Here is a 72,089-nt window from a genome sequence, read left to right on the forward strand (position 1 = left end):
GTGATTGGGTGGCAGCCAGATTTGCAAGGATGTGCAAGCTGAGGATAAAAAGCCGTTTCTTCAACTATAGCATCATCAACGTGCACTGCCCACACGAGACCCGACGACGAGAAAGAAGCGTTCTACGCACAGCTGGAGCAGACATACGAAGGATGCCCACTGCGGGACGTCAAAATCGTCATCGGCGACATGAACGCACAGGTAGGAAGGGAGAAAATGTATAGACCGGTCATCGGACCGGATAGTCTGCATGCCGTAACGAACGACAACGGCCAACGATGCATAAACTTTACAACCTCCCGCGGAATGGTAGTCCGAAGCACCTTCTTCCCCCGCAAAAATATCGACAAGGCCACATGGAGATCATCTAACCAAGAAACGGTAAACCAAATCGACCACTTTCTAATCGACGGCAAATTCTTCTCCGACATCACGAACGTACGTACCTACCGCAGTGCAAATATTGAATCCGACCACTACCTTGTTGTAGTATGTCTGCGCTGAAAACTCTGAACGGTGTACAACACGCGTCGGAGTCATCCACCGCGGCTAAACATTGTGCGGCTACAAGACAGTAGACTAGCTCAAGGATACGCGCAGCAGCTGGAAGTGGCACTCCCAACAGAAGAGCAGCTAGGCGCAGCGTCTCTTGAAGATGGCTGGAGAGATATTCGATCCACCATTGGAAGCACCGCTTGTTTTACCTTTGAATTCCCTCTTGAAATATCCTCTGAGTAAATATTAACACTCCAATCTGTCATCTACATGCTATTTCAGCTGGGACCATCCGCAACCAAGCAAATGTAAACGAAAAACTCTACTGTGTTTGATGAACGGATTCACAATTTTCTTCTGAATTTCATTATAATCATCCACCAATAAAATATGTTTCCCCATCAGATCCCCTTCAGTATATGTAAAGGCTATACGTTTGTTCCAAAAACGAACTGGTATAGGATGCCCGGAGCCCCATAGTATTAGATACCAGATGATATATGTCTGTGCGTGTGTATGTGTGTGTATGTATGTGCGCAAAAAAAAACTCGGACGTGAAAGCCAATATTTATTCCTTCTGATTCTTCGTCTACATATTTAGCTATATATGTGGACAAAGAATCAGAAGGAATAAATTTTGGCTGTTACGCCCTTTTCAAATGTTGATCTAGACTTAACCGATTTGTTCGGAACAAGTTGCATTCGACGTGGAATCATATCCTTTTGTTTTCTAATAAAAATTGGCCAGGTCGCCCAATGAGTCCAAAAGTTATGGCAAAAATACTATTTTTTCATATGCACTAGGAAGGCATTAATCAGGTTTATTTTCGTTATTGTTAAAGATAACAAGCATCTTCCCACCCACGCATCTTCCTCAGGAATGTAAATTTAACGTTGTTTGTTGGATTTTTGCATATAATACTGATATCGGCTCCGTAAAGTATGATAATGACTGAGCCTATCAAATAATTAAATAATAGGCTGTTTAACCCGAAAAATACGAAACGACTGGTATGACGGCGAATGTGAGCAGTTAGTGGAAGAGAAGAATGCAGCATAGGCGAAATTGCTGCAACACCGCACGAAGGCGAACGAGACACGATATAAACGGGCGCGCAACAGACAAAACTCGATTTTCCGGAGAAAAAGGTGCCAGCAGGAAGATCGAGACCGTGAAGAGACCGAGTAACTGTACCGCGCTAATAACACACGAAAGCTCTATGAGAAGTTGAACCGTTCACGTAAGGGCCATGTGCCACAGCCTGATATGTGTAAGGACATAAACGGGAACCTTCTTACAAACGAGCGTGAGGTGATCCAAAAATGGCGGCAGCACTACGAAGAACACCTGAATGTCGATGTGGCAGACGAAGATGGCGGTATGGTGTAGACCTGGGAGAACGCGCGCAGGTTATAATTTTACCGGCTCCGGATCTCCAAGAAGAGATTGATCGGCTGAAAAACAACAAAGTTCCTGGAGTTGACCATCTACCAGGGGAGCTATTTAAACAAGATGGTGAGGCACTGGCTAGAGCGCTGCACTGGGTCATTACCAATATTTGGGAGGAGGAGGTTTTACCGCAGGAGTAGATAGAAGATTCCGTGTGTTCCATCTACAAAAAGGGCAGAAAGCTGGATTGTAGCAACTACGGCGCAATCAAATTGCTGAACGCCGCCGTACTTTCACAAAATACGTGACGCTGAAGGGGAGGGAGGGGGTCAAGACGAGCGTGACGATTCATACAAAAAAATTAAACCTTCCATACAAAAAGTGTTACGAGGGGGAGGGTGGGGGTCCAAAATCACCAAATTTAGCGTTACATAATTTTAGAAAGAACCCCTACAAGATACTCTCTCAAATTTTATGCCGTCGACTAGCACCAATTGCAAGAGAGTTCCTTGGGCAGTACCAAGTGGGTTTTATGGGTGAACGCTCCACCACGGTCCACGTGTTCGCCATTCGCAAAGTACTGCAGAAATGCCACAAATACAACATGCCCACACATCATCTATTTATCGTCTTCAAAGCCGCATATGATACAATCGATCGGGACCAGCTATGGCAGCTAATGCATGAAAACGGGTTTCCGGATAAACTGACACGGTTGATCAAGGCGACGATGGATCGGGTGATATGCGTAATTCGAGTTTCAGGGGCATTCTCGAGTCCCTTCTAAATGCGCTGAGGGTTACGGCAAGGTGATGGTCATTCGTGTCTGTTATTCAACATCGCTGTGGAAGGGGTAATATGAAGTGCAGGGATTAACACGAGTGGTACAATTTACAATAAGTCCGTCTAGCTTTTTGGTTTCGCCGACGACATAGATATTATGGCACGTAACTTTGAGAAGATGGAGGAAGCCTACATCAGACTGAAGAGGGAAGCTAAGCGGATCGGACACGTTGAAGACGAAGTACATGATAGAAAGAGGTTCAAGAGAAGACAATGTTAGCCACCCACAGCGAGTTTGCATCGGTGGTGACGACATGGAGGTGGTCGAGGGCTCACTGGTGACTGCCGAAAATGATACCAGCAGAGAAATTCGGATACGCATAGCATAGAGGCTAGAAATCGTACGTACTAGTGGCTAGAAAGCAAGACGCTCGAATAGAGTTCGCCGCCGTACCAAACTGACAATTTACAAAACGCTCATTAGATCGGTAGTCCTCTACGGACACGAGACCTGGACGATGCTCGTGGAGGACCAACGCACACTGAGAGTCTTCGGAAGGAAAGTGCTGCGTACCATCTATGGTGGGGTGCAGATGGCGGACGGTACGTGGAGGAGGCGAATGAATCACGAGTTGCATCAGCTGCTGGGAGAACCATCCATCGTTCTCACCACGAAAATCGGACGACTGCGGTGGGCCAAGTACGTAGCCAAAATATCGGACAGTTACCCGGTTAAAATGGTTCTCGACAACGATCCGACGGGAACAAGAAGGCGTAGTGCGCAGCGGACAAGGTGGATCGATCAGGTGGAAGATGACTTGCGGACCCTCCGTAGACTGAGACCGTAGCCTCTTATATACCGCACATGCCATTTTGGTTTTAGTCTGAATAAATAAATAATGAAATGTAATTCAAACCTGCTTAAATGGACTTATGTTGGTTTTTTAATGTCAAGCACATAAGGATTTGTAACTTTTTATTATGGGATTGATAAAATACCAATGAAGGGCTATGAAGCGTCTTTGGTTAAGGTGGGGCGTATTGCCCAGGCACTTTGTGAAATCTATTTTTTCACGACTATTCAAACAAGCATTATTACGTGTTATCTGTAATATTTTTATATGACTACTCACGGGCAATGCATTTGCGACTTGGACTGCCAAATAACACAAAGTTTGCATAAATTGCGTTGAAAAGTAAAAAGTTATGAAGAAGTTGCCTTAGGGGGGGCATATTATACCGACTTACCCTAAGGGGAAATTCACTACAAATATCATAATAAGATCCAGGGCAAGCAGTTTAAAAAATAGTTAGGTACCGTAATCCGGGGTAACATTGATCAGTTTCACCATTTTTAAGAAATGAATAAAATATTATTTCCTGTTATCACAATTACTTATTGTGAGTTAGGTATCTTAATCTTGACTAAATTTGCTGTTGCATTATGAATTTGCATTTATTTTTTGCGAAAATTTTAACAATGAATTCAAATTCAATAGTGATCAACAAGGCTTTGTCCCCTGTCGAATGCAACTTGTTGCGAGAAGATCGGTTAAGAATTACTATATGGAAAAGTGGCTAATGTTTTACGGTGTTCACATACACACGGACAGACAGACATTTGTTCAGCTCGACGAGCTGAGTTGATTGGTACATCATGAGTCTCCGAGATTTCCATAAAAAGTTCGATTTTGGAGTGAAATGAAAGCCTTTCGGTATAACTTTGTTGTACGAGAAAGGCTAAAATTAAGCTCGTACCTATAGTTATGTGGTTAATCCATAGTTTTGTTTCGAAATTTTGATAGGGGAACTGGGGGTAGGACGCCCACGTTAAGGAAAATGCCATTTTTATCAATGAAAACCACCATTTCAGCCAGTTTTCATCAGCGCATACTAAAGAACAGCATATCTGCGGCTGACTACCGATGACAGATATCTAATTGTACATTTTATTGCACAGAAATTTGATTTTTAAAAAGCACCCGAAAAATATTGATTTTGAAACCATGCGGGGTGAGATGCGCCAGTGGATGGGTTAAAACGCGCATGTGTTTATCGTACTGATTTTCATTTTAATTGCCTACATTAAGGCAATTAACCGAATGTTTCAGCTGTTTCGGTCATACGAAATGAGCATGGGCGTACTGCCCCACACCGACCTCAGAAGTTTGAAGGCCCATCAAATCGTTTTAAGACCAATTTTGACGACGATTTCATGTGGAACATAAAAAACACGAGTAAGCAGCATGGCTCATGGCTCAATTTTCAATTTACCAATGAATAACAGCGATAGAAAGACTAAATTTCACCGAGCTAGAATTGCATCAAAACACGCAAAAATCATTTTTTCGAGTTTTTCATGTGTAACTAGAGAAAAATCATGAAATATATGTATCCAATGGCAATATTTTTCTTTGATTCATCGTATAGACTATTTAAAATAATCACAATGGGGATATTTAACCTTATTCAGGGGTGGCGCGTTTTAACCCCTATGGGCGTGTTACCCCCACTTCCCCTACATATTGTTGAAAAACCAGATAATTCCACTAGCGGTGATGATGCCTTTCTCGAAACAATCGATGCACATCGCTTCAGCGTAAGAGATTTCAACTAAAATTGCCTACCTTAAGGCGTTTGCATACACTTTCTTTATAGAAAAATAATTGATCAAAGTTACCCCAAATCGAAAAATCAAAAAACTACACGTAAAAAAAATAATCTTATATGTTATGGCAAAAAACCATTCGAAAATACTTACACTCTTCAATATGCCACCTAATGAATGGTCCCATATCAAAAAGCTAATAACATTCATAAGTTAATGAAAAGTATAAGTTCCGGAATGTATGTGACTAATGCGATGTATAAGTTTTTTCTTATACATGTCATTAAGCGCCTGCTTTGGCAACAAAGTATCAGAAATCTTAATGATATATAACATTTTTTTTACGTGTAGACAAAAGAACATTTTTAAAACAAGTTTTTAAATTATTAAATAATTAAGAACAACAGCCTTATACTTTCTACATGGTGCAGTACTCATTTTAAAAATATGAAAAAGCTATTATATCACTTACGGGGGAAATATTTACAAAACATTAAAAAACGATTACGTATTACGGTACCTGTATTTCAAACATATCAAATGGGTCACAGTCACTCCCTGATGTTGTCCGATGTGGTACGGGATTCCTCTCTGAAAACCTGAGTACTTCCCGGTGCTGCATCATGCATGCGGTTATTTCATTCCTGAACATGACAGCACGCCAGCAACCATAGAACTGCTGGTAGTATTTCTACAAGGTTCTCTTCTGTTTAGGATTCGCTGGCATGTTTCGCTGCTTCCGTCTCACGAAGAAGCTCAAAAGTTCCTTCGTCGTTGATTTGAGATTCCCAAATCATCTGACATATTTCGTCAATCGTTAATTCCACACCGATTGCATCTTATTATATGGCCGTCAATATCCGGTACATGTGCTGCTTCATTCTGAGCAACACGATTCAGATGTTTGGCCATCATCGATTTCCCAGAAGTAACAAATCCTCTTGTTCTTTGGATTTTTAATAAGTATCTACTTGTCGATCCATTCCTTGAAGATCGCTCGAGACCTCCAGGCCTTTGAGTTAACCTTAAAATGAATTGTAAGTAGGGAGACGTTCAGATGTTTCATACATTTGGGATTTCCGATGCGTTTATCAGCAATGGTTTCAACAGCTTTTCTCTTGAAACGTTAGAGCATGGTACTCACTGTTTTGCCATCATAGGTACAAGTGGGTATTTTACCTCAGAATGGACCAGTTCCATCCGCATTGAAAACATGATCGACTGTGTAACCATCATCTTAAAAATCTATTTTAGTTCCACCGAAAGTTTAGCGGCAGCTTTACTGTCCGCCGATACGCTTTATCCTGAAACTTTATTATTGCGTAATGAATATCGCTTCAAGAGCTTGGCAATCTAACCATTGCTAGCTTTGAATTCGGTTTGCTTTCTCGGCGTCGTTGGAAATTTATTCTGTATTAAGGTTAACAAACATGCGCAAAGCCATTGCTTTGATTGTTTCACCGGTCAGTGGAATAGGGAAACGGGATGTAATGTTAGCCTAGGATGTATACGTTGGCTTATCACGCAAATTACTCCGTAGTTCAGCGATTATACATCGTTTCTTAGAGATATTTTTCACTGATTCTCTAAAAAAGTGTTTCCTTTTTTAGCATATTAGATGAACGGAAAACAGTAACAGTATTTTAACATTTATATTTAATTCACAATTTTCATTAGTATAATGACATAAGGGGGGGGGGGCAATGTTAGAAGCAATCGTTTGTCGGATGACAACTTACGGCTTACATATGAAACAGCATATTACAATTGCCTACCTAATGGCTTTTACAAACGATTTATACAATACAAATCCCATTCGATTTTGGCAACACGTTCGGTACATGTTGCCCATATCGAATGTTTTTTGTTTGTTCACGATACTTCACATTTCTCCACTTAGCGTGACACTGGACACACTATTATGACGCACTGACACTGTTTTGACGTAGAATAGGTTCTTCGGGAAAACATAGGGTGGGTCATTCTGCAGAATCAAATTTGACACCGAAACGAAAATTGGTCAGGAAGTATGGGCCAATAACTCAACCATCTTCCAACCGATTTTGATGATTTTTGTACCAATCGATCGACAAACTCATTAAGATTTTGCACAACTATTAAAAACAATTGAATATAGGTTTATAAGAAAAAATCTTTTCTGACGGTATTAGTCAAAGTATTTCTTCTATAGTTACATAAATAGAAAAAGATTCATCTGGTCGTCCAAGTCTTAATCTTAAGTGTCAGGTTCCGACATGAATCTCTTTAAAACCTCTTTCACCGGTCTTACTAGTCTCTCGGCCTGACCGTTACTTCCCGGATTATAAGGTGAACTTTTCATCACCTTAATACCCTGTTTTTCTAGAAAAATAATAAACTTATAAGAATTGGTAGGTTTACCATTGTCAGAAACTAAAACGTCAGGCAGACCGAATCCAGTGAAAAATTGCACTTTTTTTTAATACTTTGTTGCAGTTCGTTCCTTGTCTCATATTTTTAACTTCGATCCATTTGGAGAAACTATCGACAATTAGCAGATACGTGCGATGATCGAAAAAGAAAAAATCAATATGTATCCTACTAAATGGTCTAGTAGTGGGTGTCCAATTAGACGTCTCCTTCGGTGTATGCGCCAAATTCATGCTATTACAAGAATTACAAACTGCGACATGCTGTTCAATATCCCTATTGATGCCAAACCAGTAAACCATGCATCTTGCTAACTGTTTCATTTTTACTAGGGTGGGTGTACCAATTGTCGCCATACATAAGAACAATTATTTTTAAAAAAATAAGTAAAAGGCATGTGGGTGAACTTTATATATCAAGGGAAAGGTTTTACTTCCTGCTCCTTAGAGCAGCTGTGAAAACCACAATAAAATTTGTTATTATCCTCATAATTAATTAATCCATAATAGGAACGCATGCACCAGTTGTGGCACTATTCTTAATTTTGGTTCCTTATTTGGCAAATCCCATTGTTTTCTTATGGGACTGGCCAAATAGGGACCACTAGTGCGATAACTGGTGCAAAGGACGTCAAAAATTAAGGAAAATCAATTTTTACAATTATGTTTTGCTTGTTTTGGAGGAGATCAAAGGTGTTATCGTATCATATGAATATGCTTTATTTATATGAACTTAGTTTGCGATGATTTGATTGGCCATTTGGCATATAAAGCACTAGTGCGACAACTGGTGCTATAGCCACAACTGGTACATCTAGCCTACTCCTAAAAGATTGTTGTGCAATAAATCAAAATACAACACACAATCGTCTAACAACTCTAAATCATGTTGATTAGCAAAAACATCAGCGAATCGCTAGTCCACTCTTTCTAGGCAGTCATTTTTCATAAACCCTTTAATTCTCTGCAGGTAATCATCGTCCTTAGTACCATCGGCTATCATCTCGAATCAATACGCAGATTTTTCCCAAAATTTATGCTCTTAATTAATCAGTATCCAAATCTTCAGGAACTCCCTGCTGTAGAGGAAACCTGGAGCAAAAATCTGCATTCCCCATTTTATGAGAAGGTCTATAAATTATAGCATAATCAAAAATAGATAGTTCTAAAATAAAACAATGTAGCCATTGTAGAGTTTTTACCCGCCTTGTCGAAAATGCCTACCAAGGACTTGTGATCTGTGTAACCAGTGAATTTTTGTCCATATAGGTACTTGTGAAATCTTTTTATAGTGCAAACAAGTAACGCCTCCAAATGCAGTTCTCTGAAAAACAAGCGAGTTTCTTGTTGCTTCTTCTTAGGGACGTGTATTGAAGTATTTTATTAGGGACGCGTATTGAAGCGTTTTATCACAATTATTGAGCGATAACAATATTTCCGCATTGCCAAGAAGAATTTGTTTGCTCTGCTTGATACACACTTAATCACGGCTTTCCTGTTCGGTAATTTTTTTTACGGTCTTCGAACCGTAAAACGTAAAAAATACCGAAAACTCAGTAATTTGACAAAATATTACCGATGGTCATAGATATATGTTTCATGAATTACTGAATTCAGTAATGATTAATACCGACTTTACTTTAATACATGATTGTTTACTAGTGTTTACTGAATAGATTGAAAAGTCAGTAAATACGAATACCAAAATTCAGGTAGTTTTTCATTTCTACCGACTAGCCCTTCAAAACTAAACGTCAACTGAGCTCGTTGTTTAAAAAGTCAAGAAAATTCAATTGCCCGCATTTTTCATTTCAATGTTCAAGCAAACACTGCAGGTGGTGTTTTTTTCGCAAAGGATTCTGGAAAAACAATTTGTGAATCTCGGACTCGGAACAATTATTTAGCATCGTCAAAATTACGGGTGCACTGGTGAATATCTCAAAGAACAAAATAGAAACGATTAAGTTCTCTCACATACCGGCTGCTGCTGTTTTCATTCGCCATAATTATATTTTGGAAATAAACTGGCTCCAGCGGCAATCCATGCCCAAGCAGTAATAGGGATGGAAGCTGTTCGTACTTGCCGGTTTAATCATTGTCGAGTATAAGTATTTCACCCAAGTACAAATAGGTATTGAGATAATTTCCCAATTATTGCCGGTTGCAAATCTTTAGTCACGGTATTTGGACATATCAGAGGGCATCTAATTATATCCAGTAGGAAGAATCCATTTTTATTGCATGAACTTATTATATAACTATTGTAGAAGTTGGGCAGCAATAAATATTTCCCCCCATTTTTTCTTTATTTCCACCTCTGATTGTTAATTAAATGATTTGTTTATTTAAAACAAAAAAAAATAGCTGAAAAATTCGCTAAACCACAGTAAACAAAAAAATTACCGAGAAACTCAGCAAAAAAAATGCTGACTTTACCAGTATTTTTTTGACATTTCATGAGCTCGAATATTTACCGAATTTTCGGTATCACTTAAAATTACCGAGTTAAGTCCGCTGTTCAAAAACCCAGTAAATTTTTACCGACTTCGGTAATCGAATCTAACTGTGTAGGTAGACGATTTGACAGTTCAATAGTTAGATTCGGATTTACTCTTTGCGCAACTCTATATATAATAGACCCTGTTTCAATTCACTTGCCCTGTCTAAACGATGCATTACATCTTCCATGTAGCGTCAATGTAAATTCGGATGGGAAACATTCTCGATTCCCTGGGCATAGTATCCGTATCCATTGTACTCGCCACAATGGCGGGCATAAAAAAACTTTTAATTAATAAAAGTAGTATTTAGTAAGTAATATAGGGTAGTTTTGTAAAACAGCTTTCTGCAAAATAATATCGTGAATGTGTTAAACGAATCCCTCTGTTAACCTTTTGTCTGTGCTCTGGGGTCAATATGACCCCAGGCCACTTTGAGTGGCTGCCATTTTTTTAATTTTCAACCGATTCTCTTAATTTTTGGTAGTTTGGTAAAACTCACCGAGACCTGTCTCTGCAAATTCACTTCAAAAATCTTGAAAATATGCGCTACAGTGTACTTTTTTCAAAAAACTTACGTTGTCTGTGCTCTGGGGTCAAATTGACCTTAAATTGAAATTGCTATAACCTTTTTAATACTTGGCCAATTTTGGATTTTTGGGGCTGTTTCGAAAGATAATTTAATCATCTTTCAGGTCGTTACCAAAGATTGACTATAGGTGGGTGGGTACATCGCGGGGAGGGGTTTTCGTAAAAAGGATACAAAAACAGTGATTTTTCATGCTTATTTTACTTATAGCTGAAAATCCTACCCATTTTGAACTGCACCTTTTCAAAAAGGTTATGCAGGAAGGCTTGTGCTTTGATATGAGACATTGATTAGTTTAAAGCTTGTTCGCTAGGTGGCGGTATATTTGAATTCATTAATTTATACTACTCAAGTAATTCTGATATATGGAATTTTCCTCATTGTAAATATTCTTATCGCACAAATTTGCAATTTGTAACGATGACGTCTTTAATAAAGTTCGTCTGGTGGGAATGGACTGTCATGTGACGGAAGAAATAATTAGGAAATTTACAATTAGGCGGCGCTAGCTTACTTGCAATATTCTTGCATATATGAAATTTTGCTTTAGCTTGAGATCCCTCGTACCTACACTCAAGTTGTATTCGGCAACATTGTTCAGGATGTCTAGCACTACAAAGCTCAATATAATGAGTACGTCTTCCAGTTTTTGAATTTGTGCTATAAGAATATTTACACTGAGGAGAATTCTATATATCGGAATATCTTAAGTAGTCCAAAATAATGAATTCAAATATACCACCACCTGGCGGCCGAGTTCTAAACTTATCAACGCCTCATGCCAGAGCACATGCCTTCCTGCATAACCTTTTTAAAAAAGGTGCAGTTCAAAATGGAAAGGATTTTCGGATATAAGTAAAATAATCATGAACAATCACTGGTTTTATATCCTTGTTCACTAAAACCCCTCCCCGCGATGTACCCGCCCACCAATAGTCAATCTTTGGTAAGGACCTGAAAGATGATTGAATTATCTTTCGAAACAGCCCCATAAATCAAAAATTGGCCAAACATTAAAAAAGTTATAGCAATTTCAATTTGGGGCCAATTTGACCCCAGAGCACAGACAACGTAAGTTTTTTTGAGCACAGACAAAAGGTTAAACGGATGAGAATTTTCAAATATTGCTCCCATGATTTTATTACCTGTATTTCATTCCGCTAATGCAGCCATATGTGATTCCGAAATAATCTACTACTCTTATTCAATCTCAAAATGAGGTTAATAAGGTATGTTTTGACGTAGAACGACGTCTGTCTTTTCTATATTGGGGTACACTTTACGCTTGCGACGCTTGAAATTCGTCACGAAAATATGGTAGACTTCGATCATTAATATCTCAGCCGTTTCTCGATGGATTTTCCATTTTCTTGGACCATTCGATCAAGGAAGAGTCAACGCTTCATACCTGATGTACACTGAAATCGTTTGTTACGTGATTATTTTTACAGGAATCGTTTTTTATGCGATTTTTTTTCACGCGAGTTTCTGGATTTCCGCGGTTCCTTCAGACAGACTTCGGGATTTACGCGGTTTTTACGTTGTTTTAATTTACGCGGCCCATATCTTCCGCGTAAAAAACCGACTCTAGTGTGTTACAAGATCTATGTATGATAATATTTACTATTAAAAACTTGATAACAGTTCGTTAGCTGAAATATCGGATGAATAGACGGCTCCTGTGAGTGCCACAGTAAACAAACAGCTTTTTCAGCTGAGATATCAGCAGAAAGTTATGAACCGAGCGCTCGGCTGTGCGGATCTCGGCAAAAGAATCAAAAAATGCCGAGCTGAACTAAGTGTGTATGTTGTTGAGAATAAATTTACGTTTCAAATTTATTAACATTATTTTTCACTTGTCATAAGACGAGTTAATACAATCCCATTGACTTCCACCACTTAATTGTATCTTGACAGATACGTATTTCGACCTCAACAGTAAGGCCGTCTTTAGTGTCTCGTACTTGACTCGACTTGAAGAAGACGGCCTTACTGTTGAGTTTGAAATACGTATCTATCAAGATACAATTAAGTGGTGGAATTCAATGGGATTGTATTAACTCGTCTTATGACAAGTGAAGACATTCCACTAAAAGCTCAAAATAATTTTCTTATCATTATTTTTCAGATATGTCCAAGTCCTTATTAAATGGCATGCATTACACACTTAAGCATTATTTAAACAAATGTTATGAGGAGAGATACGCCACTTGTTGTCATTTTTAATCCATTGTAAAACACGACGCACACAAACCATGTCTATTAAAGGACTTGAACACCCATTTCGATCGGTCATATAGTCGATCAAAAATTATTTTGAAAGATGATTCTAAAAAAATATTTCTGGCGGGTTTTTTATGACATTTCGGTTAACTCCGATTTTACAGGATTACCAACAGAAAACGAAGAAACTTCCTAAAGAAGTTTCCAGAAGGAACTTTGATGCTCCTTGTATTAATGCAAATAAATTTCCACATTTTCCAAAGAATAGGAATAGGAATTCCCACAGATGTTCTCGGAAGATTTTCCACAGATAATTTGGAGACTTCTGCACTTCAGCAGATTCAAGGGCAGTTGGATTTTTGCAAACATTTCCATGAAAATTTCCGGGAGAATTTCCAGAGGATGACCCGTAGAAATTTCTGGGATGAATCTGCGCACGAAAGATGAATTTCTACGGGAGTTCTAGGAGTTTTTAAATGAAATTCCAGTAAGAATGGTCTTTTAGAAAAGCTTGTTTCAAGAATTGAAGAAGAAATAACAGACTTATTTCTGTTGGAGTTTACGCAAATTATTCTGCCAAAAAGTTTCTGCGTAAAAGTTCCTTCTGAAATTTATAAAAATATTTCTCTGGAATTTTTGAAGGAATTTACGCTTGATTCTGACTTAAAAATCAACGGAGTTTAAGCTTGATATGAATTCAAATATTTGCTTTACAAACGTTTTATTAAAAAACGGAGCTTCATTTCTAATTCCTTAATATCTACGCAAGTTTGTCTTGTGATCAATAACTACAACAAAGCTGCATAATTAATTACTTCAAAAGAAATTGCGGTTTTGGCAGATTTTTCAATATTTGCCACGTTAATCTTTAATCAATTATTATCAAATCTGGCCTCAACATTCATTTGTATATCAACGTACCTTGTACCGAATTTTATAAAGTTCTATCAACAAAAAAAAGCCCTGACAATAACGGAACAAAACATGCCAAAGCCATCATCTAATCCAAAAAGCAAAGCTTATGCAAATAGTTTTGACTGTTTAGTTCTTGTTCCCTTAGATTCAGTACTTCTAGTGGTAAATAAGGCCATTAAGAAGGGTTGTAATACTTTCTGTGGTTTTATTAGTCCTATTAGCATTTTGATAGAAACATATGTTGCAGTTTAAAATCATATTTGAAATCAGTTATATTGCAAAAAAAAAAACTTGAAGAGAAGACGTTCAATAAATTGTTATACAAAAATTGACATATAACGTGTATTTGTTTAGAATTTAGATCTGGATCGCGCGGATTTGGCGCTGAATGGATTTCAAGTCGCGCGGAAATGGCGCGGATTTGATTTTAGTCGGTGCGGATTTGGCGCGGAAAATATTTACAACCCTGATAACGCCGTTGACAGCCCAGCTTTCGCAATGGGTTTTTCTGTAATGAGCCACCAGGGGCTTAGACTGACTTAGCGACGAGTGGTAAGTTTCTGTAGCAGTTTGCGTCGGTGATGGTTGCAGCTGCCAGGATTGTGCTTTTCAAATTGTGTAATCGATTATCATTTAAAATAATGTAAACCTAATTAATACCAATTTAATGTCAACAATGAAATTCAATCGGATGTTTGGCATTGTTACCAATGCTTCGAATCGAGATACAATTATCGAATGATTCTTACTCTCTAGCGAGTTTTTATCAGTTGGTAATTTGGACATGTGAACGTTTGAGAGTGTTGTTCATCCTCGATTATTTGAAAATTTTATTTTTATCCTCATTTTCAAATGTTGGTCCAAAAATTATATACATCACCAGTTATGCTCACTCAATCTCGGGAGCATAGGATAAACTTCGAAAGTAGATTCAGGCTGGGCTTGAAAAACGCTTGCTTTGGTCTCATCGCACAGAATAGTCGAAAACCTGTACATTACATACAGCTACGTAGTTCAACGTCACCTTTGCGTACAACCCGATTGGGTTGAACCTTTGAGTTTTTATTTAATTTTCCAACAAATTGTTACCTATATGGATTCGCTTTATGCGTTAAACACATTGTACTCTGTAGGTTGTCTTTGACGTTCTTGATAATATACCAATTTGATTTCATCGTTGCTGTTCATATTAATGCTAAAGTTGTGGAGTGTCTTATCTTAATTCGCAGGGCTTCAATTAAGATAGCTCAAATTAATCTGCACCATTAAAGAACAGCAATGATTAATTTCTGTAAACTTATGCAAATTGGCAAATCTCAAGTGGCTTTGATACAGAAACCCTATTTCCTCAAGGGTAGCTTCTACCTATGTATCCTTCGGCCAATGTCCTATTTGGCCAAATGACCCTTTCGGCCGAACGACCCTTTCGGCCAAATGACCCTTTCGTCCAAATGACCCTTTCGGCCTAATGACCCTTTCGGACAAATTATCCTTTCGGCCAAACTACCCTTTCGGCCAAACGACTTTTTCGACCAAATGACCCTTTTGGCCGAACGTCTCTTTCGGCCAAATGACCATTTTGGTCAAATGACCCTTTCGGCCAAATAACCATTTTGGCCAAATGACCCTTTCAGACAAACGACCTTTTCGGCCAAATTACCCTTTCGGCCAAACTACCCTTTCGGCCAAATTACCCTTTCGGCCAAATGACCCTTTCGGCCGAACAACCCTTTCGGCCAAATGAAACTGTCGACCAAATGACCATTTTAGCCAAATGACCCTTTCGGCAAAATGACCCTTTCGGCCAAACGACCCTTCCAGCCAAACGACCCTTTCGGCCAAACTAAACATTCGACCAAACTACCCTTTCGACCAAATGACCCTTTCGGTCTAATGACCCTTTCAGCCGAACGATCCTTTCGACCAAATGACCATTTCGTCCAAATGACCCTTTCGGCCAAATGATCCTTTCGGCCAAATGTCTTTCGGCCAGATGGGTTTCGGCCGAAATGTTTGTTCGGCCTAGTGGCATTTGGCCAAATGGCTTTCGGCGAAATGACCCTTCCCCTACTTCAGAGAGGTTTTTAGTATATCAAACATGTTTTGAAAAAGATTTTAGTATGAAGTTTTGCTACTGGATATATTCCCATATCCTGACGGGATGTCACTGTAAAGTTTAAGTAGCAAAGAGTTTTAGACCCACACACTTAGTTCAGCTCGGCATATTTTGATTCTTTTGTCGAGATCCGCACAGCCGTGCGCTCGGTTTGTGACTTTCTGCTGATATCTCAGCTGAAAAATTAGTTTGTTTACTGCGGCACTCAAAGGAGCCACTGTAAATATATGTTCATTCAGCCGATATTCCAGCAAACGAACTTAAACCGAGATTTGCACAGCCGAGATCGGTGGAAAAATTTAAGTGTGCAGTCTGACCTCATTTCTTGTGAACTGCTTAGAACGTGTTATCTGTGAAAACCCAAATACCAGTGGAAAGGAATCACTCCGGGCAAACACTATTGATGCGCGTCCTGTTTACTTGACGTTTGGGAAACTGAATGAGGCAAGGTATAACCACAGACAAACAGACATAACACTCGTCAAATTTCCATCGTTCACTGATTTACTGGTCAATTCAAATAATCATTAGTTGGCCAATCGGACACTAGTGGCGCTCGCATCGGATTTGCTCGAGTTTGACATTTGCTCACTACCGCCATCTGGTTCGTGATTTGCCCAACTAACTGAAATCAACAGATGTCGTTAGTGTTTAAACGACGATGAATTTGATGAGTTATTGTTCAATGTGTTATGTCTGTTTGTCTGTGGTATAACATCGACTACTTGGATACTTATTTGGTCTCACGATGAATGTACATAGTCAAGTTATTCAGTCCACATGTTCAGTTAACATCATAATGTTTGCTAGTATATAAGCTAGTTCTACACATTATCGATCATCACATTCGTGATGACTGTTTGGCAAACATGCCTCTTCATGTTAATCAACATGCTACACAAGGTTGTCTACGATATCGAGAAAGCATACTCAATAATGGCGGTTTTTCTACCTATGGATTTTCCGACGGCTATCTGACATTGATAGAGGTTTGTACATTACTACCTTATTCGACCTGATGCAAAACGCTCTTCAGGTAGTTGGAAATTTGTGTCGCCAATATGGCCTTTCAGTTAATGCGAATAAAACATCTATTGATCCGTCTAAGACGAATTAAGTACTGTCCATTTAATTCCACCAGTTAATTGCAATTGATCTTTTCACGGTAAAACGTAACCGTAATGGTATTCGTTCATTACATCTTTTTGGTTCTACAATCACTGATGAGGTAATGTATGTTGGTCTAATTTTGGATTCAAAACTTTCCTGGACTCCCAACATTGAGTTTAGAATCAAAAAGGCGTATATGGCTTTCGGCCAATGCCGACGAACCTTTGGTAAAACTTTGGGTCTTGAACCCAAATATATCAAATGGATTTACATAACAGTTGTACGACCAATTTTGGCTTATGTATGTCTTGTGTGGTGGCAAAAGAGGGGAAGTGAGGACAATTTAGTCTAAATTAGGCCATCTTCAAAGGATGTGCCTAATGGCAATGACTGGTGCGTTCTCTTCCACTTTCACGGCTGCTCTCGAAGTTCTCTTGGACGTGGCCCCACTACACATACATTCCAAACAAGAAGCTTTTTCTTGTACTTACCAACTATGGGTACTCGGTTTTATGGAAGAGAATCCTGTAAACCGCAGTTCTACACACACTTCGTTGTTACCGCTTATGGTTAATTGGGACAAAATTTTCCTTGCTTCAAGTGATCTCACGCACGTTGGTAGTTTCCCTTTAGGATATTTACAACACAATTCCCCTCGCGGGATGAGTAAACATCTGGCTAGTTGGAGAGAAGTATGTCGGACAGCATTGTTTGTTACACTGACGACTCCCTCCTCGAAGGTAGAGCAGGTGCAGGGGTCTATTCGCGTGAGCTGGGATTGGAACAGACACATTCACTGGGTAAACACTTCACTGTATTTCAAGCGGAAATATTTTCCATCAGGTGTGGAGTGCAATTTGCACTGCAGCAACGCATTATGGGCAAAGTAATATTCTTCTGTTCAGATAGCCAAGCATCTATTAAAGCTCTCGCTTCGGCCAACTCAAGGTCGAAGTTAGTAATCGCATGTCGAACTCAAATTGAGGAACTGAATTCAGTTAACACTTTACACCTTTTATAGGTACCTGGTCATTCTTCCATAGCTGGAAACGAATTGGCTGATGAGTTGGTCCTGAACCAGCTATTCCAATATCCAAGTGTTGAGTCAAGCTTTTGATCAACTCTTGGACTGTCACTCAACACAATTGGCGTTGGAGTAGTCTGGATTCATGTCATCAAACAAAATTGTACATCCGGGAGCCATCTTTGATAGTAGCAAGCTATTTATCTAATCTGTCTAAACAGAATTGCAGTGTCTTAGTCAACGCCTTGACAGGTCACTGCCGACTGAACTATCATCTGGCAAATACTCAACACGTTGAATCATCTGTTTGTGGTAGCTGTGAATCCGATTATGGAGTTCCAGTTCTTATCATCTGCTATGTAACTGCTCAGTATATGCGCAATTGCGTTTCCGAAAATTTGGTAAACACTTACTTAGGGAAATTGACTTCAGAAACCTGAACCTTCAGAGTATTTTGTGGTTCATAACCCGTTGTGGTAAGGAGCTATAAGCTCTTGTACGCTTATGCGTTGTATGCCCTCTTCAAGGGCCCTTTTCCAAACATTCCCTTTGTTCTGCCATCCACATTCCTTTTAGTTTTGTTCACTTCCTTTTCCATCTGTGAAGGCGAAGGCATAAATCTCCCAAATTCAGGTGAACGTGCACCTGGAGCCGACGTTCTGATACCTGATATGAAACAACCGGTGACACGGCGTTGCTCAACTTCTTCGAAAGAGTTGCTGAGGAGACTGCTTCTGGTAGATTCGCCGGTATTTAGAAGTCCGAAAAAGCATGTGTAGTGTGTCTTGAATGCAAAAGACACATTTTGGTGCTATCTTGCAGGCGTCATCCAGATGCTGTTCTACACACAGTGTTTTATTGCAACAATACTGAGAGGTGCGACCCTGCTGCTCGCAATAAACATAGTTCTCATCTCCAGTACGCACAGCCGAACGGTACATGAGGTTTCACTTTCCATAAGACGAGTTAAACCAGTTTCATTTAATACCACCACTATTTACATATACATATTGACATGTAGTCATGTGTTTTGGCCCCATGTATCACATTATATGAACGTCTCATTTTGCGGTCATTTTGTTTTTTATGACACTGTCCATTAATCAAGAACTGTAGTGCAGCCATTATCATACGAATTGCAAAAATATTTGTATCGACCTTTATTTTCAACCTAACAAGGGTATTAATGTTGGTCAATAATTGTTTACTTAACAACCAAAAAAGAACAATAACAAGCAACGAAAACTTACCTAATTTGTTTTCACAGCTAGCAAAACAATCCTTCTCGGTAACGATCCGCTGATTATTTCCTACATGGAACAAAACCAACTCTTCTCTTCCAATCACTGTTTCCGTTTCTTCACTTGGTCGCCGAGAACAACTTTTCGTTCTTCCAATTTTCTCTAATTGTTATTTCACCATTGAGATTGGCAAGGTTAATGGCAATCGCCTCGCTGTTGGCTGGCTGCTTCTCCGAAGTCGGGGCCAAAATGGACAAAACTCGGCGTGGCAACCCACTGGCCCCACTGGCAATAAATATCAATTTACACTTGTTTTCCGCCCCACACCACCCGGAACGCACTCGATTGGATCGCGCCGAACTTCAGTTTCCAATAGTCGAACCCGACCCGCCCGACCGACACCTTCTCGCCGGAACTAACCTACACGGTTCGGGCTTCGGTAGCCAATAAAAACGAAAGCGCACTTTTCTTCGCGGGGATTTTGCGAAGAATTTGACCGGCACCCCGGAGGAGGGCAAGTGATGGGAAACTTCTGGGAAATGCTTGTCTCGAGTTTCGAATTTATTGAGAGTTGTTTGTCTACCCAGAAGCTTCGCTAGATTCGGCTGATGGATGGGCGAAGAAAGCGGCGAGGACTGTTAAATAGACTTATTCATATTTTTTTAAGTTTATTTTTACTGAACTTTTTTTTCATAATGGGAACCCTAAGTTAAGATTCTGATGCCAGATAGGCCTATTGGAAAATATACGAATGATGTCCATGCTATGTTTGAAGCAACATATCTATCTTATTCAGAAAGATTACTGCTTCTACTTATGCATTCGTAACCGTATGAACAAGTCTGACGTTGTAGTACTTGCCGAGATAAAAGGTCAGCCTCACAAGCGGTGGTGACGGGGAATGTTGAAAAACTTGAAACATTTGTTCACACCTTTTCACTTTCGATTTGCGACTAAATGGCGTTGCTGTTATTTGATTCTAAAATATCGACAATTTCGGGCAATACTATGCTCAACTGATTGTATTTGAAATATCTATATTAGTATATTATAATACTATATTTATATTTTTAATAATAATACTATATATACATTTTCAAATGTATCGTCGAAGTATTTCGTCAAAGGTGACATTCATTGTAGGTACAGTAGATGTTCGATATCTGTAAGTCATTTAACTGCAATGCTTTTTAATTGCAGTTCGAAAGTTGCAACAGTTTTGCAGTTATCGGACCAAGGACATATGGCTTTACGGTTTTACGCTAGATATATGCGAGGTAAAGCGTATTTTTTGTCAATTGTGCCGATTGAATATTAGCTCGAATTAAAAGCTAAATCCTTCAAATTTCCGAAGAAAAGTCTTTTGAATTTCTACATTTTTTTCTCTGTAATTGAAAATCTCTATATATTTAGTCATCAGTATCGTCAAAACAGAAATTTTCTACTTGTGCCAGTATTACATAAAACTATCTAATGACACTTGAAACGATTCAGCAACGATTGTTTTCCTCTTGTTTTGCCCATCAATTTGGAACATTCTGTACTTGTAGCCAAATGGGAACCCGTAGAGAAAAACGGCCTTTGCTGTCGGTAGTTGATAGTCCTTCGCTGGGGTGAAGATGGATGTCCTCAGAAAACAAACTGTCTTCGCTTGGTAATGCTGTGGGGGGAGAAAATAGATGAAATTTTCGCTTCAGAATTGAGAAATCGCAGTTCAAATTGATTTAGGTGCTGATGTATATTGATATGATGTTGGTGTGATGTTTTGTAGAGTCAAATTAATTACCCAATAAGGTAGGATTTGCCGATAATGGCTTTGGATATTGACATTGACAAATATTTGTCGATTATTGCTGGCGAATGAATATAAAGTCTGTGAATTGAATGAATATAAAGTTGGAGTACGCAATGATTAATTGAAAGTCGATAGGCAAACGAATGTATTGTTCAAATATTGGTAGGAAATTGGCAATAGGCACCAGTGTTGTGCTGAATCATTATCAGACGATAATTATTTCAAATTTTCAAGTGGAAACTTTTCACGTTAAAACAGTAAGCGAGTTGTCGCCGGCGACAACTTCTCAAATCTTTGTACTCAAACGATAATAAACACAGCATTTTCGTTAAAACATTAATAATTAATAATATCAGCTAATTGTTAACAGTCCCGTTATATCTTCTATATGGCGTTATGAACTTATGGTAGTGAGGAAAAGAGTTCAAAATGTAACAGTAAATGCTACAAATCAAGATACGATTTTCAAACGATTCTTAATCGCTGGCGAGTTTTTATCACTCGATAGTTTAAAAGTAAGATCGCGGGTAACTTTGATCATCCTCGATTTTTTGAAAATTTGATTTTTCCTATCCCTTATTAAAGATTACAAATTCAATACCAATAAAACCATAATTATTAAGCACAAAACAAATTCAAAACCAATATTAATTAGTTTCATTCACAGGAAATATCAATGAGTTTTACCCAGCTAAGTGAAGAGAGACTTTGCTTGCTACACGAATTTTGGATTCCGATTGAACGGTAGATCCTTGTAGGGGAAGCAATCGCGTTGATACTGATGTTTATCAATGTAGTGCAAGCAAACAAGCGTGGTGTTGTCTTTTATATTAGTCCCGGATCAGAACTTAACACATTTCACGGCCACAACATAATAATCAATCACCTTAATCAATGCTCTTATTCCAAGAAGATATCGACAAGACAAGTAGACAAGTAGCTCTTCATGAAGCTTCACATATCCGAAGTATAGCTGTTAAGAATTGAATTAGCCCAGAATAGAATTGGACCATCCTAATGTGGAACTTGATTAGGAAAGATAGTTCTCTCACTCCATCATAACAAATAACTTTTATAATCATCGTATAGAATGATCGCACCAACGATCGTAGCAGCGTAGGTAGAATCCAACCCAATATCGTGAGACCGTGTGCTTCTCATATATCAAGTAGATAAGAGCCAGATCGAGTCAGTCGCAAATAAATATCTAAATCGAACGCATCTACCCCTGTATCGTACTCTATACAAAAAAGAGCAAATAAATCGCGTAGTTTTCTTACACCAAGACCGGACCAAATTAGTTTAATTTCGCTACATAAAAGTTGGTCCTTCGAACCGGATAGTTTGGTGTCGGTCGAAGTGTCGTTAGTCGGTTCGCGGTTGAGTGGAATTACTCTCCGTAGTGTAGTGATAGTGTCGGACTTTGCGACTATCAAATCATAATTAAAGTGGTCACCGTGATCAAGTGACTGATAGCCCGTACGAGAATTGGCTTAGGCCATGTGGCAGCAAAGTGCTAGTGTTTTAACTAGAACGTGGATGAAGTGACCGCTAATCTTTAACGAAGTGCTCGTACACCCTGGCGAGAATCTGGTCTGTTCGCTCGGTTGACAGATAAAGTGGACAATTTTCACTTGGAAAGTGCAAAGGCCAATTAATTTGCTTCCTGTCCGGGTGATCGAAAACGGACTGAAAGAACGATTGTGTTATTAACTGCTAAGTGACTGCATACCCTGAAGTGGAAAGGGAAAGAAAAGTGATAAATCCGCATAGGTCGGCAAAAGGAAAAGGTGAACGTATCCTGAAAGTGTCCTGAAACTCGCGCCAAGTTGGAGTGTGGTTATCGTGGCTTGGGTATTCCGAACGCGTGGAGTTGGCTTGGCTTGGGTTCATCCATTCAAAGTGGGACAGACTCGCTGACAAAGAGGTTTACGCAGGGGTCACTGCCATTTGCCCTGTTGAAGCTGATGCCTACTGTAAGTAGAGTGCATGTATGTACTAACCCTTTCATCGGATGAACTTTTGGCGTTCTGTTTGTTCGTTGACAAAAGAGCTTTGGTTTGCGGATTTGCGAAATAATAACATTAGGTGGTGGTTACGCTTTGCAAGTTTGTAGTTGGATTTGAGCGTCGATCGCTTTACAGCTTGATCGTTCTGAGATCGCATTGAGAAACTGTAATCACACGATATGGCTCCTTCTTCGAAATCGCTTCGCAAACAAGAGCGTTTTTGCTTAAACACAATGCAGAATTTGTTGCTATTTGTGGATTCCTACCAAGAAGATAGGGATAAGTTTTTGGTCGAGGGCTGGAAGAATAGATTGCAAGAAACATCCGAGCAATTCCAGTCTGTTCGCCTGAAGTTGGAGTTAATTGACGAGGATGAAGATGATGAGGAACGTGAAGCAGCGAATCGTAAGATCCGCGATAATTTCGAGAAAGGTTACGTGAAGGTTCTTGGCTTTCTGGCAGCTGCTGAGCGAAGGGCAAATCCGCCATTCCATTCGGTCGTTCAAGCTGTGGCTTCTGGTTCCGGAAACCCAAACTCTGTCCAATCCAGAATCAAGTTACCTGAGGTCAAACTTCCTTCGTTTGATGGTACTATAACTGATTGGCTACCGTTCAGAGACTTATTCAAAAGTCTTATAGATTCCAACCCGAATTTGTCCGACGTTGACAAAATGTCCTACCTGGTAGGCTCGTTAACAAAGGAAGCCAAACGTATTGTGGAGGCAATCGAAATAACTGCTGCAAATTACTCGGTTGCCTGGGACCTAATCCAAAAACGATTTGACAATAAGAAGCTCGTAGTCAAAACGTATTTGGATGCGCTGTTTTCCATCGATCCAGTCAAACGAGAATGCTACGATTCTCTCGTGCGACTAATAGACGATTTTGAACGGAATCTCAAAATGGTACACAAAATGGGAATTGACACTGATAGTTGGGGTGTAATATTGGCTTACATGGTTTACACTCGCTTGGATTCTGCCACACTCAAACAATGGGAGAACCACCATAAGTCAACTGATGTTCCAGAATACAAAGACCTACTCCAGTTCCTGAGGAGCCATGCTACGGTACTCCAGTCTATCGCACCGTTGAAGTCTCGATCTTGCGATCCCCCTCCAACAGCTCGCTTACAGAAACCAAAGTTTAGCAACATCCATTCCGTCGTAAATGCTCCATCGAAGCCATGTCCGTTCTGCAAGCAAGTATCGCACTCCGTCTTCAAATGTGACGTGTTCCGCAACGCGTCCGTAGCAGAAAGGTATGAGCTAGTGAAGAAGAAAGGACTTTGCCTCAACTGTCTCTCGCCTGATCACCAGATAAAAAACTGTTCTTCCACTGCATGTCGTGTTTGTGGGCAAAGGCACCACACAATGCTACACCAGCAAGCAAACAATCGCTATCCCAACCAATCGCAAGCTCCGAAACAAATCACAGTCCACCCAATTCCGAACAAACTCAGAACACGGAACGCTAGAAGCCTTCAAAACACTTCATACCTGCCTCCAGTGCCAGCCACTCCAGTAGTCTCACTTTCTGCCGCTACCCCATCGCTCAGCCACTGTTTCACCTCCTTGGTCGCCGACATTCGGTCAACGGTGCTACTGCAAACAGCTCTAGTCAAGGTCGTTGATTCTAGCGGTAACGTACTGTGGGCCAGAGCTCTTCTAGACCCAGCCTCACAGCTGAATGTTATCTTCGAACGGTTGGTTCAGCGATTACATACACGGAAGACCAAGGACCACCATAGTATCGGGGGCATAGGAGGTTTCATAACAACAGCAAACCATTCCGTCTTCCTCAGAATTCACTCCCACTGCACTGATTTCAGTGCAGATTTGAAGTTTTTCGTCCTGGGTGAAATAACTCGTGATCTGCCTTCTAACAACGTCGATCTTTCCACATGGCAATGGCCATCCGATTTAGAACTCGCCGATCCTAAATTCCACGAGCCAGCCTCCGTAGATATGATCATCGGAATGGAAATGTACTACGATCTACTTCTGGATGGTTTCGTTAAGCTGATTCAAGGCCTGTGCTCCAGAATGCCACTCTGGGTTGGGTTGTTTCCGGTAGAGTTGGTCTACGCCAACCTCCAAATCTAATCATTACCGGCCATGTCTGTAGTACGCTTTCATTAGAGGATTCCATTTCAAGATTTTGGGAGATAGAGTCGTGTCAATCTTCAAGTACGATGTCCATCGAGGAGACAGCTTGCGAAGAACATTTTGCTGCAACCACCACCAGAGACAAAACTGGTCGTTTCGTAGTAGCGTTGCCGAAGAAGCCAGAAGTTTTGAGTCAGCTTGGAAGGTCCTACGAGGTAGCCAAGCGTCGTCTGCTATCGCTGAGTCGCCGTCTCGAAGCGAACCCGGCTCTTAAGTCAGCCTACTCGAAATTCATCAAGGAGTATTTGGATCTAGGCCACATGGAGGAAGTTCCTTTTGATATGTCGAGGTCATCAGCAGCCTACTTCCTTCCGCATCATTGCGTAGTCCGTCCGGATAGCATTACGACCAAACTCCGGGTCGTTTTTGATGCGTCTTGCGTCACAGATACCGGGGTATCCCTAAATGACGCCTTGATGGTGGGGCCAGTGGTTCAGGAGGACCTAGTTTGCATTACTATGCGTTTCCGAATGCCGAAGTTTGCCATCATCTCCGACATTGAAAAAATGTACCGGCAAATTTGGATGGATACAGTTGACCGCCCCCTCCAGCAGATCCTGTGGCAAGACAAGCCTGGTGACCCGGTTAGAATATTCCAACTCAAGACAGTGACATACGGGACATCTTCTGCACCATATCTGGCCACAAAATGCCTCCAGGTGTTGGCCAAACAAGGGCAATCATCGCATCCAGCCGCTGCAGTAGTTCTTGCAAATGATTTCTACATGGACGATATGATAAGCGGAGTCCACAATGTTGACGAGGGGAAAGTCATATGCGCTCAACTCCTTGAGCTTCTGCAATCCGCCGGGCTCAGTCTTCGTAAATGGTCGTCGAATTCTCCCGAAATTCTGGAAAGTATTCCATTCGACCTCCGAGACGTACGTTCCGTACTCGATCTTGATTCTTCCGCCTCTGTCAAAACCCTAGGCCTAAAATGGACACCCTCAACGGACGAACTAGGATTTCATGTACCTAAGTGGAATGAAGAGTGTGTCGTCACAAAACGCATAGCGCTTTCAGATTCCGCTCGTCTATACGATCCCCTAGGGCTCGTAGGTCCTGTCATCGTACTCGCTAAGTGTTTCATGCAGGAGCTTTGGGAGTACAAAAAGTCTTGGGATGAACCATTAGAAGACGATCTCCGAAATCGTTGGCTCCAGTTTAGGGGCGAACTAGCTGCAGTTGATTCCATTTCCGTCCCAAGATGGGTTATTCCAATCTCCCAACCAATTCTTCTTGAGGCGTCCATGCTTGCACTCGTGCTGACGCTCCTGTGAGTCTGACTTGTATGCCCACCTTTATCATGCCATGTGAGACTGACTTGGATGCTCACTTCTTTCATTCAGTTCGCGCTAACACATACTACTCTAGTCATTCGACATAACTCTCGCTCTGGCATCCCTTATGGGATGCCATGTGAGACTGACTTGGATGCTCACCCACACCCCTCTGCCATGCCGCGGGGTAAAAGTAGTCATAGAAACCAACATTCCTGCGCTACACCCAGCACGGCGCGGCGTGTGCAGTCCATGCATACATCTATTCATTCGCACTTCTGCCATGCTTCGAGGTGACGATCTCGGCTGCCACCCGCCTCCGTGCCCGTAGGCGCAGGCTCGTAATTGCTTGAGTCCACCAGTAAGGTGGTGGCCTCCCATTCTTAGGGTGGACTTTCCTAGGCATGGTGGCATCGCATGCACGCGAGAGTACTGTTACCAGCTGCTCGCCACTCAGACCGAGAATATTGTGCTCGCGGCGGAGCGCTTCCTTAAACACCTCGTCGTCGAAGTACGATGTCTTCCATATACGATGGCTAGGCCTCGCCCCTTCTTCCGTCCGCTGAATGCTAGTCGTATGGTCAATACTGTAGCGAACCGCCAGGTGGTCGCTGTGAGTGTAACCATCATTTACATTCCAATTCGAACTACGCGTTTGGCTAGGGCTCCAGAACGTAACGTCGATAATCAACTCGGCCCCGTTCCAGCTGTAGGTACTTTTGGTACATTGGCCAAGTCCACATCCAACATGGTCAGTGATTCTAGCAGGATCTGCCTCCGTTGATTCGTGGAACGGTTTCCCTCTTTCACGGCCCAAGCGTTGAAGTCCCCCGCTATCACCACCGGCCTACGCCCCATCAAGTTAGCCGTCAAACAATCCAGCATACGACCGAACTGCTCGATCGACCATCGAGGAGGCGCATAGCAACTCTTGAACTGGGTCAATCCCAGGTCCGTTCCATTCTCCTACTTTGTATCTTTCTCTTTATTTCTCAAGTTCTAGCAGTCGCTAGAACTGGAAATGGACTTCCATACAGTTTCTATTACTATTCCTATACCTTCAACTTGAGTATTCTAACAGTAATCTGCTAGAATTGGAAATGAACTATAGAGCTCGTTTCCTACATCCAATTATAAATTCCATCAGTTACCTTCTCCTATCTATCATATTGGCAGCTCGTTAACCAAGACGGACCTCTGCCTCTCCAACCTAACCCAGAAATTCCAACAAATTCCGCATGAACTCGTGGCAAGTGCAGAGGTATATTCGGCTTGCAGTGGGCCAGTGATTGCATAATCATTTCCTCCCCCTTCCCACATTGACTTGCATTCTGACGCGGCAGGCGCCAGTATGACCTAACAAATGAGATCACCAGTACTTGTACATTGGAGATGTGTGCCAGTCCCAAGCAAACATCTGTTCGTTCCCTGTGCAAGAAATCAGCTCTTCTGGTCATAATAGAGTAGCAACTACGAGCAGTCAATCAAGCTCAAGCTCAAGCTCATTGTGCCTTATGTTCACCCAATCCGCAGCGTCGGCAGAGCTTGCTTCTGTCAGGGCCTTTGCAGTCCCATTGCTTGTGTCTCGGTTTCAGACACACGAAGCAAACTTCGGGTTGCTCGTATATGCCCACAGGGCACACCGACCATCCCACCTTGACACTCCCTAACTTGACTACCTTGGAGGCGTCCGCTTCTAAGGGTATGCGATAACACACTTTTCCCTAACAAAACGAAACGAAACGAAATTTAAAATGTCTATGTATTCGGATCGGAACGAAACAAAATATAGATTTACTTTCGAGACTTCGAAACAATACGAAATCAAAGTTCATAGAAAATACCATCATCACCCAGGGCATTCATATTTTTAATTTTTTTAGTAATAGATCTCACTTCATCCAAATTAGTTCCCAACGAAGGGTCAAACACATTCTCTTGATTGAGAATGGCTTCGAAGCTCCGTGTAACCTGATCTTCAATTGGATTTATGAGACCTGGACTAAAAATATGGGCACTCTCGAACTGCTGAGCAAGTTTTTGAGCCTTTTCGTCATTTGTTGAAAAAAATTTATTTCCCTCTTTAAGCGCTGGGATTGGCTTTTGAGGATTTTTAAGAATTTTCGTTAATTTCCAAAAGGGTTTCGAACTGGGATCCAACTTCGAGACATTACTCTCAAAGTTGGTATTTCTCAGAATAGCTAAACGTTTTTAATTTCGTTTTGCAAATCTCGCCAAATAATTTTCAACGCTGGATCGCGAGTTCTTTAGTATTGCCTTCGCCTCACATTTTAAGACGGATGAGTAGCTGAAGATCGTCGTCAATAATAATGGAGTTGAATTTAATTTCACATTTAGGAATTGCAATGCCTCTGGCTTCAACAATTAAATTTGTCAAAGATACGAGAGCATTATCAATATCCCTTTTGGTATCGAGGAGAATATCAACATCAAAATTCCTATCGATATACGTTTTATATAAGTTCCAATCAGCTCTATGATAATTAAAGGTAGAGCTGATTGGAGTATTAATGTCTTCTTGTTAGATTTCAAACGTCACAGGAAAGTGGTCAAAATCAAATACAGTATGAGCTACCAATTGGCCACACGGCTAACTTGAATCCGGTAAAGTTAAATCAATTGTAGAAGGATTTCGACTGGAAGAAAATTGGGATATTGAATAGTATAATATCTCGCAGAACAATCTTCAAATAAAATTTTACCATTGGAACTGGAAAGGCAAGTAGGCATCAATAAAAGAGAATTGCCCAAATTTTTGTTTGTCTTTATTAGCGAGACGATCGGCCCTAGGCTGGCTCGTCTCGTAGACCCAAAAATTGTTTCAACAGAAACTCCCTAGGTTTCAAAAATTTTGGTTTCAAATGAAGAATATGTTCAAGATACGTCTATTAATGACAATGGCGACCCCAGCACAGGCGCTGTCAAGACGATCATTTCGGTAAATAAAAAAAATTGGATCTCTTTTGATGAAGAGTCCAGGTTTTAAATATGTTTCAGTTATAATGGCAATGTGCACATTATGAACTGATAGGAAGTTGAATAATTCATCTTCCTTACCCTTTACCCTTACCATTACCTTAGGGGTCTCCAGTACTGTCGTAATCTGAAAAAGTGACGTATGCGCCATTGTACAACATACATGTTTTCTATTTATCTGTTAAAAAGAACGACGAGTACTACTTTTTAACCCCATTTTTGGAAAATGGCGTATACGTCACTTTGCTAGATTACGGCAGAGTAGCCTTGCGAGCAAAGGCGTAGAATTGCCAATCCGGGGATGGCGAGTTCGACTCTCGGTCCGGTCTAGGATGTTTTCGGGTTGGAAACTTTCTCGACACGCAAGATACATACTCATGCAATTGAAGAAGAAGAAGACACTTTTTTGCCCCCACAATTGACACAATTTAATTTTATTGCAAGTCGAGTCAAGTGCGAGACACTGAAGACGACCACACAGTTGTGGTCGAAATACGTATCTGCAAAGATGGTGGAATTAAATGGAGAGTACTTAATTCGTCTTAGACGGTTGAATACATTCCACTAAAACAGCTTTATATATTTTTCTGTACATATTAGTAGGTGTTTTTTACTATTTGAAGACCGTGTTTACCTCTGCGTCTCCACAAAAACCACAGGAAGGATTATCAGTTAGTTGGTAGGCATCGTTGGATTTGGATTCACTCTGATAAGCGATACGACCGTGCCATTCTTTATACACAGTGATTTTACCTAACCATGATTCGCCCGCACAAAGTAGAACAAACTAACTACCTGCACACCGAGCAGGAACACGACCAAACATATATCTATTGATTTACTTCCAGACCGCACAAACTACTACACTCAACCCTCTTTTACGGCAGTTTTTTTTACGTCACTTCGTTTTACGGCCTCCTTTTTACGGCACGTGACGTAAAAAGAATTTGAAACATTATTGACATCCGAAAGTAAGCCTATAAGAAGACACTCTTAGAAACCCAAAGAACAAAGTAGATGCTTTGAATGCACATCATTTGCCTTCAACAATTGTTCCGTTCCAGGTCATCCAAGAATTTCCTGGAGTCTACACGCGTAACCGAGGTCCTAAGGTCTACAAGCGTGGCGAAACAGCTGTTATCTATTATAAAAAATGGTTTATGCCCAATTTAATATATTGAACCAAATTCCGTTCCAGGTCATACAAGAATTCCCTGGATTATAGGTCTTGAGGTCTACCCGCGATACCGAAGATCTGTTATCTCTTTTATTAAATGGTTCATGCTCTATATGATCTATTAAACCAAACTCAATATACAATAGGAACGGCTGCTCAAGTTCCTTTCCTGATCATCCAAGAATTCCCTAGACTCCTCAGCCGCGGATTCATCCCAAATATGTCCTCCGAGTATTTGTCTTTCACTTGCGTCTCAAATGTAGGCATATAAGTTGTTCTAAGATCTCCAAATTGCCCTTGAGTTTGAATCAAATGGTCTGCTGAATCAACCGAGGCTTCCATGATGTCCCCAGCCGCGGTATCAACCCAATTATGTCCTCCGAGTATTTGTCTTTCACTTGGGTCTCAAATCCAGACATATGAGATGTAGTAAGATCCTCAAATCGTCCTGAAGTTTGAATCAAATGGTGTGCCGAATCAACCGAGGCTTCCGTGATGTCCCCAGCCGCGGTATCAACCCAATTATGTCCTCCGAGTATTTGTCTTTCACTTGGGTCTCAAATCCACACATATGAGATGTAGTAAGATCCTCAAATCGTCCTGGAGTTTGAATCAAATGGTGTGCCGAATCAACCGAGGTTTCCATGATGTCCCCAGCCGCGGTATCAACCCAATTATGTCCTCCGAGTATTTGTCTTTCACTTGGGTCTCAAATCCAGACATATGAGATGTAGTAAGATCCTCAAATCGTCCTGGAGTTTGAATCAAATGGTGTGCCGAATTAACCGAGGCTTCCATGATGTCCCCAGCCGCGGTATCAACCCAATTATATCCTCCGAGTGTTTGTCTTTCACTTGCGTCTCAAATCCAGACATGTAGTAAGATCTCCAGATGTAGTAAGATCTCCAAATCGTCCAGGAGTTTGAATCAAATGGTCTGCCGAATCCACCAAGGCTTCCATGATGTCCATAGCTGCGGTATCAACCCAGTTATGTCCTCCTAGTAATTTTCTTTCACTTGGGTCTCAAATCCAGACATATGAGATGTAGTAAGATCTCCAAATCGTCCTGGAGTTTGAATCAAATGGTCTGCCGAATCAACCAAGGCTTCCATGATGTCCATAGCTCCGGTATTAACCCAATTATGTCCTCCGAATAATTTTCTTTCACTTGCGTCTCAAATCCAGACATATGAGATGTAGTAAGGTCTCCAAATTGTCCAGGAGGGGCCCTCCTTAGCCGTGTGATAAGACGCGCGGCTACAAAGCAAGACCATGCTGAGGGTGGCTGGGTTCGATTCCCGGTGCCAGTCTAGGCAATTTTCGGATTGGAAATTGAATCGACATCCCTGGGCATAAAAGTATCATCGTGTTAGCCTCATGATATACGAATACAAAAATGGTAACCTGGTTAAGAAACCTCGCAGTTAATAACTGTGGAAGTGCTTAATGAACACTAAGCTGCGAGGCGGCTCTGTCCCAGTGTGGGGATGTAATGACAATAAGAAGAAGAAGAAGTAGAAGAAATTGTCCAGGAGTTTGAATTAAATGGTCTGCCGGATCAACCAAGGCTTCCATGATGTCCCATGCCGTGGTATCAGCACAATTATGTTTCCAGGGTATTTGTCTTTCACTTGCGTTTCAATTCCAGGCATATGAGTTGTTGTAAGACCTCCAAATTGTCCTGGAGCTTGAATCAAATGGTTTGCCGAATCAACCAAGGCCTTCATGATTTCCCCAGTAACCCCAGTAACAACCTGCGCAGCACAAGTCAGACAATCATCCCAAGGAACATTTTAAGTTCTATAACGGTAATGAAAACCATTATTTGCTCTACATGACTTCGGTGAAATCAGCATAAAACTAAAATATTTGCTGGGATGGTCCTAGCAATTTGATTGTGACTAAATTCGGCAATTCATATAGGCCATGCCCTTTTTGATCCATAGTACTAAAGTGAATACGGCTTCAACTATTGTTCCATTGCAGATCATCCATGAAATCATCCATCCCTGAAATATAAGCTTTACGGTCAACACGCGTAACCAAAGTCTGTTATCACTTTAAAAATTTTTGCTCATACCCGTTTTGATCCATAGGACTAAATTGGATACCTCTTCAACTATTGTTCCATTCCAGGTAATTTAAGAAAGTCATGGAGTACTGGTCTTTAGGTCTACAGGATTATTATTTTTAAATGGTTCATCCCATTTAAATTAGATATGCATTTAACAATTATTCCACTCCAGGTCATCAAGAAATATCTGAAGTCTAGACTTCGTGGCCGGGGACATAATGGAAGCCTTGATTGATTCGGTAGACCATTTGATTCAATCTCTAGAACAATTGGGAGATCTTACAACATGTTACATGTCGGCATTTGAGACGCAATTCGTAAACTATCCAAATTCCAGCAAAACTTTGAGATCTTACAACACCTCATATGCCTTGATTTAAGACGAGTTAAAGACAAACACTCGGGAAATATAATTGAGTTGATACCGCGAGTGAATAAATCATGAAAGCCTTGGTTGATTTGGTAGACCATTTGATTCGAACTCCAGGACAATTTAAAGATCTTACAACATCTTACATGCTAAAATTTGTGACTCAAGTGAAAGACTAATACTCAGAAGACAAAATTGGGTTGACACCGCGGTTGGGGGAACCATGGTTGCCTTGGTTAATTCATTAGACCATTCGATTCAAACTCCAGGACAATTTGGAGCTATTACACCTCATATGTCTTGTTTTGAGACGCAAGTAAAAGACAAATACTCAGAGAACATAATTGAGTTGATACCATGGCTTAGGACATCGTAAAGGCTTTGGTTGATTCGATAGACCATTTGATTCAAACACCAGGACAATTTGGAGATCTAACAATATCAAATATGCCTGTATTTGAGACGTTAGTAAAAGACCAACACTCAGAAGACACAATTGGGTTGACATCGAGGCTGGGGACATCGTGGAAGCATTGTTTCTGTGGACCATATCATTCAAACTCCAGGACAATTTGCAGATCTTAAATCATCTCATATACATGGACTTGAGACGCAAGTGAAAGACAAATACTCGGAGGGCATGAGTGGGATGATACCGCAGCTAAGGACATCGTGCAAGCCTCAGTAGGTGTGGTAGACCATTCGTTTCCAACTCCAGAACAACTTGGAGATCTTAAAACATCTCATATATCTGGACTTGAAACGCAAGTAAGAGTCTAATACTCGGAGGGCATGATTGGGATGATACCGTGGCTGGGGGCGCCATAGAAGCCTTCGTTGATACATTTCACCATTTGATTTAAACTCCAGGACAATTGGGAGATCTTACAATATCGAATATGCCTGTATTTGAGACGTTAGAAAAAGACCAATACTCAGAAGATAATATTGGGTTGACACCGAGGCTGGGGACATCGTGGAAGCCTTGTTTGATTCTGTAGACCATTTGATTCAAACTCCAGGACAATTTGCAGGTCTTGAAACATCTCATATACCTGGACTTAAGACGCAGGTGAAAGACAAATAATCGGAAGGCATGATTGGGATGATACCGCGGCTGAGGACATCATGCAAGTCTCAGTAGATTCGGTAGACCATTTGATTCAAACTTTAGGACGATTTGGAGATCTTACAACTTCATACTTGCAAGAATTGAAGTCGGATGTGAAAGACAAATAATCGGAGGACAAAATTGGGTTGATACGGAGACTGGGGACATCATGGAATCCTTGGTTGATTCGGTGGACCATTTGATTCAAACTTCAGGGCAATTTGGAGATCTTACAACACCCCATATGTCTTGTTTTGAGACGCAAGTAAAAGACAAATACTCAGAGAACATAATTGAGTTGATACCATGGCTTAGGACATCATGAAGGCTTTGGTTGATTCGGTAGACCATTTGATTCAAACTCCAGGACGATTTGGAGATCTTACAACTTCATACATGCAAGAATTGAAGACGGATGGGAAAGACAAATAATCGGAGGACAAAATTGGGTTGACACCGAGACTGGAGACATCATGGAAACCTTGGTTGATTTGGTGGACCATTTGATTTAAACTTCAGGACAATTTGGAGATCTTACAACACCTCATATGTCTTGTTTTGAGATGCAAGTGAAAGACAAACCCTCGGAGGACATAATTGAGATGATACCACGACTTGGGATATCATGAAGGCTTTGGTTGATTCGGTAGACCATTTGATTCAAACTCCAGGACAATTTGGAGATCTTATAACATCTGCTGGATTCGGAGATATCTTACAATACCTCATGTAAGACGCAAGTGAATGTATTTGAAAGTATCCTCACTATCACTAAATTAAGTGAAATACTAGAAATTTTAGCAAAAATTCTTTTTACGTCACATTCGATTTACGTCCCCCCAATAAGTGACGTAAAAAGAGGGTTGAGTGTACGATACCAGATCGTTCGACGTGTATATGAAGCGAACATGGACAATAGTCACCATGCTTGCACGATGGCATATGCAAACTGTAAAGGATCAAGCTTTTAACGAACAAACCGACGTGCAGTATTCTGTAGTTACTTGCCCTTACTTGACCGGAGGAAAGCGCAATACAAGCGCATTATCCGCCGAATATCAAAAAGATATTTTTTTTCTCCGGCTCGCGACGAATAACACACGTACTGTACTTACTTTCCCGATGGCTACTGCAAGCTATAGAAGATCGCACTTATCTCGACCGGATCAAAGCGCAATACCTGAAACACGAGAGATCACGTACTGAACTGATTTTTATTACCGGCCGCGCAATGCAGAACACAATATTTCGGCCGATCGCGCGATCGTTCTGGTGTCCGAAACAAGATAAATCTCGCTATGAACTCCATAATAATTAGACATGACATTCATGAATATCGACTGACTGTTATTTTCAACTTTCATTGTAACCAGAATAAGAGGAAATTTGACAGTTCAAGACCAAATTTTATGAAATTTGGCCACAATATTCTTTGATATGCAAAAAATGCTTAGGCCAAATTTGAGCCTAGTCAGTCATAAAAAACCCCCCTGCCAATAATAGAACAAAACCTGCCAAAGCCGTCAGCCCCTTCAATCAAAACAACAAAAAAATAAAGGGAAAGGATAGATTTTGAGGATTGAGGCATCTAAATGTTCATTTATTACACGTAAGTGAAAAAAGAAGCACTCCGCTATTTGTCGTTCACCGTGTCAGCATCAAAAATGCACATAGCCCGATTGCCGTGTCACCGTTAATGCAAAAGTGGAACGTTTTAGATGACTTAGGCAGGTCTACGCACCGTGTTATTTCCTCTCTGTTAAGACTATATTCAATTTATCTAGGGGGAAAGACGGCTTTGGCAGGTTTTGTTCTATAATTGGCAGGGGGGTTTTTGTCGACCAAATTTTATGAAATTTGGCCCAATATTCTTTGATATGCAAAGAATGTTTAGGCCAAATTTGAGCCTAGTCAGTAGAGTGGCCCAAGCTTATATGGAAAAAGTGAAAAGTCTGGAATTTCAAACCTTGCACCCTTAAATGACAGTTTGGGGGTCCCAGAAGCTCCCCTGAAAATTTCAGCTCATTCGGTCCAGTGGTTGGCGTGCGCAAATTGCTCAAAGTTTGTATGGGAAAAGTGATCCAAATGTATGGGGAAACACAACCGTTTCAATTTTTTGCTTCTAGGTGGCGCTGTAGTCGACGGATTCCTGTTGTGGACAAAATGTAGAACCTTTTTTATATGAGGAAGCGACTGGTGAATACCGGATGTAAATCCCTTTGAAATTGGCCAAGTTATAAGCATCCAAAGTCAAGGGTGTCGAGCGTGTCCCCCAGGGGTGTTTAAAATAAGAGAAACGTACCACCGACCATTGCGGCGGCGATGCAGGCGTATTCGGTGCCGTGCGAAATTAAATGCATGATTATCACGCAATCAAGCGAATTTTTATCCGATTGGTAAATACTTTCCGTGCTCTGTATAGTAGTGTAGCTAGAGAGGGAGGGGGTGACTTACCACTGAAGCCAATGAGCTGAAGTTTTTAAGGGGAGACAAAATTCATGAAATATTTGTAACGAGTTGTTTTCAGACATCGTGATGCCCGTTGCATCAATTTTAGAACGATATGACATAATCGTTACAGACAGAGAGACAGAAGAACAGAAAGACAGAGAGACCTGGGATATTATATAAATTATAAATTTTTCAAACAACAGTTTTAATGTTTATAGCATAATTTATTAACTGTATAAAACTACAAAGTTATCAACAAACAACACTTATACCTATATTAATTATTTATTTCAACTGCTAGGCCTTCCTTTATAACAGAGCGAGTGCAACCTGGAAAATTTTGCCTATGTTGTTGAACAACTTTGAGAAGATATTGAAGCTGTTCTTCATTTTTTGTCAGTTTTCCACAAAAATCTTGAACTAGTTTAACTTCTCTTTCAGCACAGTCATTCACTACCAAAAATGAATTAATTTTATTTCTACTTTCAACAAATTTTTCCAATTCATCCCATATACTAGGATCTTCTTTGAGCAAATTTGCAGATATTCCATAAAATTCAAAAAAATTCATTGATTTTGAGAAACAAAATTCCGAAAGCGTACAAGAAGTCAACTTTGTGGGCAGCAGGGACTATGTCCAAGGGCTTGACGATCCCTCCCCAGGCCATCTGCGAGTTGTGGCGCCTGCCTAGGATGTGGTGGGGTTTGACAGTGGGCCCTGTTAAACCTCTATAAAAAGCTGCATGTATCCGCAAGTAGGCTCCGCCAAAGCGACCGTGTGCCGCTCAAAGCGCACAAGCCCAAGTCCTAGTGTTAGGTGGGACGCTAAACAGCCCTGACACGACGGCCCTCCGACGAGACAGGAGGTTTGCGCAGGCCCAATAAGCCGCCTTTAAAAACAACTATTACGAACGACATAGAAGATAATACGACTCGATACAATCGGCAACGACCTAGGCGACGAATAAAGGATTACGATTGGAAGCTTGAAACGTGGAACTGCAAGTCTCTAGGCTTCGCAGGTTGTGACAGGATAATCTACGATGAATTACATCCCCGCAACTTCGATGTCGTAGCGCTGCAGGAAATCTGCTGGACAGGACAGAAAGTGTGGAAAAGCGGGCATCGAGCGGCTACCTTCTACCAAAGCTGTGGCACCACCAACGAGCTGGGAACCGGCTTCATAGTGCTGGGAAAGATGCGCCAACGCGTGATTGGATGGCAGCCAATCAACGCAAGGATGTGCAAGCTGAGGATAAAAGGCCGTTTCTTCAACTATAGCATCATCAACGTGCACTGCCCACACGAAGGGAGAACCGACGACGAGAAAGAAGCGTTCTATGCGCAGCTGGAGCAGACATACGATGGATGCCCACTGCGGGGCGTCAAAATCGTTATCGGTGACATGAACGCTCAGGTAGGAAGGGAGGAAATGTATATACCGGTCATCGGACCGTATAGTCTGCATACCGTATCGAACGACAACGGCCAACGATGCATAAACTTTGCAGCCTCCCGCGGAATGGTAGTCCGAAGCACTTTCTTCCCCCGTAAGAATATCCACAAGGCCACATGGAAATCACCTAATCAAGTAACGGAAAACCAAACCGAAGACGTTCTAATCGACGGTAAATTCTTCTCCGACATCACGAACGTACGCACTTACCGCAGTGCGAATATTGAATCCGACCACTACCTCGTCGCAGTATGTCTGCGCTCAAAACTCTCGACGGTGATCAACACGCGTCGAAGTCGTCCGCCGCGGCTTAACATTGGGCGGCTACAAGACGGTAGACTAGCCCAAGACTACGCGCAGCAGCTGGAAGTGGCACTCCCAACGGAAGAGCAGCTAGACGCAGCATCTCGTGAAGATGGCTGGAGAGATATTCGATCCGCCATTGGAAGCACCGCAACCGTTGCACTAGGCACGGTGGCTCCGGATCAGAGAAACGACTGGTATGACGGCGAATGTGAGCAGTTAGTTGAGGAGAAGAATGCAGCATGGGCGAGATTGCTGCAACACCGCACGAGGGCGAACGAGGCACGATACAAACGGGCGCGGAACAGACAAAACTCGATTTTCCGGAGGAAAAAGCGCCAGCAGGAAGATCAAGACCGTCAAGAGACGGAGGAACTGTACCGCGCTAATAACGCACGAAAGTTCTATGAGAAGTTGAACCGTTCACGTAAAGGGCACGTGCCACAGCCCGATATGTGTAAGGACACAAACGGAAACCTTCTTACGAACGAGCGTGAGGTGATCCAAAGGTGGCGGCAGCACTACGAAGAGCACCTGAATGGCGATATGGCAGACAACGGTGGCGGTATGGTAATGAACCTAGGAGCACGCGCGCAGAACATGCGACTTCCGGCTCCGAATCTCCAGGAAATCCAGGAGGAGATCGGCCGGCTGAAAAACAACAAAGCCCCTGGAGTTGATCAACTACCAGGAGAGCTGTTTAAACACGGTGGTGAAGCACTGGCTAGAGCGCTGCATTGGGTCATTACCAAGGTTTGGGAGGATGAGGTTCTGCCACAGGAGTGGATGGAAGGTGTCGTGTGTCCCATCTACAAAAAGGGCGATAAGCTAGATTGTAGCAACTACCGCGCAATCACATTGCTGAACGTCGCCTACAAGGTACTCTCCCAAATTTTATGCCGTCGACTAACCCCAATTGCAAGAGAGTTCGTGGGCAGTACCAGGCGGGATTTATGGGTGAACGCTCTACCACAGACCAGGTGTTCGCCATACGTCAGGTATTGCAGAAATGCCGCGAATACAACGTGCCCACACATCATCTATTTATCGACTTCAAAGCCGCATATGATACAATCGATCGGGACCAGCTATGGCAGCTAATGCACGTAAACGGATTTCCGGATAAACTGATACGGTTGATCAAGGCGACGATGGATCGGGTGATGTGCGTAGTTCGAGTTTCAGGGGCATTTTCGAGTCCCTTCGGAACCCGTAGAGGGTTACGGCAAGGTGATGGTCTTTCGTGTCTGCTATTCAACATCGCTTTGGAGGAGTAATACAAAGGGCAGGGATTGACACGAGTGGTACGATTTTCACGAAGTCCGTCCAGTTATTTGGTTTCGCCGACGACATTGATATCATGGCACGTAACTTTGAGAGGATGGAGGAAGCCTACATCAGACTGAAAAGCGAAGCTTAACGGATTGGACTAGTCATCAACACGTCGAAGACGAAGTACATGATAGGAAGAGGCTCAAGAGAGGTCAATGTGAGCCACCCACCACGAGTTTCTATCGGTGGTGACGAAATCGAGGTGGTTGAAGAATTCGTGTACTTGGGCTCACTGGTGACCGCCGATAACGATACCAGCAGAGAAATTCGGAGACGCATCATGGCATTTGACTCCGCAAAACGCTTCGATCGAATAGAGTTCGCCGCCGTACCAAACTGACTATCTACAAAACGCTTATAAGACCGGTTGTTCTCTACGGACACGAGACCTGGACGATGCTCGTGGAGGACCAACGCGCACTGGGAGTTTTCGAAAGGAAAGTGTTGCGTACCATCTATGGTGGGGTGCAGATGGCGGACGGTACGTGGAGGAGGCGAATGAACCACGAGTTGCATTAGCTGTTGGGAGAACCATCCATCGTTCACACCGCGAAAATCGGACGACTGCGATGGGCCGGGCACGTAGCCAGAATGTCGGACAGTAACCCGGTGAAAATGGTTCTCGACAACGATCCGACGGGCACAAGAAGGCGAGGTGCACAGCGGGCAAGGTGGATCGATCAGGTGGAGGACGACTTGCGGACCCTCCGCAGACTGCGTGGTTGGCGAAGTGCAGCCATGAACCGACCTGAATGGAGAAGTCTTTTATGTGCAGCACAGGCCACTCCGGCCTTAGTCTGATGATAAATAAAAACAAGAAGTCAACTTATCGATCGTAGATACTTTCAATTTTATTTTTCTTACTTCATCACCCTTGCAAAATTTCAAATTGTGTGCCATTTCTTTTCTCTCATCAATAGATATTTCTGGGTCGAAAAAAGCCAGAGCGACTAGTTCTTCACTCAAGTACCATAGATGATTTGCAAATCTTGAAGCCGCAGTTATCTACACATTTCTTGATTGATCAGGGAAAGCATCTCGTAAAGCTGGTAGCTGATTGAGATTCCAAGGAAGGCTCTGGTTCCGTTGTTGGTTCTTCTTCGATTTTGCCTTTTTTAACTCTCGCAAAGGCAGATCCAGGCCTTCCAACTTCCCTTTGCAGAATAAGAAACTGTTTATCCTTATCGTTTTTAATCAAATTTAATGCATTTCGTCGAGCAATGTCAAACAATCGATCCAAATTATTAATGAAACTAGACTCTTGTTCTTTCTGTTTATCTCCCGCGTGAGAAGATTTTTTGATAATTGCTCGCATTTTGTTAAATAATTTTTAGGAGCTTAACAACAGCATTGTAGTGTTGCATTAGAGGAATTCTATATTTCTCCCAAAAAATTTGAAGTTCAGTTACTACAGTTTTAGCAGCTGGTTTTATACTCAAGTGTTGATTTTTCATTATAAAACGCATCCGACCAAGCACATCACCGTTTGAAGGCAACTTTACACCTTTAAAACATTCAATTGGGACAACAAGTTCCATACTTAATTCTTCCTTAGAAAAATATATAAAGCTCTTTTAGTGGAATGTATTCAACCGTCTAAGACGAATTAAGTACTCTCCATTTAATTCCACTAGTTAATTTTCGTTATCTTTGCAGATACGTATTTCGACCACAACTGTGTGGTCGTCTTCAGTGTCTCGTACTTGACTCGAGTAATTTTGATTTCAGATAATTTATCAATTTGTAGAATGTGCATAAATATTCAATGACTAATATTCAAGCGAATATTGACAGTCCAGTGCCGACTATGAATGCGTCTGAAAGTGAGCTGACACATGAAGAAAGGTGGACTTCACCAACAAATTTCGATTATTTTACACTATGGTATAAATAAATTTTCCGCTCTTACTATTCGCCCAACTATTTTTGTTTTGTTTTTTTTATTCAATTAAAACTTTGAGTATTATGAAGCTCTTTATGTGGCAATTATAAATGCCAATTAGTCTCAGGTTGAGCCAATTGTTTTTAACTCCCTTAGATACAAAACGATTTTAAGAAGCCTTTCATAGTAACAAATAAAACAAACATTAGAGAGCTTTACTGTTATTTCCCAGATGGGTTCAATCAAGCATGCATTGCCCTAATAAAACTAAAAAAAAGTTTTCAAAGACCCCAGAAAAAATTGCACAGGAAACATAGCTTCCGTAGTGATCTGGCGGTGGTATGGTTTTGCGGAATTAGAAGTATCGGCTTCAATTAGCTTTCGTATCGTCCTGAATCGCGACGAAGACTTTTTATTTAGGATGAAGGTGCCTTCCGCTGGAATGCTACTCGGAATAGAGACTTAGGTGTCGGCAAAGAAAACACTCGACAAGGAAATTGTCGCCATAGTACTCGGGTCGAATGCTAAATTTTCAAACTATCGCGAGGTGTCATGACAATATGCTGTTTAAGATGGATAAACATAATGATAAGTTAGGATTTAAAGTATAACTTTTATGCAAATAACGTATGTGTTACTCCTTAGGGGAAAAACCATACATACCTTTCAACAAATGTGTTTGAGCTTGTAGCACATCTTCATACACTCAAATCAAATAAACAACCACCCACTGGATCCATCGCAAACTCCCGAAAGTTTTTTTTATTTGCCCCATTCACTCACGGGGGAATAATCAGTCACGAACAGCGCGACCGCAACTTCCGTTTTCCGGCAACGATGTCGACGACGAAAACAACAGCAACGCGACGCAACCGGATCGCAAAACACAACAGCGCGCACCTTATCCTAGCTTCGCCAACGAATTCCACCCAACTGATTCGATAATCTTCCCGAGAACGACGCTAGAACATGGCACCAATTTTAGCTACAATCTGGTCGGTCTCGGCCTAGACCCCTTTACCAGTAAAGGCTCCCCTCTTTCTCCTACAAACTTAAAAGAAATATTTATAAGTGCTCCGCGGTCGTTCGTGGAATGCACTTTCGTGAGATTGCTCCGCAACGGTTTGGTCGCATCGACAGGATGCACTTCTCCGCGATAAAAGTTGTGTCGCAATGCACCTGCTAGTGTCGCGCATGACATGTGCCCGGAAAAAAGTGTAGCATCGTTCCCTCGTCCCACTACTACCGGCATGAGAGTTATCTCAAATCTCATTTTCCGCTTCCGCAAAGAGAGATGTTTTCTGGTGGCCAGTAATGAGAATGAGTGCTTCTGCCGTTAATACGAACACTGCAATGTGCTACACGAAGAAAGTGTTTGGAAGTGATGCCCATGGTAGTATGGCTTCATTAGGAGATGTGTTTGAGATGGGAAATTTCAGTGATCTCCCGGTCCAAATCTTTTTATAGGTGTCAGGGAAGCTCAGCCACGTTGTTTTCATGATGGCTTTCGTAAGAATGACAATAGAGCGCAGCTGAGTGAATCAAAGGCTTAGCGTTGGTGGCGCCGCCGGAAGGTTTCGTTGTTATTTTTGCTTCACGGCTTTTGTCGATGGGGTTGCGTTTTATATATTCCAAAAACAAGCTTTCTCCGTTGAGCAGATAGCAAGTAATCGAAACAGCTCAACAAGTTGTTCTAGTGGGTGTGGGAGTTTTACGATTCCTAATAACTAGTGGGAGTGGGAAAGGCTCGTGTGCTTGAAATACAATCCAACGCAACATCATAGGGTGAAATGGCCAATAGAGGACCCCGTACTTGCGGAATTTAGCACTTGCTGCCAGAAGGCGAGGATTCCAACATATGATTTACACGTAATTCACCACATATCTCCTATATGATACATGCTTAAATTACTAAACTACAAGAAATAAACATTTGGCAATCTGACTGAATTCGCACTATTGTAGACCCCATGGGGGTCTATAATAAGTAATTGCTGTCTTATAGTCGACCCATTTGATTTTCATGATTTGTCTCAGAATGTTCTTTTCTTCTTCCATATGACAATTTTCCCCAGATATTCCTATGATGGACATGTTTATTTTTTACAAAATTGTATAAAATTATCTATTTTTGCAATCCATGGAATTTCAAACGCATGGAATCATTTCGTTAGAATGAATGTTAAGTTCTCCCAATGGAATTCCAGGCGAAAATTTTCATATTGTGCTGAAACTAGCTATGAATAAACGGCTTTGCTCGGAATTAAAAAGCAAATTATGCAAACAAAATGTCCAATGCTTTTAATAGCACGGAACCCACATAGGTAAATGGATTCATGGAAATATTGTTCGCTAAATAGATGCAAGTCGATGTGCCCATGGTGAACGGTTTCTCAATAGAGTGAGGTACATTGACTGTGTGTACTACTTGGTGTTAATTGAGTTGACCGTATGCCGTTAATGCTTAATACCGTGGTTCCAAAACTTTTCAGGTTGGCGACTTCCTTTACGATCAGCCAAGTGGCCCACGCCCCCCTGATCTCTTCATGCTGAAATCAAGGACAAACATATGCTCTTTAATTATTTTATTTCAATATATTTTATTCTGATATTTCATTCTTGCGACGCGCAGCCATGAACCGTGCTGAATGGAAAAGACTTCTATGCACTGCAGAGGCCACTTCGGCCATGGCTGGTAATAAATAAATAATAAATGAATTTGTACTTACTATTATTATACCAGCTTCGATATAGAATGCTGCGCATCTGATAAAGCCAATGTTAAATCGTCCTCAATGTTAAATATGTTTCTTGTTTTGGACTTTATCTGAAGAAGTGTTTAAAATCTACTCTTGCATATCATGTGGAAAAAAACAATTGACATCTAGATACCTTAGAACACGACTTTCGAATAGGCTTCGAATATTATTATTTATTTATTCAGACTAAGGCCGAAGTGGCCTGTGCGGTATATAAGAGTCTTCTCCATTCGGCTCGGTCCATGGCTACACGTCGCCAACCACGAAGTCTACGGAGGGTCCGCAAGCCATCTTCCACCTGATCGATCCACCTTGCCCGCTGCGCACCTCGCCTTCTTGTGCCCGTCGGATCGTTGTCGAGAACCATTTTCACCGGGTTACTGTCCGACATTCTGGCTACGTGCCCGGCCCATCGCAGTCGTCCGATTTTCGCGGTGTGAACGATGGATGGTTCTCCCAACAGCTGATGCAATTCGTGGTTCATTCGCCTCCTCCACGTACCGTCCGCCATCTGCACCCCACCATAGATGGTACGTAGCACTTTCCTTTCGAAAACTCCAAGTGCGCGTTGGTCCTCCACGAGCATCGTCCAGGTCTCGTGTCCGTAGAGGACTACCGGTCTAATTAGCGTTTTGTAGATTGTCAGTTTGGTACGGCGGCGAACTCTATTCGATCGGAGCGTCTTGCGGAGTCCAGTACGTACGGTTTCTAGCCTCTATGCGTGCCCGAATTTCGCTGCTGGTGTCATTTTCGGCAGTCACCAGTGAGCCCAAGTACACAAATTCTTCTACCACTCGATTTCGCCACCACCGATGCAAACTCGCGGTGGGTGGCTCACATTGTCTTCTCTTGAACCTCTTCCTATCATGTACTTCGTCTTCGACGTGTTGATGACTAGTCCGTTCCGCTTAGCTTCCCTCTTCAGTCTGATGTAGGCTTCCTCCATCTTCTCAAAGTTACGTGCCATAATATCTATGTCGTCGGCGAAACCAAATAGCTGGACGGACTTATTGAAAATTGTACCACTCGTGTTAATCCCTGCTCTTCGTATTACACCTTCCAAAGCGATGTTGAATAGCAAACACGAAAGACCATCACCTTGCCGTAACCCTCTGCGGGTTTCGAAGGGACTCGAGAATGCCCCTGAAACTCGAACTACGCACATCACCCGATCCATCGTCGCTTTGATCAACCGTGTCAGTTTATCCGGAAAACCGTGTTCGTGCATTAGCTGCCATAGCTGGTCCCGATCGATTGTATCATATGCGGCTTTGAAGTCGATGAATAGATGATGTGGGCACGTTGTATTCGCGGCATTTCTGCAGTACTTGGCGAATGGCAAACACCTGGTCCGTGGTGGAGTGTTCGCCCATAAAACCCGCCTGGTACTGCCCCACGAACTCCCTTGCAGTTGGTGCTAGTCGACGGCATAAAATTTGGGAGAGTACCTTGTAGGCGGCGTTCAGCAATGTGATTGCGCGGTAGTTGCTACAATCCAGCTTATCGCCCTTTTTGTAGATGGGACACACGACACCTTCCATCCACTCCTGCGGCAAAACTTCCTCCTCCCAAATCTTGGTAATGACCCAGTGCAGCGCTCTAGCCAGTGCCTCACCACCGTGTTTAAATAGCTCTCCTGGTAGTTGGTCAACCCCAGGGGCTTTGTTGTTCTTGAGCCGGCCAATCTCCTCCTGGATTTCCTGGAGATCCGGAGCCAGTAGAATTATGTCCTGCGCGCGTTCTCCCAGGTCCATCACCATACCGCCATCTTCGTCTGCCACATCGCCATTCAGGTGTTCTTCGTTGTGCTGCCGCCACCTTTGGATCACCTCACGCTCGTTCGTAAGAAGGTTCCCGTTTATGTCCTTACACATATCGGGCTGTGGCACGTAGCCCTTACGTGAACGGTTTAACTTCTCATAGAACTTTCGTGTGTTATTAGCGCGGTACAGTTGCTCCGTTTCTTCACGGTCTCGATCTTCCTGCTGGCGCTTTTTCCTCCGGAAAATCGAGTTTTGTCTGTTCCGCGCCTGTTTATATCGTGCCTCGTTCGCCCTCGTGCGGTGTTGCAGCAATCTCGCCCATGCTGCATTCTTCTCTTCCACTAACTGCTCACATTCGCCGTCATACCAGTCGTTTCTCTGATCCGGGGGCACCGTGCCAAGTGCAGCGGTTGCGGTGCTACCAATGGCGGATCGAATATCTCTCCAGCCATCTTCAAGAAATGCTGCGCCTAGCTGCTCTTCCGTTGGAAGTGCCACTTCCAGCTGCTGCGCGTATTCTTGGGCTAGTCTACCGTCTTGTAGCCGCCCAATGTTAAGCCGCGGCGTCCGACTTCGACGCGTGTTGTACACCGTCGAGAGTTTTGAGCGCAGGCATACTGCAACGAGGTAGTGGTCGGATTCAATATTCGCACTGCGGTAAGTGCGGACGTTCGTGATGTCGGAGAAGAATTTACCGTCGATTAGAACGTGGTCGATTTGGTTTTCCGTTTCTTGGTTAGGTGATCTCCATGTGGCCTTGTGGATATTTTTGCGGGGAAAGAAGGTGCTTCGGACTACCATTCCGCGGGAGGCTGCGAAGTTTATGCATCGTTGGCCGTTGTCATTCGATACGGTGTGCAGACTATCCGGTCCGATGACCGGTCTATACATTTCCTCCCTTCCTACCTGTGCGTTCATGTCACCGATGACGATTTTAACGTCCAGCAGTGGGCATCCATCGTATGTCTGCTCCAGCTGTGCGTAGAACGCTTCTTTCTCGTCGTCGGGTCTCCCTTCGTGTGGGCAGTGCACGTTGATGATGCTATAGTTGAAGAAACGGCCTTTAATCCTCAGCTTGCACATCCTTGCGTTGATTGGCTGCCACCCAATCACGCGTTGGTGCATCTTACCCAGCACTATGAAGCCGGTTCCCAGCTCGTTGGTGGTGCCACAGCTTTGGTAGAAGGTAGCCGCTCGATGCCCGCTTTTCCACACTTTCTGTCCTGTTCAGCAAATCTCCTGCAGCGCCACGACGTCGAAGTTGCGGGGATGTAATTCATCGTAGATCATCCTGTCGCAACCTGCGAAACCTAGCGACTTGCAATTCCATGTTCCAAGCTTCGAATAATGCACACCAATACTGGCTCAATTTTTATCGAATAATTCACGAGAAGATTAACCACCAAATATTCATTCTGAATTTCATCTGGAAGGCTAACCAGTGTGAACGAAAATGAATTGCGAACTAATGAAGCATCTTTTTGAACAAGCTCAGAATAATCAGGATCAAACTATTACTATTATTATCAGGGCTCATCTTCACTCACTGGAGTAATAGTTTTTCCAGAAGAACCACGTAATCTGCATAGATTTCTGTGCAGACTTATTTGGACAAACGAATGTTGAGAACTCCAGATTTGATGTAATTCACGATTCTTATATTTATTGAGCGGCTATTCAGTCTTAAAATTTCAAAACGAATTTTTCTATTCATTCGACGGCGTTCAATAAATATAATTAAAACGAACAGTCGATCCATTATCAATAGAGTTCACGCTTCTTACAAGTAAGGGTATCAGTTTAAAAAAAATGTATGTATTGTAGGGTGTCAGGCCATTGGGCCGAAGGCCATTTGGCCGAACGGTCATTAGGCCGAATGGCCATTAGGCCGAAATAGCAAAAATAAGCAAAAAGTGAAAATGAGAAGTTCTTGCCCTTCTTTCTTCTCCCTTTTTGCATATTCCTTTTTCTATCTGTCTTCTTCCTTCTACCATCTTCCTTTATCCTTTATCCTTTATCCTTTATCCTTTATCCTTTATCCTTTAACCTTTATCCTTTGTCCTTTATCTTTTATCCTTTATCCTTTATCCTTTATCTTTTACCTTTATCCTTTATCCTTTATCCTTTATCCTTTATCCTTTATCCTTTATCCTTTATCCTTTATCCTTTATCCTTTATCCTTTATCCATTATCCTTTATCCTTTATCCTTCATCCTTCATCCTTTATCCTTTATCCTTTATCCTTTATCCTTTATCCTTTATCCTTTATCCTTTATCTTTTATCCTTTATCCTTTATCCTTTATCCTTTATCCTTTATCCTTTATCCTTTATCCTTTATCCTTTATCCTTTATCCTTTATCCTTTATCCTTTATCCTTTATCCTTTATCCTTTATCCTTTATCCTTTATCCTTTATCCTTTATCCTTTATCCTTTATCCTTTATCCTTTATCCTTTATCCTTTATCCTTTATCCTTTATCCTTTATCCTTTATCCTTTATCCTTTATCCTTTATCCTTTATCCTTTATCCTTTATCCTTTATCCTTTATCCTTTATCCTTTATCCTTTATCCTTTATCCTTTATCCTTTATCCTTTATCCTTTATCCTTTATCCTTTATCCTTTATCCTTTATCCTTTATCCTTTATCCTTTATCCTTTATCCTTTATCCTTTATCCTTTATCCTTTATCCTTCATCCTTTATCCTTTATCCTTTATCCTTTATATTTTATCCTTTATCGTTTCTTCTTTTTCCTTTTTCCTTTTTCCTTTTCCCTTTTTCCTTTTCCCTTTTTCCTTTTTCCTCTTTCCTTTTTCCTTTTCCTTTTCCTTTTCCTTTTCCTTTCCTTTTTCCTTTTCCTTTTCCTTTTCCTTTTTCCTTTTTCCTTTTTCCTTTTTCCTTTTTCCTTTTTCCTTTTTCCTCTTTCCTTTTTCCTTTTTCCTTTTTCCTTTTTCCCTTTTCCTTCTTCCTTTTTCCTTTTTCCTTTTTCCTTTTTCCTTTTTCCTTTTCCCTTTTTCCTTTTCCTTTTTTCCTTTCTCCTTTTTCCTTTTTCCTTTTTCCCTTTTCTTTCTTCCTTTATCCTTCTTCTTTCTATCTGTTTTCCTTCTTCCTTTTTCTTTCTTCCTTCTTTCTCTCGTCTTTCGTCCGCCTTCTTCTTTCTTCTTTCTTCTTTCTTCTTTCTTCCTTCTTCATTTTCCCTCCTTTCTCCCGTCTTCCTTATTCCTTCTTCATTGTACCTTCTTCTTTCTTTCTTCTTCCTTCATCCATCTTTTCTTCTTCCTTCTTCCTTTTTCCTTCTTCCTTTCTCCCTTCTTCCTTCTTCCCTGTTCCCTTTAACTACTTTTTTCCTCTTTCTTCCTTCTTCCTTCTACCTTCTTCCTTCTTTCTTCCTTCTTCCTTCTTCCATTTTCCTTCTTTCTTCCTTTTAACTAATTCCTTTTACCTTCTTCCTTTTTTCCGTCTTCCTTCTTTTTTCCTTCTTCTTTCTTCTTCCTTCTTTTTTTCTTGCTTCTCCCTTCTTTCTTTTTCTTTCTTCATTTTTACTTCCTTCCTTATACTTCCTTCTTCCTTCTTTCTCCTTTCTTCTTCCTTCTTCCTTCTTGGTTCTTCCTTTTTGCTTCTTCCTTCTTCCTTCTTTCTACTACTTTCTTCCTTCTTCCTTTTCCTTCTTCATTATTCCTTCTTACTACTTCTTTCTTCCTTCTTTCTTCTTCCTTTTACATTCTTTCTCCCGTCTTACGTCGTCCTTTTTTCTTCTTACTTCTTCTTCTTTCTTCTTTCTTCCGTTTCCTTCCTTCTTTCTGCCTTCTTCATTCTTTCTTCTTTTTCCTTCTTCCTTCTTCTTTCTTCCGTCTTCCTTCTTCCTTCTTACTTTCTCCCCTTTTTTCTTCTTCCGTTCTACTTCTTCCTCACTTCGCACTACTCACTTCTCACTCCCTAGTTCACATTCGGCCTAATGGCCATTCGGCCTAATGACTGTTCGGCCTAATGACCATTCGGCGTAATGGCCTTCGGCCTAATGACCTTAGTCCTAACGGCCTTGGGCCTAATGACCCAGCATCGTATTGTAGATATTATAACTACTTTTAGTTGGAGTTTTGAAATCACTTCAGGCTTTTTTTTTTTAATTTAATAATTTGGTAAAATAATAAATTGGGGGCATAGAGTGTGAGGTTTCTCGAATAATAAGCAAGGTGGGCTCGCTTGACTGTGGATATACAACAGTAAAGCACATGTGAAGATGGGACAAATCAAGCATCCCAAAGATATTCAATTTGCAAAAAGAGCTAACCACGGTGGAGGTTGGTACTCGCATTCTGATGGCTTTTCCGCAAACGTGACCTTTAAGTGGTCACGCCTATCTAGAGAGTAGGAGGCTGAGGGCTCCACTTCCTCCAAGACACTTGGATTTTTTTTCGTAAATTTCATATCAATTTGTCCATTTCAAAGCATGCCACAGCACATGCTCAGCCAAGATATTTAACAAAAAAATGATTTTCGTACGGCCGAGTTTCCGAATAATATGCAATTAATTGATAAATTGATATTTGTTTACAAAAAATAATATAATTATACCAAGAAATGTGTTCATGATAGTTAAAGCACCAAAAAGGTGGATTTTTGCAAAGGTTCCATGTTCCCCTTGGTATGGTGTCGCGGCCTTCCAGGGGGTCGCTGACCACTGATTGGGAAACACTCTCGGGTTGAATATGGGGGCCAACTTTCTACAGTTTGATGTTCTACACGTAAAAAAATGACCTTATATGTTATGGCAAAAAACCATTCGAAAATACTTATACTCTTTATTATGTCACCTAATGAATGACCCAATATCAAAAAGCTAATAACATTCATAAGTTAATGAAAAGTATAAGTTTCGGAATGTATGTGACTAATGCGATGTATAAGTTTTTTCTTATACCTATTATTAAGCGCCTGCTTTGGCAAAAAAGTATTAGAAATATTAATAATAAATAACATTAAATTTTTTTACGTGTATAGAGGAGACTGGGTAGACTTGATCCCCTTTTCTGATTTTCGATATATCACACCCAAAAATAAATAAACATAGGCGATTTCCACACAGACTCTCTAAGAAATATACAGGGTGTTCAATACACTTTCAAAAAATGTTTAAAAATTATAATTAAATTATTTCTTTTCCAGGTTCTATTTCATTGAAAGTATTGTTTATAAGGAACGTTTGTTACATTTCTTCTGGAATGACCTCTATTTTGTACTTCTTCACGAGCTTCAAACATTTCTAAACCCATCGCAAGCGGCACGCCCGGTCTGCATGGGCATTTCGTTCCAGATTTTGATAATTACGTCTTGAGCTGGTCCAAGTTACTGACCTTGTATTCGTACGGCTTTAACATAATAAAGGACCAAACAAAAAAGTTAAGAGGGTTCAAATCCAGGAAGCTGAGAGGTCGCAAAGTTTTGTCCAAAAAGTCGATGAAATTGTCCCCATATAAGGCTTAAATCGCATTTTCCGAGTATAAAGGGTTATCGTCCTATTGTAATATGTAGGGCTGATCTCCGTTTTATCACCGGGCCTCTGGGGTATCAATCGTCCCCAAAACCTCAATTTTGTAGTACACCGCAATGATTTTGACCTTCAAATAATGTTATTTACGATGCCTCAATCCATTTTCAATGCGCGTAATAAACAAACAACAAGTGACAGAATGTCAACACCACGCACATCCGTTAGGATATATATATACCGCTAACGCTGACACCAATACTAATACAGAATATGTGCATTGGGCTTGCAAAAATGCAAACACAATGATCAAACATTTGTATTCGAACTTTTGGAGTGCTGTCAAAAATCAACTTTTAAAATATTCGGGGAAAATTGATCCCTCTCCAAGAACTTGCTTTGATAAAATTAGAAAGGTGCTCTCAGATTTTTCAAATATTTTTCCTTCAAAATACGCGGAATTTTCGAATTTCTGTGCGTATACGTGAACGATTTTTATACTTGAATTCGACAGCACATGCAATTTTAAAATTTGGGGAGACTTGATCCCCTTTTTATGATATCTACGCAATAAATATTTTTTTCCTGACAACCCTTCATCAAATCTGTCAAATCTACAAAAAATTAGAAGCCTGAGAACAGATTTATATTTTTTTGATTTTTTTTCGACAAATTTTTGTATGGATGACTAAAGGGGGATCAAGTGTCCCCATATTGAGGTAATAACTTCAAATCCAAATATCCTAAAACTTTGATGGAGTGTTGACATTTTCATCGGTACAGATCATTAAGCATATTTATGGCTTTGTGCTGTGGAAAAACGAAAGCATTTGGTCATTGTTATGAAAAGTTGTTCGAATTTTGCTTGGCCAATAAAAAAATCTTTAGGAAGGTCAAAATATACAAACCGGCCTGCAGAATAAATAAGGGAAGATCCATAAAGTACGTCACGCAAAAATCGGCGATTTTCAACCCCCCCTCGCCCCTTCATCACACTTTTTGTATTAAACCTCTAGAATTTTTGTATGAATCGTCACGCTGCTCGGAACCCTCCCTCCCCCCCTAAGAGCGTGACGTACTTTGTGGATGGCCCCTAAGGTTGTCAATCCAAAAAATAACTCACCACATAAAGGTCATTAGTCTAGAGGATCTATACTAGAAAATACTGATTATGGGTCGACTGTACGTTTTAATTTCATTTATTGAACGGCTACTCAGTCTTGCACTTATTACAACGAGCTTTTTGTTTACCCGACGTTTCGACACGGAGATTGTGTCTTTTTTTGTGCCCTTGGAAAAGACACAAACCCCGTGTCGAAACGTCGGGTAAATAAAAAAACTCGTTGTAATAAGTGCAAGACTGAGTAGCCGTTCAATGAATGAAACAAAAAAATATTATAGAACAAAACTACTTTAGTGTTCGATAAAACAGGGGGTGATCAAGTCTCCCCGGGGATCAAGTCTACCCACCTTCCCCTATCTTGATATCTTTCCACATGCTTAAGGCTCAAGTTACCGTCATTCAGTCAAAGCAGTTACGTGCTCGTACCATCCCCAGTAATAAAACCACCCACCGAGGAGAAAAAGCAGTCTCCAGCTGGATGGGGGAAGTATTTTTGTTTCAAAACTACATCATCCAATAGCAAAAACATAACTATATCCGGAGGATGCTTCATTTAGTTGTATTTCGCTTTAGTTTAAAAAAAAACTGCCTTTTGCAACATTTTTTCCCAATAGGGGAAATCGACGATTTACTCTCACGCTCTCTAATATTTTATAAGAGAGCGTGAGAGTAAATCGTCGATTTCCCCCCTTGGGAATAAATGTTGCAAAAGGCAGTTTTTTTTTAAACTAAAGCGAAATACAACCAAATGAAGCATCCACCGGATATAGTTATGTCTTCGCTATTTGATGATGCAGTTTTGAAACAGAAATACTTCCCCCATCCAGCTGGAGATTGCGTTTTCCCTTCGGTGGGTAGTTTTATTACTGGGGGGTGGTACGAGCACGTGGCTGTCTTTCTCGTCAATGACTGGATGACGGTAATTTGAGCCTTAAATGATTAACACAATCCTGTGCCCCATTCACATAAGGTTAGTTAAGGTTAACGAAATATTTGAAGAACCATTCCAAGTTTACAAATAGATTCTAAGTAGACAAAAGCATTAAATACATACATAGTTCTTTGTTTATTTTCTCATTACCGGAGGCCTAATGCAATGCATGGCTTGCGATATTTACTTAATGCAATCTATGCATGGGCCTCCACTCATGACAATCTGTGTATGGATTTCATGCAAGATTGTAATCAAATCATGCACTTTCTGGTAGGGTGTTGTGGCATGCGTTTGCGAACCACTGATAAACCGAAATCATAAATGGTAAACAAATCCAAACACCATCCGCCTCGCACCGAGCAATGTACCCAAGCACAGTCGGAACGAAAGGTTTCAAATTACACAGCCTGGTAGGTCCAGTAAGTGCGCCAAATTGTATATGCAGTAAAACACATTTTAGGACAGTCACTCCAGTCGTCTCCCTCTTACACACTTAAGATATAGAACATGAATAATGTTGTAAACTGATATAAGTCCCAGAAAAACCAATAAAAACAACAAGCGTTGACTAAAGATCGAACTCGAATAGTCTTCTCGGCCCTAACTGGTGGTTACTCTTCTGAGCCCTGCTAAGTTAGGTTACCGATTTGTCTCGAAGAAAGTCCTTCTCCAACGTATTAGTTAAAGTGTAAGAACCACACTTAACAGTGTACCGTTAACCGATTTGTTCGCAACAAGTGACGTTCAACGGAAAATCCTATCTCACTGTTTTCTATTGAAAAGCACAAGCACAAGCTGATCGGACTATGGGATCAGAAGTTATGGCCAAAATGCATTTTTTCACGCATGCAAGATGTAAAAAAGTACCGCCATTTTTTCAGTCATAGTCAATCAACCGATTTGTTTGTAATAAGTTGCTTTCAACGGAAAATTCTGCTCCATCCTTCAATGGGATAAGAAGTTTAGCCAAAATACATTTTTTTACACATGAAAAGGCGTAAAAAATCTCGCCAATTTTTGAGGCACTTACCATTTTCTGATTTGTTCGCAACAAGTTTCGTTCGACGGGGAATCCTGTCCTTTCCTAGGAGGCCTGGGGACCAACTTTTTATTCGTCATATGCATTTCGAAAGGATTCGAAGAGGACTTGCAAGCACTCGGAGTATTCGAGAGACGGGTGCTTAGGACCATCTCTGGTGGTGTGCAAGAAGATGGTGTGTGGCTCACCCAGCTCTACGGCGGTATCAAAAAGGTAGCTAAAGCCGGAAGGATACGATGAGCAGGGCATACTGCAACGAGGTAATGGTCGGATTCAATATTCGCACTGCGGTAAGTGCGTACGTTCGTGATGTCGGAGAAGAATTTACCGTGGATTAGAACGTGGTCGATTTGGTTTACCGTTTCTTATTCAGGTGATCTCCATGTGACCTTGTGGATATTTTTGCGGGGAAAGAAGGTGCTTCGTACTACCGTTCCACGGGAGGCTGCAAAGTTTATGCATCGTTGGCCGTTGTCATTCAATACGGTGTGCAGACTATCCGGTCCGATGAATGCAACTTGTTGCGAGAAAATCGGTTAAGAATTACTGTATGAAAAAGTGGCTAAAGTTTTTCGGTTTTCATGTGCACACACACATACACACACATGCGCACACGTACACATGGACAGACATACATTTGTTCAGCTCGACGAGCTGAGTCGATTGGTATATAACATCATGGGTTTCCGAGACTTCTATAAAAAGTTCGACTTTGGAGTGAAATGATAGCCTTTCGGTACAACTTTGTTGTACGAGAAAGGCAAGAATTAAATAACATGACAGCGTCAACGTATCAGACAGTTATCATTTTTTTTTTCAATTTAATTATTATTATTATTAATTAATTTAATTTTATTTTATTTTCATTCTAAAAACCCAACATAATTCACCGAATAGTGATAATGTCTTTCTCGCATTTAGTCAAGACACCAACCTTATATGGTGCTAATATGGCTCGAAGTACCATTTTCTTTATAACTTTTAAACGCAACCGTCGATCGTTATGAAATTCAATAGTGATAAACTAGGCTTTGCCCCCTGTCGAACGGAACTTGTTGCGAGAAAATCTTTTGAGGATTACTATATGAAAAGTTGGCTAATGTTTTTCTTAGCTTTTGTGCACACACATACGCACACACACGCATACATACACACGGACAGACAGACATTTGCTCAGCTCGTCGAGCTGAGTCGATTAGTATATTACACTATGGGTCTCCGAGGCTTCTATAAAAAGTTCGTTTTCGTAGTGAAATATAGCCTTTCGGTAGTTTGTTGTACGAGAAAGGCAGAAAAGCAGCACGGTGCGGCTAGAAGTTTTTGAGCCAAGGTGATTTTTTGTTTTAAATGTATTTGAACATGTTTACATAAGCTCTAGAGAAACGAACAAATAGAAGGATTGAAGTGCGTGAGTTAAGAATTTGTGTGTGGTGATTAACAGATTCAAGCAATGATTGTATTGAGCACTGTGTCGATTTTCAGGTAGGTGTGGAAATAATCACTCCTGCTCAGAGGTATTGCAACGAAGACCGAAAGCTCGAAATCTACATTTTTATTGTCTATAATTGGATCAATTAGCAGTAAAATAAATGATTAAAAGTATTGAGTATTGTGCGAGAAAAATGGAAGACTTTTTGATCAATCATAAACCTACGGCTTCTAAACAGTATAAATCATTAGTTTTCTATGCAGTGAGCCGGAAACCGGTCATAGGCCCAAGTTGTGATTTACTCTACTAAATAATGTTATTATTTTTATTTAATCAGACTAAGGCCGAAGTGGCCTGTGCGGTATATAAGAGTCTTCTCCATTCGGCTCGGTCCATGGCTACACGTCGCCAACCACGCAGTCTACGGAGGGTCCGCAAGTCATCTTCCACCTGATCGATCCACCTTGCCCGCTGCGCACCTCGCCTTCTTGTGCCCGTCGGATCGTTGTCGAGAACCATTTTCACCGGGTTACTGTCCGACATTCTGGCTACGTGCCCGGCCCATCGCAGTCGTCCGATTTTCGCGGTGTGAACGATGGATGGTTCTCCCAACAGCTGATGCAATTCGTGGTTCATTCGCCTCCTCCACGTACCGTCCGCCATCTGCACCCCACCATAGATGGTACGCAGCACTTTAATAAATAATGTATCAACACTTATTGAGATACATTATAGCAATATATTCAACTTATATAACTGATTGGTGTATTTCCAGTAGAACTTTCAAAAATGTTGCTTCGTAAGCTGGGACGTATCGACGTACTCGTTCCCGTCCGCTGCTGAATATTCATCGTTTCCAACGCTTGAAAACTACCCACTCTCGATGTTCGGAAATGTTATTGCTGTTTCTATGAAAAACCAAAATGATGAAAACTCCGCAGCCCTACTGAACCAACAGCACAAAAAGCTCATTCGTACCAGGGGACATGTTCAGCGTCCGACCCGGACAAAAGTCAAATGCCTTTCTTCGTTTGGTATTGTGCTTTCTATCGGGAACCGATATCTTGATGTTCCCAGAAGTTGCTCCACGTTGGTGCAAATTGAAAGAGCCACCCACCGCCGCGTCGGAGAAGCGCTTCCAAACGTGGTGAATGTGTGAGTGCAGTTTGACTGGACCATGCGGACGAGCTGGCTGTGTGCTATGGGAAAATGATCTACGAATGCGTAGGACAGATCTACGGAAGCAATAAAATTATTAATAATGAAAATATATCAAATGCATAGGCTAAATGTGAAATTGTATATTCAATGGAAATTTGACTAGTGTTTTGGACAATAAAAACGGCCATTTTAGAAGCTTCTACACTACTAAAAAACCACACATATTTATTGGCAAAAATCCATAGATTTAACTTATGATGTATATCAGCGCACACATAACCATTCTCCACGCGAACTACTAATAAAATATATATCCAAATAAACTTTATGTGTGGTATCGAATAAGCAATTATTCAATTTATGTGTGGTTCTGTATCAATTATATTAGGGTGGAGCTATTGCAAAAATTTATATCGGCGGCACATATATCTTATATAGATATTTTTGGCAGTGTATTGATAATTATGAAAATTATAAACAATTTTTATATTTTCGAGGAAAATTTCCCAATTTAAAAACATTTGTTGTAATCATGCTCTCTTATGACTCTTGCTCTCGAAGGGCATCTTGTAAAATTGAAATTTTAACTCGGATTCGCCACAAAAAAATAGTATTCAAAGTGACATTTTATTTCATTCTCTCTAAAACGGAGAGCAGTAAAAATCCACAGGGAAAACATTCTACCCAAGTCGACTGATGTGATGGTTGGTGTTCAATGGAACTAATTAGGAATTGCCCACGCTCGGTGGAGATATGTATACAGGCACAAGTGACACGGCAGTCTAATGAGAGCAGACCTTTTTTTTCCTGAATGGAGTACATAGTCTATTGGGACTATTTTATTGCATAGAATTACCGGAGATCATTAATTAGTGAAAGGAGACTCGGGGGATGTGTCTTTCTGACGAGAACGATAATTAGAGTGGTTCAAACCAATTATTTTATTCTCTACCCAGGCTCATTCGGAACTACGAACCAAAGCAAAAGATTCCATTTGTATAGCATTTTGACAAATGATCCATCTTAATATTCCATCAAACATTATAACACGTTTCCAAAATGTTGAAGTTGAAAAATTCGACAGAGAAAAACTCGAATGAACTATAATTGAAATTTAATTTTTCTAAACCTTGAGTGAGGCAACATTCTCAATTTATTATGAAGTAAAATTGGGTAAAATTCGAAGGAAAGATCTTTAAAATTTCAACTTGTAATTTATTTGAGTTATTGCGGAAGGTTCATCTGATTTCCACCAGGAATTTCAACTGAACATCTTGGGGAATTCATTCTTATGATTTTTGAATAAAAAATCTTCCAAATTTCCCAAAGAAATTGTTCTAAATTTCTGCGGTAAGTTCTTCTGAAACACTTGATCAGTTTCGCTTTATCAGTCGGTAAGCTCAAGAATGACTTTGACAGTGATTTATTACATTCCCAACGTTTAGGCCGATTGGTTTTAACCAGGGTTTGCAGGAATCGCTCTCAATAGATAACGAACAACGACAAAAGAGAGGCAAAGACTTCATAAGAAACAGAGCAGAGCATACTTCAGCCATTTTTTGAGTGTACCAATTAGTTATTAGAATAAAAAATTATCCATATATCAAACCTCACATAAAAAAAATATCAGTGTCCGAGCCCGGGAGCTAGATTAAAAAACAATTGACAGTTACATTATAAGTACATATTTCTAACAAATTATTATCGCTATTTAAAATTATATCTATTAAATATATCTATCAGCTGAGGGTATTGAAACGGATATTGGTGTTAAAATCACTCCTTACGAAATGATCAAAGCAAAAAAATGTGCGGCCCACGCTGTAGGGGAAGAAGCCTCAAAACGCCCCCCGAGGCAAAACGATTTTCTGGTATATACATATAGGTATTTATCATGTATGAGACAGCTTTAACAAAACTAGACGTAAAATTAAGGGAATTGTGTAGGTTATGCGAACTTAGTGTCAAAATAATAGGAAGGAATGTGAGAAAAACCGAAGTTTATCACATTTTGATGAAACATTTAACATTTTGACGGTCTCAGCTTTAAATGTGCAGAATTACCCCCTATCTTCCAGAAGAACGTAATCCTACGTCAAAACGCCAAAAATGATGACCATCACTGTTCTAAAGTAAGACGAAACGTCTAAAATTTGAGCTTTTTTGATCCAGCTCAAATTTTGTACAAAGTTTATTATAGGTAGATCTGATATGGTCTTCCATGGATTTGAAGGGTGAAGGGTCATTTGGCCGATACCCATTCAGCCGAAAGCCATTTGACCGAATGCCACTAGGCTGAACAAACCATTAGGCCAAAACCCATCTGGCGAAAGTCATTTGGTCGAACAAGACATTTGACCGAATAGGACATTTTGCCAAACAGACCAATCTGCTGAATGGGTCATTTGACCGAATATGTCATTTGGCCGAGCATGACATTTGGCCGAATAGGTCATGAGAAAAGTGATAAATGAGGTGTGAAAAGTAAGACGTCTCACTTCTCACTACTTATTTCCCACTTGTCACTGTGATAAGTGAGTAGGGCGAAGTGAGAAAAAAGACGTCTTATTATTCACTTCTCCAGTTAGCCTTGCGAGCAAAGGCGTAAGATTGCCAATCCGGAGATGGCGAGTTCGATTCTCGGTCCAGTCTAGGGTGTTTTCGGGTTGGAAACATTCTCGACTCCCTGGGCATAGTGTATCATAGTGTATCAGCGTTCTTGGCGAATCGTTTGTTGGGCGCCCCTCTTCTACTAAGAGAAATCAAAAGCTAAAATTATGCATTTGGAAAGCAATTTGAATCTCATACCAACACAAAAAGTTTAATGATTAGCGTTAAATAGCGTTCAATATTCAGAGATGTAGTGGAACCTGATACCAGAAATACACAACAAAAGGAATTAAAGGATTTAACAAAATGACGCAAATAAGGGTTAGAATCTCAATAAAATTGCTGAAACTTTTTACGGCCATCTCTAAAGTATATTACGAAGAAGATGGGATTGAGTTTTAATTTATTTTCATTAAACAAATGAATTCTTCTTAAAAAAAAGGATTCTGGCACCATTCATGAAATTTCCTAAGGAATACCTTAAGGAATTTCTGAAGGAATTCATGGAGGAATTTCTAGAAAGAATTTTTGAAGTAAATTCGCTGATATTACTGGATATTTTTTTTTTTTAGAACTCCTTGAAGATCTCGTGAAAGAAAAATTGGGAGAATTACCAGGGTGAATTATTTAGGATATTCTGCGGTGAGTTCCAGAAGAAATTTAGCGGAAAAAATCCAGAAAGGTTTTCTGGTTGATTTCTTGACAAACTGTTGGGGATTACCTGGAGAAATTTTAACTGGAATAACGGCAGTAATGTTTGGATATGGGTACCGAGTAATTTTCCATATAAGAGTGAATGACTGAAGCTGTACTTTTAAGATTGGAGTCTTCCAGAGAAAGCAGTTTTAATAAATATTAATAAATACGTTTTTTGCTCCGACATTTCGATTAGCCGGATTTGATGGGAAATTTCCGGAAGGATTCTCATAAGAATATCCAAAGATGTTTTTATAGAAATTTTCGGAAGAATTTTTGGAACATTTTCTGTAGGATAACCCCCTGAATTTCTGAATATTGTAGAATAAATCATTAAGGAACTTTTTGAGCACTTCTAAACATTTTTAAGTAGAGTTCATGGAATTTTTTTGGGGAAATACCTGTAGGAATTTCTAGTAGAATTCTCGAGAGCTGGATAATAGATGGGTATAGATAAATTCTTAGTAAGTGAATTTCGAAAGGAATTCAAAGGGAATATCAGGAGAATAATATATTAAAAGTTCTTGTATCTGTGAAATAATCTAATGGAATTCTCATGTGAATTCCTGGAGTAGCTTCTAGTGGAACTCCTTTCTCTAAAGGAGCTTCTGAAAGATTTCCTGAGGAAATTCTGCAAAAATACTGGACGATCTTTCGGAGGAATTGGGGGATAAACTTCCGGAAATTTAGTCTGAACAAATTTCTGGATGAAATCTTGCAATAAATTCCGAAGGAATTTCTTAAGTACCATTTTTAGGAATTCTTAAAGAAATTTTCAGATATATTTCTGGATGAACTTCCGAAGGAACTCCTGAAGAACTTTTGGAAGAATTCCTCGAGGAACTCCCTATTGCTAAAGAAACTTCCGGAGGAATAACCGAATCCGAATGAATTCCTGGAGAAACTTCTAGAGAAATTCTTGCAGAAACATTCAAAGAAATTCTTGGAAGAACATTCGGAGAAATTCCTGTAGGAGCTTCTGGAGGAACTATCGAAGGAATTCTTGGAGGAACTACCGGAGGAATCGCTGGAGGAACTGTAGGAAGAATTTCTGGAGGATTCCTGGTATCAATCGTAGGAGCAAAAGGGCCCTCGGAATTTGGTCAATCGCTTATTTGTGGACATATTCATTGAAAGGAACCTACATGGAAAAACTGAACCATTTCTTCACTATCCACTCCACAATGCTGGAACATTACGATTCCGAAAAACTCTCGGTGGCCATAATAGTGACCAAAAATTTTACCAATCACTCTCAGATTTTTTGACGTAAACTACGTCTAAGGGGAAGACTCAGATACAGGGTGTAAAACCAAAATTTCCAAATTCGAGACCGTCACGAAATTAGGATAGATTTCAAACGCTAATAGCATCTCTCTCTTTCGATGGATTTTCGACATTTGCTTATCAATCGATTCAGAAACTCTCCAGCAATTTGCCAATTCTATTGATACTATTGATTATCAACGTTAAACTATTGAAAATGTTGTTTCTTTCCAAACCGGGTGAAAAATTCAATTCCGTTCATAAATCCCCAACACGGACATCAGATTGCAGTAAGGTACGGGCCTTTTGATCCACTGCTTCGTTTTCCCTGTGTATAAAAAGCCCCGTGTTTCGCGTGCGCGCGTCATCATTCCAGTTCGAGACAGCAACACGTACGGACGTGTTTTTTGCTCGCGCATTTTTTCGAAGTGTTTTTTCTCGTTCTTTCGCTGTTTACGTTTTCGCTTGTCGCGTTGGCGTTATTTTCTCCCGGACCCGTCATGGGAGACTCGGTGGCCGATTCGGTCGCTGGAAAAGTGCCTAAGCGCACTGCTCTTGGAGGCGCGGGTAACCCCTCCAAGCAGCTTTTGCAGAGCAACGTGTTCTCGCCGTTGCCGCTTGATGACGCCGGCAATCCGCCGAAAAAGAGGAAGAAGCAGCAATCGCAGCTGCCGCAGGTGCAACCGGAGCGGAAGGAGAAGTGCCCGCCCGTGTTTGTGAAGGGCGATCCGCCGGATTTACGACCAAAAATTCGCCAGCTGATCGCTAAGGGGCTGAAATGTACTTTTCGGCTCTGCAGCGAGGGCGTGAAAGTGATGCCGGCCAACAGGGACCATCATCAATCCGTCGTGGAGTTCCTCGAGGTCCACAAGTATGAGTACTACACTCATGACCACCCCGGCACGAAGCCGCTCAAGGCCTTGCTGCGAGGACTTCACGACATGAAGGAGGAAGAGCTCCAAGCAGAGCTTGAAAGTTGCGGACTGAAGCCAGTAGCCGTCCACAAGATCGCTCGTCACGTCAAGGCGAGGAAATATCGCGACCAGCTTTACCTGATCCATCTGGAGCACGGTTCCACTACCTGGAAGGACCTGAAGCTGGTTGGCGTTATAAATTACACCGTCGTTGACTGGGAGCGATATCGGCCAGTGCACCGCGATGTCACGCAATGCACCAACTGCTTCAATTTCGGGCACGGCACCAGGAACTGCCGCATGAAGCCGCGCTGCAACAAGTGTGGCGAACCCCATCCGACTGACGAGTGCGACAAAATGGAGGTGGCCGATCCCAAATGCGCCAACTGTGGCGACAAACATCGGGCCACCACAAAGGGCTGCCCAAAGCGAGCCGAGTTCCTGGAAATCCGGAAGAAGGCTTCCACCAGGACCATTCCGAAGAAGAACCGTGTTCCTGTAATCAACGAGGTGAACTTTCCAGCTATCCCTGCTCCCCGTCGTGTGATTCCAATACTCCCACCGCTACAGCCGCACAAGCGACTGGCAGCGGCAGCTGCATCGGTCCAAGCTCCAGCATCGTCGGCACCATCCACCAGCGAATGGCCCCCGCTTCCTCCTCCTGGGTTCCGTCGGCAGTCGGAGAACGAAGCCGTCCCACCGGAAGAATCTGCCCCGCTGTACACTCCGGAGCAACTGATGCCGATCTTCGCGCAGCTCGCCACTCGACTGCGTGGCTGCAAACCCGATTCGACCAGGTCTTCACTCTTGGTATGTTCATCAATGCGAATAGCTGCTAAGGTGGGCCTGGTCAACTGGAACGCTTGCTCGCTTTAAGAGCAAAACCATCGAGCTGAAGGTTTTCTTTGAGGAGAAGGAAATAGACGTGGCATTCTTCACCGAAACACACCTAAAACCGGAGGTGAACGTCAATATCCCGGACTTTCGAATCGTGCGACTCGACCGGCCGACCAGGGGAGGGCGGGGTACCATCGCTCTTCGCTACAACATCAACTGTCGTCTGCTTCCAAGTTTCCAGCTCAGTGTCATTGAGGCCATCGGTGTCGAAATCACCACTTCGGTCGGCACAATCGCGCTCATCGCGGCGTACTGTCCAACGCAAGCCAAAGCCGGCGATGGATCATCGGCTGCCCTTCGGAGGGACATCGTCAAGCTGACGCGGAGGCAAGGCCAGTATATCATTGCCGGCGACTTGAATGCCAAACATCAAGCCTGGGGCAACAGTCGCGGCAATCGAAACGGCACCATCTGGAGCAACGACATGGAGGAAGGCCACTACACGATCCTGAGCCCGGATTCCCCACTCGGCTGAGTCGGTCCGGTGCCCACGCAACGCTCGACCTCTACGTAACAAACCTGAGTGACCACGTCTCGCAGCCGGTTGTATACCAGGAGCTTAGTTCGGATCACTATCCGGTGGTGGCGGAACTGGGCTCCTCGGTCAATCGGCACCAACAGTTACGGCGGAACTACCACCGAGTGAACTGGCAGCGTTTCCAGCAGTGCGTCGATAACACCGTCGACTACGAGGTGCGTCCGGAGACGCCGGAAAGTATCGACCGCCAGCTGTGCGCTATCGAGGAGGCGATCACGGCGGCCCGAGAGCAACACGTACCGACGGCTCGGCAGGTTAGCAACTCCTTAAACATCGATACACTCACCAAAGATTTGATTCGATTGCGGAATGTCACTCGCAGACAGTTTCAGCGTACTGGACTGCCTGAGCTTAAGGCACGCTGCAATCGAATCACAAAAATTATCAAGGCCAGAATGGTGGACCTCAATTTCTTAATTTCTCGAATAAGATCCGCACTCTCCCATATTATGCAAAGCCGTTCTGGAAAACGACCAAAATACTAAAATCCAAGCCTCGGCCCATTCCACCTTTGATCCCACTAGACAATGGCTCTAAGGATCGCTTGATAACTCCTGAAGGTCGCTGAAAAGGTCGTCACTTCGTCAGCTCACACAATCTTGGGCAGAACATCGTCAGTCCACACGAAGCAGCCGTCAACGAGCATGCTAACAACATCCATTTGATTCCCAACGACTTCTCGGAGGAGTTGGAGATCTCAGCTGACGAATTGACGGCCTATATCAAATCGTCGAAGAACATGAAGGCCCCAGGCTTCGACAGCATCCTGAATCTCGAGCTCAAACACATGAGTGCTCCGTTCTTTGAGCACCTCTCGCTGATCTTTAATCAGTGTCTCCGGCTTAGCTACTTCCCATCGTCCTGGAAGTCAGCGAAAGTCATCCCCATCCGGAAGCCTGGGAAGGATCCTTCCTCTCCCAAAAGTTATCGACCCATCAGCCTTCTCTCAGGGTTATCCAAGCTATTCGAAAAAGCTCTTTATCATCGGTTACTTGAGTCTGCCGAAAATCTCAACATCTTGCTCGAGGAACAGTTTGGTTTCCGACGAGGTCGGTCAACTGTACATCAACTGACTTGAGTTACCAACGTCCTCAGACGGAACAAGTTTGTCTCGAAAACATCCGCCATGGCCTTACTCGATGTCGAGAAGGCATTTGACAATGTATGGCATGATGGCCTGGTGTACAAACTACAACGCTACAATCTTCCCAGCTACCTGGTGAAAATCATCAACAATTACCTGTCGGCAAGGACATTCCGGGTCTCAATCAGCGGAGCGAGTTCCAATGCGCACAACATCGTCGCAGGCGTTCCCCAGGGCAGTATCCTCGGGCCCCTGCTTTTCAATCTGTTCACCTCCGACATGCCAGAACCTCCAGAAGGCGGCATTCTGTCTCTGTTCGCAGATGACACATCCATCGTCTACAACGGTAGAGTGATCAGAGCGCTAGTGGCAAAACTCCAACGAGGCCTGGATGCCCTGACAGAGTACCTCACCAGCTGGAAGATCTGTATCAACGCGGCGAAGACCCAGGTCATCATTTTCCCCACTCCAAATCCCTAAACTTGTTCCGCCTGGGGACTGTAAAATCATCCTCAATGGCACGACCGTGGAATGGGCCAATGAGGCCGGCTACCTTGGCTTGACCCTCGACAGCAAGCTTATTTTCAGGCAACAGGTTGACAAAACGGTGACAAAGTGTAACGTCTTGTTGAAACTACTGTACCTTTGATCAACCGCCGGTCGTCATTGTCCCTGAAAAATAAGCTTGCTGTCTACAAGCAAATCATCCTCCCTGTGATCGAATATGGCATGCCGGTCTGGGAGAGCTGCGCTAAAACCCACCACCTCAAACTTCAACGGGTCCAAAACAAATTCCTGAGGATGATCCTCAACACCCTCCCAGGACAAGAACATCCGAGGTCCATCGTCTGGCCGGAATAAAAACCTTACATGAACGCTTTGGTGAGTGTAAAGAAAAGTTTAGGGTCCGTTGCTTGCATTCGGATCAGGCTCCAATTAGGGCGCTAGTTCCAATCTAGGTTATCAAATTTCTTATTGTAAATATTAGTGTACATAGTAGTTAGGTTATCAAATTTAAAAAAAACACACCAGCGCCTCCTAAAGGCCGTCATGATATATCATATTAACAGTTAAATAACAATGTAAACATAAAAATTTAAAATTGAAGTTGGAGGGCCAAGCCGGCCGAGCACTGTACATGTAAAAATAATTGTAGATCAGAAAATGAAACAATAAAGAAGAATTTTACTACGTGCGCGCGTCATTTTCATTTTGGATGTCACGGCGAGCGGATCAGGGCGTCCTGAAGCGGTCCCAGTGACAACGACTGTCTCAGCGGTGTGTGGTGCGGATGAATTTTTTTCGGTCGGTGGTGGTGGCGGTCGTGGAAGCAGCAGCACATCATTTTCATCCGTGTCCCATCTTCGGCGGATCTGGCAATCGACGGCGTTCGTTGAGCCGAATCATCGGATGGCGGTCGCACAGCCCAGTGGCTGCTGATAAGGCACATAAGTGGCAATTAATCGGTTCTTTTCAGGACCATCATTATATTTGGGAGGAAGGTTAAGTTGAAATAATTTTCCTAAAGTGCAACCTTTAGGAACTGAAAAATTCTTCGGTGAAATTTTCTAGCGTAATTCGGAGTCTTTCTTTCCAGTTAGTGATTGAGAATATTGATATTAGACGAACTTTCTTCATAGAACAAAGCATAATTGTTTGGCATCGGTAACGGAATCATAGCATTAGTGCCGGTCTGAGCACAGGCTGTCATCGGAAGATTGCAACAGCAATTCATTCACTAATGTGGCGTTTGCACCGATTTGGATGTCGTCGGCACTAAATGAAATTTTCCGCGACACTAATTTTGTATTTTTCCTGTTGATTAAAAAAGAAATCGGTTCCGAGATGAACTTTATTCAAAGCGCAACGCTAACGTCGGTAGTTGAATCCCAAGCAAGTATCGGAAGGAGACCATGCAAACAATTGATTCGCATTATGACTGAAAAAAATTGTATGGCGTCAGTATTGATGTTTGCTACAGATTTTTTGACGTAAACTTCGTCTAAGGGGAAGACTCAGATACAGGGTTTAAAACGGAAATTTCCAAATTCGAGACTGTCACAAAAATTAGGATAGATTTCAAACGCTAATAGCGTCTTTATCTTATTTTCGACATTTGCCTATCAATCGATTCGGAAACCCTTCAGCAATTTGCCAATTCTATTGATACAGTCAAACCTCCATGAGTCGATGTTCTATAACTCGATATCGACTCATGGAAGCAAATTATTCCATATTGAGAAATATTTAACGGGTTACTGTGATGCTCCCTCCAGAGAGCTTTTCAATGATTTTCTATTCCACATCCCGATATTTCCATGAGTCGATGGTCCCTTCAATATCGACTCATAGAGGTTTGACTGTACTATTGATTATCATTAATGCTTAATTTTTTTTCTACAACAAGTATGATTTTGAAAAAGTATCACCGGCACGTGCTTACTCGCAATCTATATGCTGATACATTTACAGTTACATCAATCAACTGAAAACCGAACTACGCCACTCCAAAATTACGAGGTGACAATGTTAGAAAGAGACAAAAGATTGGAAAAATAACCCCCTTCTAAGCGTTACGTAATTTGTGGACGCTCCCAAGAGCCACTTTCATTGATGGTAGCCGATCGTTAGTACTTCATATCAAATATCATATCATATCATAGCATATCAAAGAATTTCATGCCAAATTTTATAAAATTTGGTCAACAAAAACCCCCCTGACAATAATAGAACAAAACCTGCCAAAGCCGTCATTCCTCCTACATCATACAAGAAAATTTAAACTGAGCGCTGCTAATGTTAATGACGACGACCGCGCGACCCACACCATCGCCGGGAATAAAATTTCCGGTAGGGGTAGGAGCTCCGCCGATGCCGAAGGTGGTACCACGGTCTGCTCTCCGCGACATCTCGAACGAAATGGCTCGCGCGCGCGGAAGAGCTGCTTTCTTGTAATCAATAAAGTTGAACCTTTAGCCACGCCCCTTTGGTGAGTGTGTGACGGTTACACAATATTTGCAGTCATACCGGACAACAAAGAGGCGGGACTAATGAGCCATCTTTATTGATTATAAGAAAACTGCTCACCCGCGCGCGCGTGGCCCATTCCAGTTCGAGACAGCAGCACGTACGAACGTGTTTTTTGTTCTCGCATTTTGACGTTAACTACGTCTAAGGGGAAGCCTCGGATACTGGGTGCAAAATGAAAATTTCCAAATTGGGGATCGTCACGAAATTATGTAAGATTTCAAACGGTAATGGCGACTTTATCTTTCGACGGATTTTCGAGATTTTGTTATTAATAGATTCGGAAACTTTCCACCAATTTGCTAATTGTATTGAAACTATTCATTACCAACGGCAAACTATTGAAAATGTTATTTCTTTCCAAGCCGGGTGAAAAATTCAAAAATAATCAATCCCAATAATCATAAATCCCCAACACGGACATCAGATTGCAGTAAGGTACGGGCCTTTTGATCTACTGCTTCGTTTTTCTTGTGTATAAAAAGCCCCGTGTTTCGCGTGCGCGCGTCATTTCCATTCTGGATTTCATGGAAAGCGGACCAAGGCATCCAGAAGCGGTCCTAGCGACAACGGCTCTGGTGGTGCGGATGAAAATTTTTCGTTCGATAGTGGTGGCGGTCGTGGCAACAGCAGTACATCTTTACATCCGTGTTTCAAGCAGCATTTTTGGATCTGGCAATTAACGGCGTGCGTAGAGCCGAATCATCAGATGGCTGTCGCGCAGTCCAGTAGTTGTTGTTGGTGAGGCACATAATTGGGAATGAATCGGATCTTTTCAGAACCACCATTATGTTTGGGAGGAAGGTTAAGTTGAAATAATTCATCTATAGTGCAAACGCTAGAAACTAGAATTTTTTTTGGATTTAATTTTGAGCTATGATTCAGTGATTGATAAGTGATTGAGAAAGTTGATATAAGACGAACTTTTTTTATAGAACAAAGCATAATTGTTTGGTATCGGTAGCGGAATCATAGCATTACTGCCGGTCCGAACGCGCGTCAGAAGGAGAAGCTACAAATATGTATTCGCATGGATGGAAATAAAACCTTAAACAAGTAGCAGGCTACCTACTAGAATTATAATCTTGATGGGAAATTTCACTTGACTGTTATTGCTATACAAGCGAATAATTATCGGCAGCGTCTTTTTATAACGCGCGCTTTTGATTCTGCTACCGATGGAAAACAATCTGCCATCACCAAGCAATTGAACAAAATTCATCTCGCCTCAAGTTGTGACTTAAGAGCCAATCATTAGTACTTCAGACAAGAAAATTTAATCTGAGCGCGAACGACCGCACGAACTACCCCTTCGATGAGAATGAAATTTCCGGTAGCAGATCTGCTTTTCGCGACAACTCGAACGAAATGGCTCGCGCGCGCGGAAGAGCTGCTTTCTTGTAATAAATAAAGTTAAACCTGTAGCCACGCCCTTTTAGTAAGTGTGTGACGGGTACACAATATTTGCAGTCATACCAAACAACAAAGGGGCTGGACTAATGGGCCTTCTTTATTGATTATAAGAAAACTACTTTCCCCCGCGCGCGTGGCATTTCATTTGAAATATCGCGGAGAGCGGTCCCAGCATCGGTAGAGATGTCGCAAATTAATAGATTTCTTTGATTAATCGATTATTTGTTGTGATAATCGATTAATTTTTAAATCGATTACTTCCCAACGATTAATCGATTCAATAATCGACAAGAATCGAGAGTGATCGATTAATCGGGATTTTACGACAACTATTAGATTTCGATTACTTCAATTAATCGATTCATCGTTATGATAATCGATTAATTTTGATTCGATTACTACTCAACGATGAATCGATTCAATAATCGTCAAGAATCGAATGTAATCGATTAGTTACTAATCGATTAATCGAGATTTTACGACATCTCTAAGCATCGGCGGAGTTGCTGAGCAAATTTTATTCCAAATACATATGGGATATTGGAAAAATCGGTTCTTTTCAGGGCTTCCATTCTATACAAAGGAAGATTGAGGCGAGGCGAACTTTTTTCAAAGTGCAAATTAACCGCTTGAAGACGCCATAAAGTTGCCTGGCGTCCGTAGCAGAATCACGAGCGCGCGTCGGAGGGAGATGCTACAAATATGTATTCGCATGGATGGCTTCAGTGGCAGTCAAGTTGATTTCTTTCAAGACTCTTATTTGGTTTTGTTATTCCAGCCTATGGCGTGGGTCGTGTGGTCGTTAGTGATTCGAAATATGCATTATTGGGAATTAATCGATTATTCTCATGGACACCATTTTAAACATGGGAAGATTGAGGCGAGACGAATTTGTTCGTCGTAGCAGAATTACGTTGCCGTTCGTAGCAGAATAACGAGTGCGTATTGTAGAGAGCTGCTGCAAATATGTATTCTTGCACTGGCACTAGATTCTTCATTTCACCAAACTGTTTTACGTAGTTTACGTCGGGCGGTCGTGTCTTGTACACAACCCTTATGATTTTTCTTATTCAATTGGCTCCTTCAACCCGGTCCCAGAGGTCCCTGAGAATCCCGAATAGCAGTCAAAACTAAAACCAATCCATTTAACATGTAGATGTGAAATAATGGAAAATATTCTTTGTTTGCTCCATCTGCTCTACCATATACCTATAGATCTTTGGACCAACCAATAGTCGTTTTAGTTATTACATGGCCTTTAAGAAATAAAACTGTTCTATTTGTTATAGAGCAAACAGTGATGTTGGCGACCCTGAAGGCTGGCGCCCTTGGCGGGGGCCAACCGCACGCTACGGCGCTTAGTGTATCCCTTGTACTTGCTACACAAGATACATACTCCTGCAATGGCGGGCATAGAAAAGCTTTCAAATAATAACTGAGGAAATGTTAATAGAATACTAAGTTGAAAAGCCGGCCAAGTTCCAGTTGGAATGTAGAGCCATAGAAGAAGGAGAAAATTACTCACTTCTCACATTGATAAATGAGAAATGAGGAGTGAGAAGTGAGACGTCACTGTAAAATTTGAGAAGTGAAAAGTGATTAGTTCGCATGCGTACTCTTGACCCACCCGTTTCTGCGTACCTTTACACAGCCCCAAAATTTATTCAGTTAATGGTTTTGACTTCTTGAAAACCAACCGAATTAATACTCTGCACCATAAAGTACTCTATACAATAGGTTATCGAAATAGTATCATGTTCACCTGATCGAACCTATATATGGTAATACAATACTACCTGCAGAAACACGATTATCTTTAGCAAAATTATCAAAAAATTAAATAGCTTCATATCTCCCTTGTTGTTTATTCAAATTGTTTACAATTTCATGTGAAAATAGTTGGTCAGTATACCCATCAAATTGATGCAGTGCTGCTAGTTTTGCCTTTCTCGTATACTAAGTATACGTAAAGGCTATAATTTCACTCCAAAACCAAACTTTTGATAGAAGGCTCGGAGACCCATAGTGTTATATACCAATCGACTCAGCTCGACGAATTGAGGTGATGTCTGTTTGTGTGTATGTATGTATGTGTGTGTGTGTGTATGTGTGTATGTGTACAAATTTTGTAGACACACTTTT

General features: G+C 41.5%; 2 protein-coding genes across 2 annotated transcripts; both read left to right on the plus strand.

Annotated features, from left to right (window-relative positions):
- The first annotated feature begins 23,437 nt into the window (after window positions 1–23,437).
- Window positions 23,438–25,309, plus strand: LOC134221710 (uncharacterized). Its single transcript, XM_062700896.1, has one exon. The coding sequence runs from the start codon at window positions 23,438–23,440 to the stop codon at window positions 25,307–25,309; it is 1,872 nt and encodes a 623-aa protein (XP_062556880.1).
- Window positions 25,310–25,398: 89 nt separating this feature from the next.
- Window positions 25,399–26,652, plus strand: LOC134221711 (uncharacterized). The gene has a single exon (XM_062700897.1). The coding sequence runs from the start codon at window positions 25,399–25,401 to the stop codon at window positions 26,650–26,652; it is 1,254 nt and encodes a 417-aa protein (XP_062556881.1).
- Window positions 26,653–72,089: the final 45,437 nt, after the last annotated feature.

This window comes from Armigeres subalbatus, chromosome 3 (assembly GCF_024139115.2).
Source record: "Armigeres subalbatus isolate Guangzhou_Male chromosome 3, GZ_Asu_2, whole genome shotgun sequence".
NCBI lineage: Eukaryota > Metazoa > Arthropoda > Insecta > Diptera > Culicidae > Armigeres > Armigeres subalbatus.

Bases quoted from the DNA above. Each gene is read 5' to 3' on its own strand.
- LOC134221711 (XM_062700897.1), top strand. From the start codon at position 25,399: ATGTCCATCGAGGAGACAGCTTGCGAAGAACATTTTGCTGCAACCACC.
- LOC134221710 (XM_062700896.1), top strand. From the start codon at position 23,438: ATGCAGAATTTGTTGCTATTTGTGGATTCCTACCAAGAAGATAGGGAT.